Source organism: Chiroxiphia lanceolata, chromosome 1 (genome assembly GCF_009829145.1).
Source record: "Chiroxiphia lanceolata isolate bChiLan1 chromosome 1, bChiLan1.pri, whole genome shotgun sequence".
Taxonomy (NCBI): Eukaryota; Metazoa; Chordata; class Aves; order Passeriformes; family Pipridae; genus Chiroxiphia; species Chiroxiphia lanceolata.
This window is the reverse complement of record NC_045637.1, coordinates 124521681-124593769: the sequence shown is the minus strand read 5'-3', so window position 1 is coordinate 124593769 and position 72089 is coordinate 124521681. Positions and strand designations below refer to the sequence as shown.

Sequence of the window (72089 nt, the reverse complement as noted above, 5' to 3'; positions counted from 1 at the left end):
ACATTAATATAGCACAAAGTGAGCCCTAAAACAAGCAGTCACACTTGAAATTCAGATCATGTTTGATATGGACATGTTATTAGAAGCTGTATATACATCTATTAAAGTGAACTAATAGCATCAGTATTAATTACTACAGGAGAATGTTTTGTCACTTAGAAACAGACAGATGAACTTGCTGCTCCCACGCTCATGTTGTTTATTTACTGTTTACAAGGCTTCCAAAGACCCAGTAATGTTCTTCTTGTAATAGGTAAATCAATACCAATGTAACCATTGCCTTCTACCTCAGTTAAAGACTTAGTCTAGACCATGTCACACTATAATTCTCCCCAGACTCCTCACAATAGAAAAGAGCTGCAACCAAAAGTACTGATACTCAAAAAAATATAATACATCTCCACCAGGAAAATCAGCTCTTCATAAAGGCACATTTATTAACGTTTGACTGTCATTTTCTCATTGTCAGAACTTGCCACTAACATTAATTCCAACAGTATGGAAAAATCTGACAGTAGGTGCCTCTTACTCTAGAGAGCAGTATTTGAAAGTTAAAACTAGAACAAGCTGGGAGTTGCGTTGCAGTTTAGCTTTTCTTTTTTTTTAAAGGAACTGTAAAGTCAGCAAGTGTGATGCTCAAAATGAGCTTTATCAAAACCTGTCCTATTCCCATCTGCTTTATCAACCTGTACCTCAGCAGTATTCTGACTTGCAAGTGGTACTTTATCACACTGGATCACATTAATCTCCAGTCTTCCCTGTTCGCTATGAATCAACCAATCATACTGTTTTTCCTAGAGTACCACGAAAGGTGTTCTGAAAGATCCAAGACACTAAAATTTGTGTAACTTTTAAGTCAAACTACAGTTCCATTCACAGGCATTCATGGTTCCTTACTACATTTAAAAAAAAAAAATCTCAACCCCCCGGGAATTCTCACATATTTCCCAGAATCCCAAAGGTTATCCTAATCTACTCTCATAAAATCAAGACACCAAGTGGCACAGATGGAATCAGAGTAGCAAACATCACAACTACCTATTGACTAATGTGTGGAACTGGAAAGCAGATGCAGAGGTGATGCATGTGTTCCTGTAATTACATTCCATGTTTCTTTTGTGCCTTGTTTTTCATTAAATAAAAAAGGCAGATATTGCTTCTATTCCATTTCTTCTATCAATTCTTTAAAAGCTCCTGCCTTTCAAGCTGTTGTTGGACATACGCACACAAACATCATCCAACCTTGCAGAGCAGACTGTTTAGTAAAGAAATACACATATGCATTTTGAAAACAGGGTTTTATTGGAACTTAAAAAACATGTCTGAAATCTAATTCAGGAAAGGCACTTCAGGCTTTAGTCCCTTTTCTTTTTAGCTTTGGGTTTTTCTGACAGCTGAGATAATTCACTTTCTTCAATTTCACAATGCTTTCTTTTCTTTTTCTTTGACTTTTTATGGTCACTTTGGTAACCACTGGAGTCACTGGTAGGCAATACATGTTCCTGTTCTTCTTGTTTGTCCTTTTTCTTCTTCTTTTTCTTCTTGCCTGTTTCATCACATAACCCATTCACAGCATCAACACTTTGCCCTTCTTCATTCTCCCTCCCAAGGTTATTTGTCTCATTTAAAGGCTCTTCTGTTACATTATCTTCCCCAGAGTCATTCAAGCCATTATCCTGGTGGTCAAGCTTTTGAATTTCATTCTCATTTGTACTGTCAGTGATGGTCTCAGATCGTTTGGGCCGCATGCTGTAAAAGAAATACACAAAATAAACTAATTTAGAGACACGTTAGTGCACCCCACACAGTAGAATCTCCAAATTCGCTAAAACGCAGTATTTACACCAAGTAGATAAAAGATAAAAATTTGCTAAAAATAACAACAAATGGAGAGCATGATACTCTAATGACAGAAAACTATAAAGCCAGTTTAATACTTTCAGGATAATTTTTATTACCTCACTAGCCTCCTTCTTACCTCACGATGAATATTCTTTCAAATCTTAGCCTAAATTTCTTCTCTAAAACACTGTACAGACCATTTAATACTTCCTTTTTCATCCCCTAATTCATAATTACACATCATGTAGTAAAGCTTTTTTGGTTTTTTAAGTCTTTCACAAATACACACAGCAAATGGTCTGTTCAATCATACATGAGACACACTTCTGATTTTACCAAGCAACTGATAACTGCTCTAAACAGTTAAAACAAAGGTGATGCCAGAAAACTAAAAAAACAAACTAAACAAGAAAAAACCAAACAAAATCAAAAAACCCAGCAGGTATCGTGCAACTCAAGAGCACTGGAGAAAATGTCTAGGAAGATAAATATGGAAAGAATGCAGTTTAAAAGCATGGAAGAGGCACTAAGGACAAAATAATAAAATTTCGTTGTAAATTCACTGAAACAATCCAGAGCATCTTTTTAGATTAAAAAAAGAAAAAACATACAAAAAATATTATGGATTTCTGAGTAGCAGTCATATTGTACATTTAATTATAAAAATAACCATGTTGGCAGAAAAACACTGCTTAGTAACTGACTGCTCTAAAAAAAAATCTGAATGAACTCTTTTAAAGACAAGATTTTTTGCAAGCTGCCCTAAAAATTTAAAGAGGCCTAAGGAGGAAGGTGACGCATTTTCCTACATCGTCTTTGAAATTCTTATGTTTCAGCAAATCATCCACATCTAACTATTTGTGATTAAGCAATACACACACACCTTTGTGTGTAAATGTCAATGTAAACAATGTGTTCAGGAACTCAGCTGTTTTCACTGGAAAAGCCTATGCACATTCATTAACACAGCTACTCTAGATATCTCAGGGTGTTATTTTGAGCATTTAATATCTACGCAATCTAAAGTTTCACAGGTCAACACACTCGGATTTTTAAAGCTCCAAAAAAATCTAGTTTTAATTTTTCCAGAGCAAAATTCCATGCAAGTCCTTAACAGTGGAAAGTTTAATTTAAAATACCTAACACAGATTACATACAGACATGGGTTTGTGCAAAAATAAGAAAGCTTAAAGATTAAGATGTAATTAAAATAATTTAGTTTATAACAGACCTATTAAAACAGTTAAAAATATTCTCTATCAGGGCACAATACCTTTTTTTAGTGAGTCCTCCTCGAATGAAGAACACCCCAGCTGTATCGGAATCCAAGTGCAACACTTGAAATTTCAGTTCATCTCCTATTTTTAACCCCAGCTCTTGCCACTGTACAACTGACATTTGTTCAGGCTTAGGGATAGATGCATTGAAGCATCCATGTATCAGGCAGCCAATATGACTAGGGGCCACTTTATTAATTATACCCTAAAAAAGAAAAAGAATGTCATGTGAAGATATAGCAAAGATCAGCCCTTTAAATGCACAAAATATATATTTAGGTTCCTATACGGAAATTTTTCAACAAGAGTTTATGCACAAGTTATGGAGTCAGTTTATCGAGCAAATAAGGTAACTCTTTTTCACTAAAATCAAAGCTATTCCTCTATACTCTTCGTACAATTCCTCTGAAAATAGAACTCAACTGCAAGAGAAAGAAAGTCAAAACATGGGATTTAGCCACAGTGAGTACCTGAATAGAGCAGGTAACTCTTTCCTCACACTACAGGGATCAACTTTGATTTGAAGACATTTTAAGTCTGATTTAGTTTCCTGGAAAGGTCTTCAGGCTGGCACAGCACTACTTAGCAGCTGAAGATACAGAAGATGCACAGGAAGTTTTTAAGTACTCCATTTAGTGGGCTTCTGACACATCTGCATGTGCAACGATATTCACCCTTGTTTTGCCTAAGAATGAATGACATACACCGAAAATGTTTTCATTCTCTTAATTTTTAAACACATTTAGAAAGACACAAGCTATGCTGCAAAATGTATGGCATAAATACGAACGTAAGCCAACTCTCAACTCACTTTTCCCAAAAGTACTGTTGCAAGGGTATTAACAAGGTAAAAGCTGTTCTGAAGCCATGCATCTCCTTTTATTGAAGGCAAGCTTCAACTTAATGTATTGCTCTTGTAAATGAAGGAACTAAACTCATGAGAATATTCTAAACGTTCTTGTCAATATAACAGATACACCTGTTTTGAGAATTACAGGCTCTTCCAAGAAGCATGGATACGATATACACGATTATGACACAGTATTTAATATGTAATCCTTATGCAACGTTTTAGGTAATATATAATTATACATATATTTAACAAATTTAGGGACAGACAGTACAGATAGATGAAATAAAAACTACCGCTACCAACGGGCAATAAATCGCTATTAACTAGTCATACACGAATAAAACCTATCTCCACCTAAGCTCCTGACCACTTGACGCTGGAGACAAATCAAGCTTTGACTACTTAACTAAAAAAAAAAAAAATAAAACCGCTCCGTGAGAAGCCAAGGCATTTACATACCACCAGCTTTTTCCCTTTCTTGGGGCTGAAGATGACAAAGTCCGCCTCGATGTTGAGGTGGATGAATCCCTGGTCGTCGTAAATGTCGCCGAGCTCACCCACCACTTTGATGTTGTCGTAAGCCACGGGCACACCCTGAAGGCTGGAAGGGGAAGGAGGGGCAGGCCCCGTTAGCTGTTAGTGCGGACACGGCCCCCCCCGCGCCGAGCCCGCCACCCCGCCCGCACCTCTCCGAGTATCGCAGCAGCTCCGCGTCCAGCTGGGCGCGGATGCCGGAGCGCTTGCGGCCCAGGAAGCGCGGCGGCAGCGCCACGTGCCTGCGGTGCGGCGCCACCACCAGGCACGAGTAGCGGCGCCCCACGAGCCCGCGGGCCGCGGCGAAGGTGGGGGCGGCGGCGGCGGCGGGCGGCAGCGCCGGGGCGGGCGGCGGCGGCGGCTCCCGCGGCACGGCCATGCTGAGGGCGGCTCGGCCGGCGCCCCGCGATGCCGTCAGGCGCCATCCATCCGGCGGGGCCCGGCCGCGGGCAGTGACGAACTTCCGAGGGCCGCCCCGCCTTATCCCGCAGTCCCCGTGTGCCTGCTCGGATGTCCCGTTTCGTGCCTCAGCGGGATGTGCCTCCGTGCCGGCGTCATCTGTTTTCTCTTTTCAACGGGTTTTTGCATCCGTTTGCCCCGTGAACCGAAATCAAACATTTGGTAGTTTGGACAGGAGGTGTGTTACGATGTCATCGCATATTTAAATTGAACATCTGGTGGTTTAGACAAATGACGCACTGCTAAATTACATTAAGTGGCGTTCTTCTTACATGGCAATTTTAAGAATACAGAATTTGTTTCCTGTTGCTAGAGCCCGGGTCTAATTTCGCATATAACGAGAAGTTTACTTGTAAAAATTTAGAAATCTTATCACTTCCAGTGATACAAAAGCCTTTGAAACTAAATACTACATCACCAGAAGGTTTCTTTGATTGAGCATACTGTGAAGACAGGACATGGATAGTTTTCACAAGTAAAATAAATAATGATCTTTGATTAACCACAGACTAGAAGACAGAAGGAGAAAAAAAGATAAAACTTACAAAAATCAGAAAAAGGGTTGCCAGTGCACTGATCACTGCAATGACCTACAAAGTAAGCTGCAGCACTACAAATAAAAACCTTGTCCTGTTGTAGCAGATGGAATTTGTTGTTGGTTAGTGAAGACTTTGTCCAGAAAAGTCAAACTTTACATGCACTCAAAGGTGCACAGTACCAGCTTAAGATTTTACTTTAAACTGATTTAACTGAGCTGGTGCAAAAAACTTGAAAAGGTTTTAAGTCTCACTGATTTAAATCTTAATTTATATCAACCTAATTTGTTTCAGGAATGCACACTTTCACACCGATTGAATCCACATGAGGATTGATATATCAGTTTCATTAAAGGTGGTTTTTTTATGCTGTGTAAGCCTCAGAAACACTGTTCTGTGAAAATAAGCTTTAGTCAGATACCAGAAATCCTTGAACTCCCTATAAAACATTAAGTGATGCAAAAACTTTTGAAACTACTGAAATACTACGTCACCAGAAGGTTTTCTTTTACTGAATGTACTGTGAAGACAGGACATGGTTAGTTTTCACAAGTAAAGTAAATGGTATAATTTGCAGTACTTTACTGCAAGTAAAGTTGGATTAGTGAAAGAACTGACATAAAAATGGCTTTCAGATGTCATATCAAACTTGCAAAATTGAAAGAGAAAATCTCGTGAACTACTGTAATCTGTATTCCTTTGTGGCTTTAGTCCTCCAAGGTATTTAATGTCTGTTGAAATTAATTGTATGTTATACACTTAGCTTTCTGGAAGAAATATCTGTATTTTTTATTTCATCTATTCAAATCATATTCAAACCTTGCAATGTGCTTTCAATAACTGCCTGCATTTCTATTCCTAAAAGAAATATATGTTTCATAACTCTTATTTATGAGTGGATTTAGTTTGCAGTGAGAACATATAATACACAAAGGGCTCTACTCAACGTTATCCAGGATAATAAAACCTTACATCTGCTCTTAAAATAAAAACTGATAATAAGATGGAAAGGCAACATGAACAAAAATGTGGACTTTTGTCTTTCGTCCTGTAGTCAGGTTGGACAAGATGATGTTGGAAAGGCTCTCTCTCTCTGAGCCTGCAGCAATCCAGGGTGATCTCCTTGGACTGTACTTTCTAATTAAATCTCCATTTATCCCTGCTACTGTGCTTGGTCTTCATTGCAAAGTGCTCTTGGGACCTCCACATTTGCTGTCAGGCTAAAGTAATCTGGAGAAGGAACTTTAAATCCTAATGATCCTTAAGTCTATGTGGTAGGCTAGAGCTAATTCAGAATAGCTTTCTTGAAATTCTTTTACTGTAGATAGCTGATCACAGCACAGGCTGTTTTTGTCTATGAGTCCATACCTGTCAGGTCACTCTGCTTGCTGATGCAAGATAGCCTAACTGTACCAAAAGCGGTGTTGTCTTGCAGTCTTCTGGAGACTTCAGACCCATAGTATGACTTGAGCTTTCTTTACCTGATTGTAAAAGATGTTCTGATGAAAGAGAGACATCTCAATCCAGCTGCCACCTGCCCCAGCCACAGATCAGTTCTTGAAACCCTCTGGACCATAACACTTAAATCCTGTTCATTCCCTCTGTTCATTTCTTGTCTTCTTTTTCTTACCTAGTTGTATATCTTTTCACTTCTTGATGTTGGCTTTCAGCTTAGAAAGTCTGTCTTGGATGACCTTTCAGCAGCACTGCCATGAGCCTGTGTCTAAAAAGGCAGCTAAAATCAATGTCTAAACCAGCACAGCCATTGGTATGTTTGCCAAGTCTCCCGATGGCTGATAAGACTGTGCTGAACCTGTTTGTCTCTAGTAGTCAGGTTGCCAGTAACAATAGGGACCAAACCCAAAAGCTGCATTTGTAATCACTGCTGTTCTTTTCCTTTCTGTTTTATCTGTGTTTGTCTTGTTTTCTTTGCGAAAGGAAGGCCAGACTCCAATAAGGAGACTCATTAGCAACCGCAAATTCAGCACCTCTCAGCTTGTCTTTTCTTTCCATACAGTGATTGCTGTCTTCCATCCACGTTTCTGGATTGACACTGTATGTTCAGTAGAAAGCTCACCCAATTGCCCATTGATGATCTGTTGTAGCAGCTGCAACTCATTCATTCAAAGGGCTGCCTGCATCCAGTATTAAAATCCTGGAAGTCTTAGCTGCGGTGCAATATACTGCATCTCATGCAGAGTGGAGGAGTGCCTGTGACGGTGTGTGTTGCAGTGGGAGACACACTTCCCCATAGGACTGTGTGCTCAAAGGACTCAGTGCATTTTGAAATTGAATCCATCCCAGGTTCCTTATTGCATGACTTGTGCGCTATAAAAAAGAGAAATGAAGAAATGCCTCAGTTGCATAGAAAGGTTGGATACAGTACAGAACTTGTGCTCTGAATTTTTTTTCAAATATTTTAGCTGGCTTCTCATTTTTCTTTTTTTAGCCCTACAGTATTTTTAATGACAGTTGTTGCTGTCATACTCAGAATGAGGAATCAGTAATCGAACTCAGTTTTGTTTGAAGTTGTATGGTGACAGATTTGCTTCAGTATATTTGACCCTCATCTCAAATAAAGACTAATCCTAGCATGTTTGGTCATAGAGAATTAAGCATCTAAATGTCATTGAGGGTCTCAGCTTGTGGTCCTAAATATGGAATTCTTTTGGGCTAGTTTTGTGTAAGTTATTTTTGAGAGAGTCAGCATTCAGTTATGTATAAAATCGATCAGTGTAAAGGGTTAGCTAAAGTTAACAATAGTTACAGTAGTAAAAGCTCATTTGACTGGAAATGGGAGAGGAATTAAGTTATTACTGTCAGGCAGACATCTAATTTGAGCAAATACAGGTTGTTAGAATGAATACTGTCATTGGCCAAAGAAGGTAGATACCAAAGAAGATGTCAGTATATCAGGAATCTCTCTGTCTCAGGGTTTGTACTTCAGCTAAGTGTACCAAATGCTGAAAATCCACCAGATGGCAGACTAAAGCCTTGATATGAAAAGTGCCGTCATCCAAAAAAAAGATGGTAACTGCATGACTGGCTGAAAATTTAATCTGTTACACCTTGCAGACTCTGCTTTGTTTTGTCAGCAATTAGTAGGTCAGTCTTTAATAGCTAGGAAATTACTTAGAAAAACATTAAGGGGAAAGAAGTGGGATAAGACATCAATTATGTTAATTTGTTTCAGCTGATAATTTGTCTTGATTTGTAGTGACATTCATGATTCAAAGACAGAGACCTGTTAGAAGGAGTCTGGAGGAGGGCCGCAAAGATGATCAGAGGGCTGGAGCTCTTCTCCTGTGAAGGCAGACTGAGAGAGTTGGGGTTGCTCAGGCTGGAGAAGAGAAAGCTCCTGGAAGACATTATAGCAACTTCCAGTATGTAAAGGGGACCTACAAGAGAGTTGGAGAGGGACTTTTTGCAAAGACATGGAGTGATAGGTCAAGGGGGAATGGCTTCACACTGAAAGGGGGTAGGTTTAGATTAGATATGAGGAAGAAATTCTTCCGAGTTAGGGTGGTGAGGCAGTGGAACAGGTTGCCCAGGGAAGTTGTGAACGTCCCTTTCCTGGAAGTGTTCAAGGCTAGGCTGGATGGGACTTTGAGCCATTGGAAGGTGTCCCTGCCCAAGGCAGGAGGGTTGGAACTAGATGATTTTTAAGGTCCCTTCTACCCAAACCATTCTGTGATTCTGTGTCTGGGATAGACATCTCCTAACTGTTGGGGACTGCCTAGATTTGCCTTTGGCCCTTGATTCTCTAAGTAGGTTATTGCCTGCTGGGAAATGGCTGGCGATCACTCTTGTGGAGATAAAATATCTTGTCTGTAAATATATTACTGAAAGAACTGTATTCAAGTAGCTCCCTGGCCTTACATCTGTAAAAAAGAAGGAACCTGGTGTAGGATGGCTGGTGCTGGCTGTGGTGCCCCTCTCCAGTTTTGCTGGTGCTTTAAGGTGTAGTTTCAATAACAGAGACATCGTGTAGAGATCTGGCTGCTGGGCTAATGCTGAGTCTCTCCTCTGTGTTTCCAGCCAGTGAGTGAAGTGTGTTCAGATACTGGCTTAAAGTACAGCAAACAATGTGAGACCATGACTTTTCCCATGTATACAAGAGGTGATGTTTCCATCCGGGAGGAAAGCAGCCTGTGCCAAAATAAAGAACAGTAAGGCTTCTCCACAGCACTGTGAATGCTTCTAATGAATGGTGCTAACAAATGACATGGATGCATAGGTTGTAAGTGCAGTAAGTGAGGTGTTTCGTGACAATCTGGCTGTGCTATTTTGTAGTTCATACTCTGAGAAACTTCTAGACTTGTTTTTTTACTCCAGTGTTTTTAAAATTGTCAGGAAAGATAAGAATTAAGGATCCACAGGAAATTACCTCCAGAAAAGTCAGCTATTACTAATTTTAAGAGTAGAAAAAATGTCTTTTTGTCATCCTGCTTTATGACTCCTCTACTTCTTCCAGATACTACAAAAGACAATCTTCTGGTTCTACTAGTAGTAGATTTCTCTGTCTTTTCAGTGCTCATGTTCTGTTAGAAAAGAATTGTGAAGACATTTATAATGAAAAGAAGAACATTGAGACATTTAGACCTAAATCCTTGCTCAGACAAAACTCTAGAAATTTTGTAGTTTTTTTAACTAACAGTACAGTGCTGTTCCTAATTTTCCATCTCTTTTTTTTTAATGGAAAACTGTTAATTCTTCTGACCAGGAGACCGGGTCCCAAATCTGAGGAGTTTGCCATTTAAGAGAGATCCAAAGTAACCATGCATTTGAAAGAAGGATACTTGATTATATCTCCTAGGCTACTTTCGAACTAAAGCCCCTGTCCTGCAATCTGATTTTTACAAGTGAGTTTCAGGAGGGTTGATACTTGAGAAATATTAAAAACAAAGATGAGGAATTCAGTTACGTGGATTTTTTTTCATTTTATCTGCAGACTTTAACAGGTAGATTATTGTCAACTGTCTTTATAGTAACAAATTAGTCTGTTTTCTTTTTTTCTGTATTTTCTTCTGCAGTTAAAGGTACATGCTTTTCTCTTGATAGACTGGAAAAGTTGATGCTTTTGCTCCAAATGTAATGGAAATGAGAGATGATATTTTTTGAGGTTCAAAAATGTGATTAGTTTTAGTATTGTGACAGTATAGTTTTGTTTTGGGTCAAATATGGACTTGCTTGGATATTATCAAAATATTTCCTGTATTTCCATCCTACAAGAATGAAAAGAATACCTCAAATCTGATGGGAATTCTGTTCTCATATTGTAAGCCAAAGAGGCTGAGTAAGCATCATAGCATTTGCCTGTTTATGCTGTTTATTTTCCAGAACCACTGGGATTCCTTTTCCAGAAATATCCTTTGATAACTGAAATATAAGCTTTTAGTCATTTTTAATCAGTATTTTGTGTATAAAAATCTGCCTAAATTGTGAAGTAATTCTTCCTAGATCTGTGTTTGAAGACGAGCATAAAAATAATGACACCAGTGTAAAACAATTTTAGATTTATTATTTTTCTGCTGTTCTTCTCAGGTAATGTATACTACTTCAGAAAATCTATAATGTAATTGATTTTCTTAGAAGAGCTGAGCTTCTGACTATCAATAACAGCATTATCTGCCTTCAGGAAAATAAAAGGTTGTAGTCAGTATTTCCAGCGGATACTGAAGAGCTTGAAGTCACCATTTGCATTTGAGTACAGCAGCTCTAGGTGCTGAAGCAAAGGCACCTGCAGTAGTTTAGGTAATCTCCAATGCACAGTGCCTGTAGTAGCTCTTATATTGAAAACTGTTTGAGTGTCACTCACCTCTGAATGCTTCAGTGCTAGGTATCACTTGATGCCTAGATGGTAACTCTGAATGACAAGGTTAAAGATCAGGTAGCATATTTTTTAGGCAATTGCCAGGTTGTCCTAGTTCAAAGATATTTGGTTTTCCCTTAACTTCCTGCTGAGTTCATGGTTTAATTTGGCATGTCACAATGTTCTTGTTGACCTGGTTCTCACTGACCTGCTTACCATTACTCCATCCACCCACATGTAAAAATCCCAAGATATCAAAAGTTATGGCTATAGTAAAAAAAACCCTCGAATGAAACAAAAGAAAACCACAAAAAACCAAAACCAAAACAAACCAATAACAAAATAAAAAGGGCAAAAAACCCTCAAACTGAAACAAACAAACAAACAAAAACCCCAAACAACCAATCACACAAAATCACACAACTACCAAAGTGAAACAAATTATGAGTATCAGGGACTCTTCTGTGAGAGTCATGACAAAAGCACAATTTTATTGTTCCCTAGACAGGTGGAAGTATGAAAAAAAAAAATGCAATGTGAACAAAATCCTGCCCTCATATCAGATTCTGTTTTCACTTAGCCAAGTCGCTTAAGAGCATGAGAAATTTTCCTACTTTGGCAGTGATGGAGGAAAGAAGCCCCAACACCCAAACTTGAAAGAAACAGTGCAACAAGCCGACAGCAAAATTCAAGGCTTCTAGCTGACTGTCCTAGTCAGTAGTTCCCAGAGTAGTGCTGCTTTGTGTGCTCCTCTGTGCGGTAAATCTTTCATGCTTCATTCCGACAGAAGAGGGCCTCCCAGAGTAACCTTTAGTGAGACGGTTGATGCTCCTGAGAAATGGGAATGGGAGCTTGGATGCTTTCAGACTGAGCAAAACGGACTCTTGTGTCCAGGTGTGGTTCAAGAGGTAGAACCTTGAAGTCCTCTCGAGGCAACCTGAGTTTTTAAATGCTCAGTTCCTTCATAGGTTCCTGATTTAAGGTAAAGATTGAGAGCTCTGGATTAGGAGAAATATTTCCTCTGGAGGGGCAAAGCTCACCCCTTTCTCTCCAGCTAGCCAAATACCTAAATAAACTTTGGACATTCCATAATATGTCAGGCTTGCAAGGCCTTGTTTGCAGCTTCCAAAAGTGTTTGTCTGAATCTAGTGCCTTTTAACACTGTATTGGACTCATCAGTGGGATTTAACTTTTCATGGTCTTAAATTGTGCTTAGCCTCAGTTATACTATCTCCATTGGAGGATTTCTAAAAAAATCCAGACCAGTTGTCAAACTGGGGTTCACTAGCATAGCCAGCCTCAAGCTGAACTCCAGAGAAATGGTGTGAGGACATTGTGTGCTTTAGTGTGCTCACAGCTTCTTCATGGCCAGATGAGCCATGTGTGGTGCAGCCTGGCTCACTCACAGGCAGCCAAGGGTCAGCTCCTCCACAGCAGCCAGGCTGACCAGCTGCTGGAAGCTACGAGCAGTGAAGGTCACAGGGTTCAGCACACTTAAACCCACACTTAGGCCTGTTCCTAATCTCTTGCTGATGAGCTATCCAAAAGGTTGAGTAATCTGGGCTAAACCAGCACCAAGTTCTTTCATGGTGAGTAGTGTCTGCTTCTGCAGTCACCCTCCGTGCAATCAGTGGGGCAGTTCATGTGGCACACGAGGGTGTCATTTGGAAAAATACACTTTTTTTTTTCATTCTGTTTTCATTTCCTTTGTTGTTTTCATTCTGTGTCTCAGAGCAGAAGGCAGGATGCCCACATTAGTGTTGTACATCTTTGGACCATCTCCACAGATGCTTGCTGACAGGAGGAACTGAATAGCTCTCCCTGGCAGCCTCCTCCCTGCCAGGCTGTGTGCATCCCATGGAAGAGGACAACTTGGGGTGTCTTTGTCTTCCTGACTTTTTGCTAATTTTCAGCTCGGCAGAAAACTACAGACACTATTAGGAGGAAAAGGTCTCATGTAATTTTTCACCACAACTGCATTCCAGTGAACCTATGGGGTATCCTAACGTACATTATAATATTCCTGCCAAGTCACTGCTATTTCATACTTTGAGGGTATTTATTTATCTACCTTTACTGGACATTGTGCCTGGGTGGATGCATTATTTTGGATAGGCCGTCTTGTGCAAGCTTATAGATTGAGAATAATTAAACTTCATGGCTGTCACACAGTTTTGGTAGGAAATATTACATATGTTTATATGGAAAAAGATTGAAAATTCTTAGATTTATAGAGAGAACATGAGTATGCCAAGTTATGAAACTTTATTTGGAAGTAAGGTTCTACTTAAGTGTTCTTAAGACAGTACTATAAACATTGGAAATGTAAATACCAAAGATATCAGTGTCATCAAAGACAGAGATTTAAAATTAAATTCTTAGTTCCAAATAAATGTGCTGTTTTGACAGAACCTCTTCTCTTTGCCAGTAAGCTGGTGGGCATCTGTTATGTTTCCATTCTTTGATAGAACCAGTAAATATCCTGGAAGTCCCCAGAATGTACATTTATTTGAAGCCAAAAGTAAATAATTCCAAACAAACGTTCAGTGTTTAAGCATGAACCATTTCTTTGGGTTAAGAACAGTGTATTTGAGGGAACCATTGAAAAGAGTCATCTTAAAGACTTGCAAGTATTGCAGACTATAAATGTAGGTGTCATGAGGAGTGAAGGACGGTGCAATCTCCATTGGAGGACTGTGCAGACAATGCAGCTCTGATTGCATTGACTGATAGAAATGGGCATTTTTCACTGTTGGGTGCTGATGGAAAGGTGGGAAGAAAGCAGTAGAAATCTCTTTGTTTGTCTCTTCTTTTCTTTTTTTTCCTTCAGTAAATCTGTACTTACAAAATTTTTCTTTATTCTGATTGATCACTTCTATGCCTGCACATCCAGTTGCTACTTTTGCAGTGTTCAGGGCAATGCAGATTAAGGGTCTGATTCTCACACTGACACCACTGCAAACTAAGAATAGTTACTAGTCATTGGACTTGTCTGAGTGTTAGTCTGCTATTCATAAAAGAATCCTTGTTTGAGACAGTTGTCCAGGTTTAATTTTAAACATGAGCCTTAGTTCCATTACTCTCAGTGGAAGCAATTTGTTAGCACATCTTTATATATAGTCCTCAAAAGAGACATTAATTTAGTACTTGAGAAGCTGGGCCCCAAGGTACATGCACATACTACCTTTTTTTCATAAAGCATGAACAATTAATTTTATATATTTTTCGTTGTTTTTCGTGTGTGTGGGTTTTTCAAACCAAATATTGAATATAATAGTATGCAGCATAGGGGAATCACAGGCATATGACGTAAAAGAGTAAATTGAACACAAAAAAAAGTTGTTACAATGAAAGTGAAGAATTTAAAGATATGTTGAGCAAGCCTACCTTTTTGGATTTGGTTGTTTGTTGGTTGGTTTTTTTTTTTTTTTATTATTTTTGGTTTTGGATTTTTGGTGGTTTCTTTGATTGGTTGGTTTTGTTTTTTTGTGATTTGGGTGTTTGTTTGTTTGTTTTTGTTTGTTTGTTTTGTTGTTCTTTTGGGTGTTTGGGGGTTTTTTTTGCTGCTATTACAGTTATGATGTGCCAGTACATCAATTAACCTCTAAACTTTTTTCTCAGATTTTTTTTTCCAAGTTTTCCAGTCTTGCAACAGGCCTATACAAGCTCATCACTGCAGCCATAGAATTACCACAGAGTGAAGACTGTTGCAACACTGTCTTGAATGGCAAATTGCGATAAATTAGTATTTATATATCCTTGAAACTGTTTTGTTGGATGCTCATCCTGGCTCCATTACTTGCCAAGAGGCTGTTATGACTCAAGTCCACAGCACAGACTCTTAAAAAGCTGACATATACCCTAAGAGGGGGAAAGAAAGGTCTTGAGCAAGCCATTTAAAATAAGACAAGCATCTTTCTTTTGACAAATAGGAGTGTAATCTCTGCGTAGTCTTTCAGCTTTGTTTGACAGCTGGCTTTGAAAGTTAGAGAGAGCAGAGCTCCATCTGTGCCAAGCTAGGCATGGGTTTGAAGCAGTGTAGGTGTGCCTGTGCCAAACAGTGTGTTACTGTACATGCTCTGCAATGTGCAGAAGCATTGTATTTGTGTGTGTGTGGTTTTGTTCAGGTTTGCCGGCCCTACCTCCTACCATGGCCAAGTAGCTCAGGTCAGGAGTGCCTCAATAATACAACTTCACTGTAACTGGTTCTGCATCTGAGGGTTATAGGGGTTCTGTAGCATTCCTTTATGGCTTAGTGTAAACCTTTTAAGGTCTTAGGTGTGTAGGCATCAGTGTTAAACTTCCCACCCTGCAACAAATTCACACAAAAGATCTGTCTATCCATTGATGGAAATCAGGGAAGGAGACAGATTCTAAAATATATATATAAAAAAAATCCTTATTTTCCTCATTACTCCTATGGTGAAATAGGCTGTTTGTCTGAGAAGAAACTAGGGAGAGAAAGCTGAGAGAGTATGAAATTTTATTCAATTTTAAAATCCTTATAGGATAAAGATTAGTTCGAAGTAATCAAAGAGAGATGAGATGAGAACTCAGCCTGCTGGCTGTCAGTCCAATGTAACTTTGGTAAGGCAGGGATGAACGGGATAAAGCATTCAAGATACTGACATAATTCCTGTGCACAGGAGAGAAAGGGTAAGTTTACATGGGAAAATTGTAAAGGGTTTAGGAAAGAAGTAAAATATAGATATTGTTTGGAAATTTTTCCCAGAGCGAGGGAACCTAAGAAGCTTACCTAGAAGAAGGATAAGACATGACTTGATCCCAGTTTCTCCCAGGCTCCTTAATTTAGCAGACAATGCCTGGAAAATCTGCATAGAAAAAAGTCACTTTAAAGTGGGAAAGTTTGTACTCATTGGAGTAAGGGAGGTGACAGATTACATCTTTTGATGTAAAAACATATGTTGCTTTAGCAGATGTTATGCGATTGATAAAAGAATTGTCAGATGAAGTGTAAAGTATCGTGTCTTGTGCTATACAGAAGGAAAAGATAATCATAAGTTTCTTTCTAGTTTTAAAATCCGTTCAGGGATTTCTTCTTGTGTGAGTGTCTTAATTTACAAACTCAACAGTTTTATTCATGGTTTTGTACATTATTTTTAGCAAGCAGAAAATAGAAGCAAAACAGTCATTGTATAAATATGACCATACAGAATCCCATGCCTTTGGTAGCATTTAAATCCAGAACTCTTGGACCATTTCAAGATCTCTTCTGCTGCCACCATAGTGTGGGTATAAGTATTACCCTACTGTCTTTTATGTGTAATAGTTACCAAAGGAGCTCTGATACACATACTTTTCCAGGACGCTACACAATTAATAGATAGTTCTCAGAAAAGTAGTATCTGTCAGCATTCCTGGAGTTTATTCCTGGATTTAGGGGGTAAGACAGCAATGATATCAGTAAATGTCGTAAACCACAGGAATTTAATACTGTCAGTCTGCATGTTTGGACTTCATGGTTTAGATTTAGAGTTGGCTTGTTTGCAATCTCACTATAAAATGAAGGCAATGATGAGTGTTTGCTTTCTCTGGGCAAGGAAAGTAAGAATTGACTCAATACTAAGCACTTTGAAGGATACACTACATTTTAAGAGAAGATGAGAAATAAGGGTGGATATAAGACATGACCTCCTAGCTTGAACAAGCATTAAATTGGAGGAGGAGAAAAAAGGGTTCACTGATGTTGTGGGAGAGGAGCTGGACAAGTTTGTGATCCTGGTAACATAATTTGATTTGTCTCACGCTAGCTACTAGTAATGGGATGCAAAAGAGGGCAGGAAATCCTAATGGTTCTTAGCTCCTTTAAATCTACGTATGCTTTCTTAAGAGTACAGAGAGGATTCGTGTTGACTCATATACCTGTCAGTGGTATATATACATATCAGTGGAATGATATGCAGCATTATAGTGACACTTTGCAGTTCAAAGCTCTTTCAGTTGTCCTTATGGTCCCTCTTCCTCCCTGCCTTCCTAACATGTTCCCATTGCACTTTATACCGGCTCATCAAGACAGCTATTTTCCTGGATGTAGAGTTATTTTTAACTAATTAACCTGGTCAATCTGTTCAAAATGCCATAACTGCATATATTTTTAGAAAGACACATTTTGCAGTTTATGGCAGGATTATACATTTCAGAGTGATCTCTGGGAAAAAAAACCCCACAAACATTCTACTGGTCACAAAGCAAAATTACACTGATGTGTAAAGCAGTCTGCTGTGACTCCGTGCTTAAAGGACATAAAAGACACCTTACAGTAAATCAAATATAATGTGATGTAAGCGGAAACACCCCCAAAAAACTACCACTGTCGTATATGCTCAGAGCTCATTTGCGGGAACTGCAGAGCAATTGTGAGGGTGCTCTGCACAGTTTATTGTTAGTTGTCTGGCAGAAGTAGGTGTGCCTATGCTGTGTCTTCGATGTTTCTTTGACTTCTTTGAAGAGAGGTGTCAAGAGAGACCTTGGTGCAGCCCTCTAGACTTTTTGCTCCAAGCCAAACCTGCTTCTTCCTGTAGCAGAAAAACAATTTCATGGCCAAACAAGTCTCTACAGGCACACACCTTCTGCTAAAATTCCAGCTACTGGTTTATCTCATCCAGTTCCTTCTTTTTCTTCAGAACACCAAATTGTATTTTCATAATTTTATAATTAGGAGGAAAAAAAGGTCTTTTTGAGTAAGTTTCGCAAGGTCATTTAGAGTTTCTCAGGCTGATAATATTAAACTAGGATGGATTTAGCATCAAATTATGTTCTACAAAATATATTCTGGTTTAGTGGCTTTTTTTCTGCCCCTCCCCCCCCCCCCCGGGAGACTGAGTCTGTCTGGTTACTCATTGTACAAGTTCTAAAAGTATTCTTTGAAATCTGTCCAACAGATTGTACATGTACAACAGCTTTGGTTGTACACATCGACTGGTTTGTGTTGGAGGTTTATGGTGGAGCTAAGGATGTCACTTTAATACAGAAAAGGAAAGCCAGCTAGAAACATTTTAGGCAGAAAGATTATGCAGTAATATCTACAATGATATGGTAGCCTTAATACCAGTCTTCTTTTAGATTTTTCTAAGCTTTTAATTATAAAAGCTTCCTTCTAACTCCTTAACCTGCCTGGGACTGGAGTCTGAAAGGATTAAAAATGGCTTAAACCATTATACTCGTCTTTTCACTCTATCTTCAAAATCACACTCTCAGGGAAAATTCTGGTACAAGCATGACTATTTGTGATTATGGCTTATGCATATCGATTTCCTGTTGAATGTGGTCTGCTCTACTGTTCTTCATACCTCTCCAGACCATCTGAAGGGTAATTCATATGTCCTAATGCAACAAATATATATTGAAGATTGAGCAAGACAGAGATTTAAAACATAGTATACATACTTTTCTGCACAGTTTGCAATAAGAACTGTTGATTGTTGTAAATTCAAAACATGTGTGTGTTTCTCATCAGCTGAGGTTCAATGAAATGCAAAGTATAACATAAAATATAGCCTAAAATATAAAACATACATCAAGGACTTATCAGGTAAGTCCTACACACAAAGTTCAATAAGTAAGTCCCTTCAGGAAGAGTGTTGCTTGACCTAGTAAATAACAGTTGACTATCTCTGAGAGAATCTGAGCCAGCATCTGCTTTTACAGCAGCATGAATCAAACATAACTGCGTCAACAGCAATACATGTTTCATCCTACTTAAATTAAAATGAATATTGGTGCCCAGCCTTCAAGCTGTTGGTATAGATACATTGGCTGATCTCATTCTGAAAACTGGAAGTTTTGTTTTTCATGCAGTTGGATAAGTGGAATGAATGTCCTTTCAACTGTTTCAGTTGTAAGTAAACATACGGTTTGTATAAAAACATACAAAAAATGTTTCCATTGAAGTTGAACTCTGTATGCAGTTGTGGAGCAAAACTTCATTAAACAAAATGAGACTTTTCCTAAAATTCCCCTACCTCATCCATATATTATGGTCATTTAGTTTGAACTTAAGAATCCTGATCCTCTTTCTATGTCTCAGGTGAAAACAGTCTTTGTCACATTTGTTCCCAAGTCTTTTGAATTTCAGATTTGCTTTTCAAGGCTTTTATTAATGCAGGGACCAGCCAGTTTTTCTGAATTCTACAGGCTTGGCACCAAAAGAAGGAAAAAACCCCCAACAATTGAGTCTGGGGCCCAGATCTCTTCTCTCTCCTTCCAGCACCTCCTGAAACACAGTAGAAGTGGTGTAGTTGTATTTCATAAGTTACAGTAGGGCTTCTAACATTGTGAGCTTAGAGAACATATCCTCCTTTCCCTTCCAAAGCATAAGAAAGTGGTTATTGTACTGCACTACTGTGTTGGTTATATAAGAATCACCCATTTCCCTGCACTATCCCATAGTCTTGCTAACATGCCAGGAAATAAAGTGTTTGTAATTAATAACTGGGTGGAGCTACCACTCTAAGTCCTGAGGTGCCACAAAAGACCCCAGTGAGAACTGCAATTTTGCAGGTGTCCTACAGAGCTAGTGTGAACCTCAGCCAGGTAGTTCTGAGGTGGATTTTTGAGTAATTTTTTAACTTACTCTTATTTTTCTTTTACTGATGCAATGGGGAAAGGAATCTTACAGAACCACCTCCTCTGGTTGTATGTTCGGTGTAGATTTTTCAACATATATGAATCCCTGCAACCCATTTAGGCAGTGGTCCTGCCTTGGCAGATTGTGTCTGGAGCTGCAGAAAAAATGCTCCTGTAAGGGGCACGTACTTGGCACAGATATATCCCATGTTTCCTGCTGCAGAGGAAGAGGAATGTCAAACTGAAATGGCAATGGCCTCTTATAAAGAGCCCAAAAAACCTGGAATGTAGTAGAGGAGACAGTCTAAAGAATGGTAGTATCTGGAAGGGGGAGCATCTCCTTGAGCAGAATGCCCTAATATCTAGTTATTTTGCTATGACAGTATCTGTATTCTTATGAACTTGAACAATCTCATTTGCCATTTCTAATGTATGTAATAAATATTAGTATATCAGGGCCTTTGAGAAGATTCAAAATACCTTCAGAACAGTAAGTAAGTGAAGAAAAGCCTTATAATGTGGACCCTTTCTTGACTCACAGGCTTAGCCATCCAACTAATTTGCATGAAGTTTAAGTGAGAGACTTAAATAGCAGAGAAGGTGTTTCCCATGTTGTAGATAGGAAACTCCCTTAGAGACTTGAAAAATTCTAAGATAGTTGAATTAAACATGATTTTATACCATATAGATTCGCAAAACAAGTTAATGTAATTTATAGACATTTTTATGGCATGGCTTAAAAAGTGAGAAGACTCTATTCATACCTCTCTGGGAATATGGGTATAAATTGCCAAATGTTGGCAGTCATCAGTAATGCTCACATCTCAAACTCATGTTGAAGTGCTGGGCTTTACAATATGGTCATATACTCACTATGTAATATATGAGTAATTTTATGTGAATATTTTCTAAGAATATTATGCTGTATATATTCTGTTGCAGATTGAATCTTCCATTTTTCGTGGCTATATGAGCCAGTAGGTCCTACAATAAAGTTTGGGATCAGTTAAAGCTGCTCTCTTAACATACATACTGTGTTAATATACTCCAAAATTTGTTGTGGGTGTGAAGAATTGCCACTATATTCTGACCTTGACCATGCCTCTGTTCAGCCTTCATTTTTTTCCTTTCTGAGCTTGCTTTATCCTTTTAGGAACTTTTCAGCATGTTGTACAAAACTGCAGGCATGATAGTTCAGCTTTACAAGATCTTTCTAAAAAGAAAAAAAACCTCAAAACATCTCTCTATAGCCTCTGGTTTAGTTTTCATTTTATTTGTCATCTTTTATGAACAAATTACGAAATATACTTCATTCACAAATTGGAAATATTTACAATTTCTTTACAACAAGGCATTATTGAGGTTTTGAGTTATGGCATTCTTAGAGCATTCTGTCTTTCAAAACAAAGACATTGGTGTCGTTTTCAGCACACTGTTCATTTACTCTCTGTATATGAAATGGGAGCCTTTTGGAAGAAGAATTTGCACTCTCTTTTGATATGATCTACTGAGGATAGGAAAACTGAGGCAGGATGCACCCAAATGTGTGGAGGGAGGCTGTGCAGATGTGTTGCTGTACCATGCCGTGATCTGAAGCCATCATATCACACCAGATGCTGCTAAGTGGAGAGGAGAATAAGATTCCCCTGAGCCATTCTTCTTCTGCCTTCTATGAGCTGGCTAAATGTGGTCCAGTTTAGGTTTTTTTTTTCTGTTTTTTGAGTCTTCATGAGAATAAGAATCTTGAGAAGTCTATTTCAAATACTATCACGATTCTGAAAAGTTATTCAGACAAAAAACTGAGAGACAGTAGCCAGGAAGTGAATAAATACTGTATATCCGCAAAATGTTTAGGAGACAAATTTTGAACATGGTTCTAAAAGGGAATTGCAAATGTGCTGGTCTGCAGTTGTGACATTTGAGCCATAAAAGCTAAGATAGTTCCATTTTCTCAATTTCTTGGAGTCTTTTTTTTTTTTCCTGAAGAAAATTCTAAAACCACTTCTTTCCATGGAACTTTTAAAAATCTCTTTAATATACACTTCCATTATAAATCAGATGTGGGCCACCGTTGCTTAGATTGTCTGTCATTTCCTGGAACAAGAATAGAAAACACTAATTAAAATTAGAATTATTTTATGGTTGTCAAAATTCAGTTAGCTAAGGTTGTAATAAAATTTGAACAAATTCTGAATTTCAAACATTCAGAAAAACTTCACATTTTTTATTTGGCTTGATAAATCTCACTATAAAAAAAAAAGAAATCAGATTTCTTCCTACATAAATTAAGTACATTTGAAAGCTGATAGACTCATTGATAGTGATTGAGTTGGACGTTACACTCAGACCACATATACAGCATTGATGGCATCTGTGCAAGTTTTTTGATGTTGTCCTTTGAAATTGCATCAATTGTGTGCTAATCTACAAAAGAACAAGATGGTAGTTAAGTCTCTGTTTCCATTCAAACCCTTTTCTGTGCTGACATGTCATAAACAGATGCCATTCAATGCTTGCTGAGACAGACATTTGGGAAGTAGGTTCTGGATCCAAACAGGATCTAAGGGTCTTAACTCCTTGCTTTCCCTTGGGATGGGCCTGATTTTGGTTTTCCCTTAATATGCCGGTCTACAATTTTTAGCAGTTCAGCAATTGCTACTCCAGTGGCAGGTGAGTCATCCCGGAGTAAGCTGACCTGTTCATGAGTCAGAATCCTAAAGCAAGATTTCTTTGGAGTTTGATTTTCTAACTCTGAAATCCAAACAATACCCACTTAGCAGCTGCCTAAGCATGGGGATGGCTACAGTAATTAAGCAGTTCCCTGACCTTCAAGGCTGCAAAGCCACACAGAGTTTATGGTCAGAACAGCCCTATTATGAGCAGTCCTAGGCCTATTTCATACCAAATTGAATCTGGATGCAAAAATAAGTGATCTGCTGCTTATGTCCAATGACAGAGAACATCTAACTATGCCAAGAGGAATGGGCATACATAAAAGTGCTGCTTGGGGTATTTTTAAAATTCTGGTAGATGAGGTGGAGGTGCCACTATGGAACTAGTTCTAAAATAGTTGCATGAGGACCAGAAGCTCTTCTCTGTGTGGAAAGGTTAAATCCCTCTGTTCTTCCTAGGTACACTTGGAGAAAAAGTGGAATAATAGGGATTTGTTTGTCCCCCTTCACATGGAAGCTTCTATGAAAAAAGTGAAGAAAGATTAATTGGCCTAGACAGAGGGAAGAAAAAAAAGAAGGAAGGAAGGCAAGAAGGCAGGCAGGCAGAAAGGCAGAAAGAGAGAAAGAAAGAAAGAAAAAAGAAGGAAAGAAGAAAGAAAAAAAGAAAGAAAGAAAGAAAGAAAGAAAGAAAGAAAGAAAGAAAGAAAGAAAGAAAGAAAGAAAGAAAAGGAAAGAAAAAGAAAGAAAAGGAAGGAAGAAAACCTGACTTTATAGCTTAGTAGTTGAGATTCTTGGCAAAGAGAAGAAAATTATGCAACCTTGTCTTTATCACTAGCCTTGCTCTTTCTCTCTCTTCTTTTAATACACAATATTTGGGAAGCAGAGAGTGGAACTTAAGAGTTTAACATAAAGTGGAAGCACTGATGCCTCCTGTCTCAGGTATTACCAGCTACATTTTAAAGTAGATCACAAGACCTAATTGTTCCCTGCACAGTTTTTGAAAGAAAGGATGTCTTATTCCTCTCAACAAAGTAAGCTTAGGGCCATCAAACCACGTAGCCTTGCCCATTAATACTCCTGAATCAAGTATAAGCCTCACAGAAAATAAAGAGTGCAAACTTAGTGAATTTTGAGTATTTTCCACCACCCAGGTCTCCATTTGCAGATGATGGTGTTGGATGTTTTTGTATGGTGCCTTACTCTCCTCATAATACTGAACAGGAACAGGGATGCCTAACACTGGACTCTGGATCCAAGTTTGGGGGTTGTCTGCTCTGAAACAAGGCATTAGGTTTTGCTTATCTGTAGGTACCTAATGCCTTTGTTGGATCTACCCTGAAGAAATCTGTCAGCTGGGAAAGGGACCAAGAATACCAAATCCCTTTAATCGTAATTAACAGTCAGCCATATTTTGATAGCAATGATCTGTCAGAAAGCTATTCATGAGTTAGTTTCCTTTTGTCAGCTTTATCACTTGAATCTTCTGCAGATATCAGCTATTAGAATATCATCATAATTCCAGAAACTATTGAAAATAATTTCTTTTCCCCAATAGTCCTATTAAAAAAAAAAAGTATTAATACATTTTTTTAAAAAAGTTGCTAAATTCAAGGAATTAAGAGCACACAGATTAGAAGCAGAGTGAATCAATGTGGTTACATCCAAATAAGAGTATTTGGATGCCTATAACTAGGGTGAATATTTTAAATACTCGACTTACTTCCAGATTGCAGCGTTCACCACGTAGAGTTATGTCACTACCTGGAAGCACCATTCCTGACTCAGAGTGACATCACAGCATCAGCCAGTTTTGATTAGCTGAAACTATGACTTCCTCTTGGAGGTGGCCCTTCCTGAAGTGACATAACAACATGGTAGCTCCCTAGTGTTCAGCGTACCTTGGAGGTAACTCTGGTGTCGGGGGAATCACCGGGCAGCTGGGCAGGTCGGTTATTTCAATACCCCTCAATCTCTAATATAAATATAACAATTATACAATAAATATAGCACAAACAAATGCACATGCAGTACATGTCTATATTACTGTATATCAGTATAAATATACAAAATAGTCTTATATATAAAACACTTGAAAGCTGTTTTCTAGATCCAGGCCTAATTTGAGGTAAGGTTTTAAGCAGCCTTCATTATTTTTAGGGGCATGCTGTGAGCTAATGTACTCAACCCTGCCAGTAGCAGGCAGTCCACAGGTCTAGGAAGTCCCAGATCAAGCCATCTGCACATGCATACTTGATCCTACAGAAGACATGCAGGAAGTCCACCATCAGTGGGGCACATCCCACATCTGCTGAGCGTGTGAAATAGAGTTGCTCTGCACATGTGCCATGGCCGTTCACCCAAGATATGTGGACAGCTGGCAGTCCTTGCTGCTAAGCATCAGAAAGCTCAATAGATCAACAGGCCGGGAAAGTAGACAGTGAACTATTGCTATACATTGTCATCATCAGCCCAAATTGGTAGGGTTGGCAGGTTTCTTCATCTTGAAAGTTTTTTCTTCCCAGGCCATTTCTTTTTCCTTTCCTTCTCTTCTCTCATCTTTGTCCTTGTTGAGAGAAGAGCCTCTTTGAAAGTCAAGAGCTAGCCTACCATCTGCAAGACCATAACCACACTTGCCTACATAGCTCATCAGAATTCTACTTAATTTTAAAATGAGATGGAGAAATGTATCTTTTCTCTTGATTTTATTACCCTGCTTTATGTTACTGTTGTAACCTTAACTATTTAACTTTTTAAAACATTTAAAACATCATCTTTCTAAAACATGTTTCAAACATCATCTAAGGTGAATTCAGTCTTTATTTCTACTTGGAGTCTCATCTCAGTTAAGAAACCAAAGAATAGTGACAAGTCATTTTTACTAAATGGAAAATTAACTGCTATATCGTGTTTTGTCAGGGAATCTGAAAACATTCTATAGTTTGAGTGAATTAATCCTTGCTCTGCTATTCAGAGGTCTTAGTAGATATGATACAGACTGTTGAACTTAACTGTAATGCAGACTTGCCTGTGGAGGTTTAGGTGGGCAGTCCACTTGACTTTTGTTCTCTTTTCTACTCGTTTCACAAATGAAAGGCATTGGATAATAAGTCCAAATGTAAAACACAGGGTAGCAGTGAACATTTAAGGAGTTAAATATTAATCATATCTGGAAAGTCAAGGAGCTGATTTCAAGAATTCCATTCAATTAATTGTTTTTACCCCGTGTGTTCAGCTTTTAGAGCTTCAGTTTCATCACCTAAACATGTTCCTTCCTATACACCTTAGTGAGCTTCCTTTTAATAGAGAAAGGAAGCAAATGCTCAGGTGCTGCTGCAAATGAGTCCAGTTTCATTTATGTGTCTAAATATGCCCTTGGATGCTTAGGTTTGGTTATCTAAGTTTGTGAACTGTGGCTTGTGTGTTTAAACAACCTACTTTCTAAGCTGAGGACTTGGGAGAGGAAGAAATTGATTAAATCCTGGAAGCATGCAATGATGTGATTACAGAAAGCATTCTGTGCTTTTTTCACTGTACAATACATGATAATCCATATTAATAAGCCTTCAAATTATTTATGAAGTGCTATATTTAGCAGCTAAGCCCTTGAATAGCTATATAATGGAATTATGTTGAAAATGGATGTACTTCATTGAAATGGATGTACTGAAAATATGCAGTACCTAAAAATAGCTCCATATAATGCAACATAATAAAGCTTACACAGAATGGTAGCATTTCATTTCCCAGAAGCTTTTTCTCATATAAAACAGAAAACTGAATACACCTCTTGCCAATTGTAAACTTTAACACATACAGTAACATTTCAGGAGAAGCAGAACAAATAAGGGAGGACACACAACTCACTTTTTCTGCCATTTCATGGGAGTGATGCAATGAATGTTCTCTTTCTGAGAACATTCGCCTTTGTTCATAGCTGGCTAGCCGACAAGTGAGCCATGAAGAAAGGGTGCAACCACCAATTCCAATGCATGCAAGAGACATGGAGGCAAGATGCAAAGAATAGAGAGCAGATGACTTCTTTGTCAGAGCACGAAGAAATTGAAAATTTAAGATTCCTCCAATTAGTCCACAGATGCAACAGGCAGAAAAAAGTATCATCTGTCAGGAGAGACAAGAGAAGTTATGTCACAGTAACATTTTTCAGAGATGGATTCATGCATATAAAAAATGAAACTAACCATAATTCAATTCTTTGATAACATCACTGGCTGCAAAACACCACACAGACACTTGTTTTTAACTCCCTCAGCTCCCACATTGCTCCAAGGGAATACATTACTTTCTGGTATAAAAAAGTTGTTGTTGCATGTAAGATAAAGCTGGGTAAAATGAGTAGGTGATATTAAAACCTAGTCAATGGAAGGACTGCTAGGACACAAATGTGATTTGCATCTCTTCATGCAGAACAGTAACATGACAGAATGTGTTGTAATTTTCTATTGTGCAGTTTCTCACTACGCCTCAGGAGTGAACGGCTCACGTGTTTGTAATCAGTCTCTTGCTTTTTGTGCCATCTGATTGTCTCCCGCTCGATTATAATTTATTCAGTCAGACAGCAGATTGGAGGCTTTCTGCAGCTTTTGTGGGGACTTTGGAAGTATTCAATGTGAATGTGCTGGTCAAAGAAGCAAGAGAAACAACAGGGAAATCTGTGATGCTGCTCTACAGAAGGTTAATTTTGTGACCGTGTTTCATTGGTTGGTTGGTTGATTTGGTTTATTTGATTTTAACTTGATTAAAATGTTTCTGGGGATTTTAGAAGGCTGTGAAACAGGCTGCAATTAGTGAGATGTTTAAAGATCTCCTACTGCTTTTAATCGCAAAGATGCTATCCTGATTCAGGATGTACTTGAGCCACAAATGGCTCAAGAGCAAAGGACCTTCTTATGGAGACAGTACTAATCAGAGTAAGTCTCATTCACTTCCCTTGATACTGCTGACCTGTCACATGTTGATCTAGAAGGGTCTTTATGTTTCTCAGTATGGCTTTGTATATGTACTTATCTACTGTGGTAGCAACAATTTATGGAGCCTTGCAGACTGTTTCTGTACACAACTGGAATGGGAATTTCATCAGGAATGTGGCATTGAGGCTGTCTGTTGCAGTCCACTGCCAAGTGACTATTCCATGAGACCACCAGAATAGACAGCTGTTAGAAACTGGATGTGGTACGCATGTTTTAAGAAATGAGGCTATCATTGTAACAGGGTTTAGGATAACTCATTGATATTAAAAAACAATCTGAGAGAACTCTTGATTCCCTTTGCACTTATGCTGGTTTTATGTGACTTCCATCTGTATGTGGCAGAATAATCAAGCTGACAGAAAACTAAGTAAGACATTGTCACTTACAATAGGATCATGTCTTTAACAAAGTTCTGCTGTGACTTGTGTAGTAATAACACCATTTTGCTGCAGTCAGAAAAATTACTGTACTTCTGATTCTTAGAAAAGACAGAAAACATCTACCATCGCTTCTACATATTTCAGATTGAAAAATGAACTTATTAAAATAGTTAACAGCTATGTTATCTAGAAGCAAACTTGGTCAGCAGCCTTATTGAGATGGCAGCCCAGTATTATTTTTTGAAGGAGAGAAGATGCAATCCAGTGACGTTATTGAGAAACATTTATTGACATGATATACATCTGTGTCAAAAGGTTTCCTATCCAAGTTTATCCAGAAAATGATAAATAGGGATGTGTGGCTTAAATAGCATGACCTACATAGGCCATTTCAGAACTGTCTTGTTTTGCTTGAGTATCCCAAAGTGCTGATTGCATTTTTGGATTGCTGACTTGAAATTTGTATAAGTTTTTGTCAAAAACACTTGGACACAGAAAGCCGCTAGTAAAGAGTTCAAGTTAGATAAGTATGCCTTTCAAATACTTATGTGCTATAGATGCAGTGGAAAAACTTACAACAAGTCCAGATTTTTTTTTGGCGCACAATATTCCACATATGCCGCAAAGCAGGAACTGCAAAAAAAAAAAAAGCAACAAACAATTATTTAATCATTTAAGGTATGAAGTTTAAATCTCACTGTGTTACTGTGGTGGTAACCACAACAGTAGTTTAGGAAATTATTAGACTTGTCAGCATTTTTATCACAAACCTTATTTTCAGGAAGTTATAGCTCAACCATAAACATACTTATCTGATAAGAAATTGGAATGAGAATGTGCATGATTACTCATAAGAAAGGAAATCCAAATTTTAAGCTTCTTGGCCAAACAACTTGAGAAAAAAACCCCAATGTTGCAAGCAAAAAAAATGCCTTTTTTTGCCTACTGTTGTTTTTTTTTCCTCAGAAAAGTTTAGCAAGGTAGTAGTCAGTGATCCAAATCATCTTCTTCCAAGTAGAGCTTAGGCACTTAATGTTGTGATCCTACCATCTGAACTGAGGGATCATACATGGATTGTTGTCTTCAAAACAGTGGAACTTTGGGCAAGAATGTAACTCAGTCAGCTCTGTGGGTGCAGCTGTAAATATGAGTACACCTTTGGGTGGTTACTCTACTCACTTTGCAAGAGATAGCATGAGGGTATCTGTACTTTGTTTTATGTAGTTCCCTCACAAAAACTGATCTGCTAATTGTGGCATCAAGCATTAGGCAAAAAACTAATTAACAAAACCAAAACCACTCCCTACCATCTGATATAAATTGATGTTAATGCTTTATAGTGACCTCTGTGAAAGACCAGTAATGTTCTCTGAAGTCTCTTTTTCCTCCAACAGAAAAGTTTAATGAAGGAAACAGTGAATAGTGCCCAAGGGAGCAGTCATGGTAGGAAATACAGAAGTTGTGTGAAAACAATAAGGCCTTCTCCAGGTGTTAGTAATACTGTCAAAAGATTTCCTTGATACCTCATAAACTCCTTTATTAAGAAATCTAGGCTACTTATTTTCAGCAAAGCTAACCCTACACCCCTATTGGGAAGTAATTTTGTAGTTTTAAAACTGGATTTTTCCACATTCTTTTAGCACTGAGACAATATTTCTAGCAAAAGGCTGTGATTGACCTTGATTTAAGATTAAATCACAGAGCAGACCTGACTGTTACATAAGAAATGAAAAAAAAACCACCAAAAACCTAGGCGGTTTCTATATGGCATTCAAGATCCATGTAATGTGTTACAGTTACATCTCATTTACACTCTAAAATTTTGCAACCTCACTATTTCAGTTGAGGAGCCCATTGACTGGAATAATAATAGAAAAAAAGCAAAACAAAACAAAAAAATCACCAATGAGTAATGCTCCCCTTACACCTTTCCCATAAGAAGAGGAGATTTCAGCTCATCATATCTGCTTTGTAAGTTTTCACTCAGGCTTTCTGTGCACTCCCAGTCCTGTCATTGCAGATTGCCTTCAACAGGTATGCTTCAGATTTTCACATATAGTGTTTTGTATTTCTCAGCATTAATGCAGAAACCTCAAAATAAATTTATTGAAGACATCTTTGTAATTAAATTCTATTCAGTCAGATTTGATAAAGTGGATTAATAATATAGTTATTCTCTGTAGTGAATGAGTAGGATTGAAAGGAACTTTTTGTATATAGAAAAATTAATGAGTTCTCGAAAATACAATCAGTAGAGTACAATACAATAACTAGTTTAAAAAACTGTGAGTTTGATAATTTGCCTTCAAAGCTGAAAGAATATGAAAGAGTAGGTCACCCATTGTTTCAAGAATGCTCTAATTCTGCTCCAATTAGAGACAATGGAGCTAATCTACGACTCCTAATGTTTGCTGGTGATACTAAACTAGGAGATGCTGTGGACTCTGTCAAGCATAGAGAGGCCGTATAGAGAGATCTGAATAGACTAGAGAGTTTGGCAGTCACCAGCCATATGAAATTTAACAGGAGCGGATTCTGCACCTAGGACAGTGTAATCCTGGTTATACATAAATACTGGGGGACAAGAAACTGGAAAGCAGCACATGAAAAGAGACCTGGGGGTCTTGCTTGATGACAAGTTGAATATGAGTCAGCAGTGCCCCAGCAGCAAAAAAGGTCAACTGTGTCCGGGGAGCCATCAGACAAAGAATCGCCAGCTGATCGAGGGAGGGGATTGTCCTGCCCTGCTCTGCACTGGTGCAACCACACCTCAAGCACTGTGTGCTGGTTTGGCTACCTCAGTATAAGAAGGACATCAGACTACTAGAGTGTGTCCAGGGGAGGGCAGCCAAGATGATGAAAGGCCTCAAAGGCAAGACTTACAATGAGCAGCTGAGGTCACTTGGTTTTTCAGCCTGGAGAAGAGAAGGTTGAGGGGTGACCTCCACACAGTCTGCACCTTCCTCAGGGGGGGTCATTGGAGGGGGAGGTTCTGATCTCTCTCTAATAATCACTGATAGGACACTAGGAAATGGAATGAAGTTTCAGGAGAGGAAGATTCTTCGCTGAGAGGGTGGTTGGTCACCGGAAGGGGCTCCCCATGATGCCAAGCCTGTCAGAGGTCAAGCATTCTGGATGCTGCTCTTAATCATGTGGTTTAGTACTAGGAGAAACAGGGAGCAGGGAGTTGGACTTGGTGATCTTTATGGGTCCCTTACAACTTGGAAAATTCTACTACTTTATGATAGTATTTTATTGTGTCATGTATACTCTGTATGTATTTTCTCTATATCTATGGTATTTATACACATACACAAGGAATAACATGTTCCTCAGTTGAAGAACTAAACAGAGAACCAACTGAAATTATTCTATTCTAACTCAGAGAAGTTGGGTGTTCCTGCTTCTTCCATATTCTTCTATGTAATTGTGAGATGACCATGCCTAAGTTTTATAATCCATATGACTATGAGACAAACAAATTGTGAAACTGAATGCACTTACATGCCTGAATATGTTAAAAACCTCAGAATAAAAACACTTGGGCAGTATCAAAGGATTAATGTTATTTAGGTTGAGGATTTTTTAGATGACAGTGTATTACATTCATAGAGAAAAGGCTTGCCCAAAACCCAGTATGGTTATTTATTTATGACAGCAGGCATTTTGCAACTAAAACCAATGGATGAATTTGAGCCACAGTGTCAGGCAATTAAACTTCATGCAAAGCTTTGAAAATGATGAGCCAAGTTTACCACTCTCTTCTAAGGCTGATTCACTGGGAGCAGTGGAAACCTGCTTTATGGAGAGAGAATTAGTAATACACAGCGCTCAGGAACACTGCTCATACAGAGTTTCTTTAGGCAGGCTTCTCAATGTGGAGATCTCTAGAAAGGTTAGGATTTCAATAGGACATTATGTGATAGACTCTGTTCTCTGGTTTTTGATAGAATAGTTAGAGATTTGGGATTTGTTTTTTTTTTTTTTTTGTGGTATAGACATTTCCTGTAAAATTTTTGATGTCCCAGTATTGTGATCAGCAGTAATGAAAATTGGATGGGAGAAACTACACTAGCTCTTTGTACCAGAAAAAGGATGTGAATATAAATCAACTGAAAAGGAATTTCCTGTGTTTGTCCCTGTTTGTCTTTCAATTACAAATCTTCTATTTTATAATACTGCCAACTGGAATAGAGTCACCAGAGGCTCTGTTTTCTTGACACTCTCTGTCTGTTCCTGGCTATCCTGAAAGGCTTCATCTTCATGGTAATATGTCATACCAATTAAACTTGGTTTCTAACTGTTGAGCTACTCTGGACTACAGTTTTCCCATGACTAACTAACACTGTCATTGTGAGGACTTGCTCCTTTCTACTTGATTATTGATTATCCTCAATCAATTTTTACCAACCAACCTCATGGACTCTTTAAATGTGGTTACATTTTCTAACCGTGTCACACCTGAGGTAGGCTAGGCAAACAAACTTATGCTGAAAATACAGTAAATGAGGAGTGGAAAAGAAATAGATAACTGAAGATAAGAATGTTCAGTTTTCGAATTGTTCACAATTCATTCAGAGAAAAAGACTAACAAAGATAAGCTAAACTAATAAGGCCTACAAAATAACCCGGGAGCCAGATAGGGACCCTCAGCTAAGACTTGTTTAAAAACAGATGTCTCGCTCTTGGACTTTCATTCTAATTATTATTCATAAGAAAAAAACCCATAAAATGCTAAAAAATATCAAAAAAGCTCACTTAAAAACCTACATAGATCACTAACTACAACCAATCCCCATTGATCCTAGGGTTACTTTTGGTTGCAGACTTATTCATATTTCCTATGTATATAAGATGTTTTGTGTCAAAACTAGCAGAGCAGGCATGTATTGAAACTGTTGGAGCAAGTCCCTCCAAGGAGGGCCAGAAAGTTGATAAGAAGACTAGAGCACCTCCTCTACAAAAATAGGCTGAGAAAGTTGGGGCTGTTCAGCCTGGAGAAGAGAAAGTTGTGTGGAGATCTCATAGCAGCCTTCCAGTATCTGAAGGGGGCCGTCAGGGAAGCCAGAGAGGGACTCTTCGTCAGAGCTGTAGTGATAGGTCAAGGAGTAATGGGTACAAATTGTAAGAGGGGAAATTTAGGCTATATATTAAGAAGAAATTCATTACTGTGAGGATGATGAGATACTGGAACAGGTTGCCCAGAGAGGTTGTAGATGACCCAACCTTGGCAATGTTCAAGGCCAGGTTGTAAAAGGCCTTGAGCAACCTGGTCTAGTAGGAGGTGTTCCTGTACATGGCAGGGACAGTTGGGACTACATGATCTTTAATGTCCCTTACAACCCTTATTCTATGATCCTATGATTCTGTGAGAGTGTATCATCCAATAATAGACAGGGGCATGACCACTACTGGGTGAATGGTAAAAAAGCCAAAGAAAGATACTAAAAAACATAAAAGCTACATAGACTCAGTGAACTGTGAGTGCCTCAGTCCCCCTTTCAGTGATGATTCACCAGGGAACTATCACAGTCAGAATCACTCTGATAGCACTGTGTGATTGCGAGGTGATGCAGTAGCATTGGTAGAGTCTTTGCCATTCCCACTGCAGCTGTGCCTGCTAATGTTCAATATGCATATTGGAAAATCTCTCTTTTTGTCTGTTGAACTTCGGAATAAAAACCTAAGGACCTCCCAGAAAAGGGGAATGTTTATTTTGAGCCTGCTTTAATTTACTTTATATTAAATACTGGCTTGAAACAAAACCTCAGATCCAAACACCCAGAAATTTTGGTAAGGAGGCTGAAATCTCAATTTAGATTCAAGTTCTGTGGTTTGGATCCATCCCTATTTCATATTTTCTGGAACAAAAGACTTGACCTCTTTCACGTTCTCCTGGAAAATGGGTACTTTTCTTCCTGGTAGTCTGAAGAAAAGATTCAGTTTTACTTATATTTGCAGGAAGCCAAAGATTTGTTGCTTTCCACCATGTAGAATAAAAGGGACTATATTTTATATATTGGGGCTAAGAAACCTTTCTGCCTTCTGTTTTGAAGAGGCAAAAGCAATGGTGAGTGTAATTCCCTTGAAAAAATGAAAACTGTACATGGAAAAATTTCCTGCAGACAGACTGAACAAAATAGTAGAGAAATCCTGTTGAATATAGGGACTGCTTGATCCCTAGTCATTGTTCATGATGCAGAAGACCACTACACTATATATACTCCATGAAAAGTCCTCAGTCATTCTGGGTCATCCACATGTATCTGATGAGATAGAAGAAGGGAAATTATTCTAAAATGGAATATAACACGGTGAAAATTAAAGTGTATCACACCTATTCAAATGATCCTCTATTTGGAAGACTAAACCATCAAGACACAGTCAACAGCTTTTTTATTTACCCTTGTCAGGTAGTAAACCAGACAATCTGTGTTATATACTAAAGCTGCATAAACATGTGACTTCCAGGAGAATAACCAGGAATTTGAAATTAATAATGTAAGGAAAGAATGACTGTATTTAATAATGATGTTTCAACTCCATCCAAATGAGAAAAAACTGAAATCTCTAACGGATGAACTAAACAGAGGAGGTATATCTAATTGTAACTCTTCTTCAAAGCAGTATTTCAGAACAAGAATTAAGTTTTCTTAGTGGAGGCATAAAGGGCACAGAATCCACTCCTGAAAACACAGGCATCAAACTAAAGAAAAATTACAACAGGCAAAAAGAGCAAGCCTAGGTAGTAGGTTGAAAGTCATCCAGGCATAGAACCAGCAGCAACAGCATTGCCACAACCCAACCCTGTGTTCCACCAAATCTGTCATGCTGTGAGTGGAGGCTCTGTTATAAGTAAGACATAGTGTTAAAACATGTCTAAACTGAGCTAATGCCTTGATCTGGCAGTGTGCTGTTGGATCTTATCAGCTCAGGTGCTGCTACAATTTCCACTGATTCGAGCCATATTCAAGCAGTTTAAATTTTATCCCAGTCCCTGTAATTAGTGTTTCCATTCATCTGATTCTAGACCTGCACAGATGGGAAATGGTTTTTGGAAACACTCAAGGAAATTTAGAAGTGTGTCTCTGAATCTGAAAGTCTACCTGCTATCAGTGATTCAAAAAACCTCTATTCATCTCCAAAAACACTTAAATTCTCAACACAAAATAATAATATTTATTTAATTTGTTTACAGCCTGTCAGAATAACAAATAGAAATAATGCTTTTTGTTGGTTTTCTATCAAATATTTCTATCAAATATTTCTATCTTTTGAGACTCCTTACATCTCAAAAAAAAAAAAATAAAAAAAAATTAAAGATTGTTCCCTGCAGGTGATTTAAAGTCTTCTCTTAGCAAAACATTTAAACATGTGTTTAAGTCAGCCTATATTCAACAGATCCTCTAAATCCAACCTAGGAACTACAAGTCCCCTTAGATAGACTATCTTCCAGATTGGTTCATGCCTCTAGAGTCTCTGAATGATAAGGAAAACCTACTGAAATACTTCAGTTGGAGTGAAATATCCTGACTCCATGTGAGGCAAGAAGCTCCCACACTTGGTACATCCTTCCTTATCTGTAGGTACAGAACTCTTCCCAGCTTCCACTGAGCTCTTTGAAAGTCCTGAGATTCATTTCATCAGGAGTGGGAGCCAGACAGAAATATGGTCAGTTTGATGAAAATGCAGTGCACATGTTAAAATAAAGTAGGATCACATCTGCATTTTGTCTTTTTAGTGTTATTTTTTGGGGAAAAAAATAGTTTGACTGTTCTTTCCAAAGGAAACTTGGCAGCAGTAAAAACTAAATGCAAAATTTAGTGTTTTAAAATTTTAGGCCACCAACATTGATTTAATAGTCTAAAATGATGTTCTTGCTCTGGGAGAGCTCCATACAGACTTACACTTTTTCTTTTCCCTCAAATCCTGGATAAAAAAAATAAAGTCATTTAAGTCAAATATTTCAAGTGCCATCTTGGAACAAATTTCTGTAGCCAAAGTATAAATGCAGATTTTTAATGGGCAGGCAGACTTCCACTATGCTAAAATCAAAAATCATGGAAACAATAACTCTGCCTCTATTTACAGACAGGCAGCCAGACCAACATATAGAAAATGCATATCTCTCAAATATATTTAGGTATTTGTCTTAATAAGGGAAGGAACAATTACTCTTGAGAGGCATAGCCATAAGTGAATCATTGGGTATCTCTCTTGCACATAAAGGTGGATTCCATATTTGCCTAAAGATGTGACCTTTGTCTCTCATTCTCTCTCTCCCTCTCTCCCTCTCTCTCTCTCTGTGAGGGAGCCTCATATATAGCAATAATTTATTCACCAATGCAGAATAAATAAGGATTAGAACCATACACGTGTGTGAATATCTAGTCGCTACTCCTAACTATAGTGATGCACCCACTATGTTCTAAATATAGATGTGAAAGTATGTGACCATTTAAAAAATATCTGGGAATACCTTTTGGATTATTTTCTTCTGATTTTTTTTTTGTTTGTGCAAAAGCCTTTGCTATGGATGCTGTCATTCTTACTGTGTTAGTGTTATTGGTTCAGCATTCTCATTGATTGGATCATTTCTATAGTACGTCATACAACTGAATTAGAATGGTGGATTTCAGAAATATACCTCAATTTCTGAGAAAGAGAGAAATCTGGGAAACACTGATTACAGCCTGTGAAATACTTGATCCCAATAAATCATAATAGAAAGAAAATTCAGAAATCAACAACATGTGCACCTTTGGGTATTTGGGACTGTTTTTTGGTGGTTTTTTTTTCAATTTAGCAGCCATGGCCTATTTAAAAAAAGACATGATGTAAAGGCTATGATGTAAATTGGATAGTTGTCTCCACATGCTCCAGATAATTTGAGAAGTCTGTCGCACCTTCAGTTGTTTTCTTTCGGCTAAATTTTAAACAACTCTTACTATCTTAATCCAGTTCAACTCCAATGAGAACAACAAATTTAGAATTTTTTTTTCCATTTCCACTCATTTTTTGATGTAGACATTGCCTAGACCTTCAATTTCTTAGTTCTAGTCTACTCTGCTTTCACTGGCTTGTTTATACATAATGCAGGGCATGCAATGATCAGATCACTTCAGCCCATGCTTAACTTCAGTTGTATCTCTAATCCTATGGGTGGGATTTACATGGTTAAGGACAGGTATGTTAGTAAATTATCTGTCTGAATGGAGACAGTGAACAATAAGAAAAACTCTTTTAACAAAAAAGCTAAAGTTCATCAAATGCAAAGCATTGCAGGGAGGCAAGTATAGAAGACAGAATGTGCATGATTTTTAAGATGCCCAAATTTTAGGAATTCAGGTTAAGGTTTCCATGGTGATGCTATCTTCATCGACTTCCTTCTGAACTTGGGTCTCTGCTGAGTTACACCCACATAAAAGGATAGAACAGGGTCAAAGGTTTTCTGCGTATTTCAAAGTAAATTACAACAGAAGGCATGACACTGTTCAACTTAACTCAAGTGTCTTGCATCCTAACATGTCAAAGAACTAGTTTTTCCTTTAATGTCCCTTTATTTTCCTTAGTGTATGTTTCTCAAAGGAAAACCTTGATTCAAGAATGTGAATTAGAAGAAAATAATATATTTTAGGGAAGATATATTCTTTAATACAGGCAACATGAACTCAGTGTAAGATCCAGTGAACAGAAAGGTGGCTCGTGCCACTTCTGCAACAGGACAATCCTGAGGATTGTCCAAACAAACCTTTCTCCAGTTGTTCTAATTTGAATCTAGTTACCCACATGTCCATAAACATCCCTGGAGAATAGTAAATCTCTGGCCCCTTTCTTTTCCTGTCTCAGCTGCTAGTGCCCTAAGGAAGAAGAATGCAACCTAACAGACAGTTTGAAGTGCTGGAGTAGTACAAAGAGAGTGCTATAATGATGACAACTTAGACCACAGATCTTTAGTTCTAGGAAAAGTAAGCAAGCCTTCATAACCATGTCACCCCACTCTACATGCTACTGTGATTTCTCATTTCCTCTGCTACATGAAGCATAAGCTGCTTGCTTCCACTTTACAGTTTCTATAAGGCCTCTCTCTGCCTACCCAACCTGTAGTTTTTGCTCAGTTCCCAGCACTTCATACCAGCCATGCCAGCCTCTGCTGGCTCTGGTTGTGGGCATCCTTTGTTACATTTGCAAACAAGTCCCTTTGGGCTCCCTTCCATGCCTCTGCACTCACACATGAGGATAATTTCCTATAAACATCTGCAAAAACACTTTATTGTCCTCTCTCTTATTCCTCTCTAAAACTCTACCTATGAACAGCTTGAAATCAGCCAGACTGCTGGTGTGTTAATGCAACCACCTGTTATACCACTCAGTTGTGCTTTGTTGTTCCTTCATACTCCCTTACACTCTTTTATCCTATATCTGTCTCGCTTAGATTATATGGTCCTTGGAGCCAACATCTAATGCAGATTTTAATCTATGGCTAGTACAAATTCTGGTAGTACAGACAGCATAAAAATGAATGAGGCAGTTGTGCAGGAAATGTGCATTGTCATGAAATGATATCAGCTATGGTAGCATTGTCACATAATACAATCACTGCATAAAATACTGATGTGACTGACTGATCAAAGCTCTTTGACTCAGTGAAACCCAGGATATTGCCCTCTGTCATTAAATCTTCAGATACACACATTTGTAAGTAATTTTTTTCGTTCATCAGCAATGATCAGAAACCTCCCTTTTTGAAGTGATTTTGACAATATCATTACCTGTTGGCCACTGTCTTATCTGATCTGATCTTCATTTTCATTTCTCGCCTACCTGTTCTGCAGTGCAGAATTATGTCTGTGTTTATATATTTATATACTGCCAAAAATATTTATGACTGTTGTCAATAATTAATAATTATTGACAGTGAAAACATTACATGAAGTACTTTGTCAGAATGAATCTATAAATTACAGGAGGTTATGCAGGTGAACAATCAAGAGTGTTTTGCATTTCTCATGTTAACTCAAAACAACCCTTTTACAAATACTGCTGTAAAATCCAAGCTGGCCAAAACCAGACTTGGACTTCAAAAATGCCCACTCATGTTTAGGTTGATTATTCAATATTTCTTCTCTTTGTTTCATAAATATAAATAACCATTTGGAGGAAAATTCTTCCTAGAAACATGCATATCTCAAACAGGAAAAATAAAGAAACATTTTGAGAAGTGAGAAATGCCCTGTGATATGAACATGCTGCTTCTATTAACCCATTATTGGTTTTTCTTTTTTTTTTTTTTTTTTTGGTTCATTTTACAAGAAGCTCGGGGTGTCCAGGTCATGAGAACATATCTTTCCTTTTCTTTCCCATTTCCTCTTTCTCTTTTTCCTCCAAAAGCCTGGGACTCGGCTGACATACCCTTGACATTAATTTAAAACACCTTCCAAGAGTCTCCTTGTCTCCTCATAAGGGATAGGGCTGTTCTTTTTAAAAAGCAAAGCTCACAGTCAATTTAAAGACTGTAAGCTATGGCCCGTGTTCCACTCGAGGCATCGGGCTTTCCCAGGTGTGAGAAGGGGTTCATGGAAAGTTCAATTGTGCACAACAAGATTGAAAAACTGAAAGGAGCGAGGAAGAAGGGGTCTCCCCCCGCCCAACACACACACACATCTCTCCCCGCCGTGCCTCCCGCCCCACGACTGTGCAGACCGTACCGCATGCACATCGGAAATGGACCCGGCGAGGCTCTCGGCGCAGCATGCACGCGGCGGGAGGAAGGGAAGGGAAGGGAAAGGAAGGGAAGGGAAGAGAAGGGAAAGGGGGATGCCTTCGCACGGTCTGACCATCACCATAAAGAGTTAAAGAGAGAGTGAAATGGCTAACGTACACACACCCCGCTCCATACCGGAGAAGAGTCTCCCAGCTGAGGTTTATGCTCTGTGAGGACCAGGCTGAAACTGACCGCCCCCACGGCCACGCTGGACACCCCTAACCCTATCTCCAGCACGGAGAGCACCAGGAGGCTCCCGATGATCTGACTGCTGGTGCACATCCTCCCTTGGTCATCCTTCCTTCCCGATCAGCCGGGGAAACCGCGCATCCTTCTTCTCCTCCGGCGCTCCCGCGGCCCTAAGTCGCCCCCAAACTTTTCTTCCTTCGGCGGCAGCCGGGGCGGAGCGGCGCATCCGCGGCCGGCGGGCGCTGCCGAGGGGCTGCGGGGCGGCCCCGGCACCGCCGGGCCCCGCGCAGGGAGCGCCGCGCCGGCCCCAAGCGCGGCCCCGAGCGCGGCCCCGAGCGCGGCCCCGGCGCGGTGGAGCTCTCCAAGGTGCCGGCACGGCGGTGGGTGCGCGGCACCGCGCTCCTTAGGGGCTGCGCCTCCACCGGGAAAGTCGACCTTGTCTGCTCGCCTCCTGCGCTCTCATTGGAATGACCTCACCGGGATTTTTTTTTCTCCCCCCCTCGTCTTGTTTCTCTCCCCCTTCTCTTCCTGGGCTGGGGGCGGGGGGTAGAGGAGTGTGGCGAGCCCACCCCGGTTATACTTATGTATGAACGCAGACCCAATGCAGGGGCGCGGCGCACGGCAGCCCCGCCCCGGGGCCACGGGCGCGGCACCTTCCCCGGTGCCCCCCGGCTCCCCGCACACCTCCGCCGTCCCGCGCCCGCCGCGCTGCCCGCAGCACCGGGAGCCGCGGCGATCCAACCGCCAGCTCCCGCCGCGCAACCAAGCGCGAAAGGTGACCCCCTCAGTGGGGTGTGCGCAGGCCTCCCTCCCCCCAGGTGCTGCTGTGAAAATTCAGGAGGAAGCCCATTTTCTTCTATTAGTAAGAGGTCTGGAGCGCGTCGTGTCTCACCACTGCAAAACTCCGATCTTCTCCAGAAACCCACTGCCAAAATACCAATTTCTGTAGCCATTCCTGTCGCTCTGACAATGGACAGAACTGTGTCAGTCCCAAAGCAAATGAGCAACAAAGCAAAACAGAACAAGAGATCCAGGGCTGCTACTTGAGCCATACTGGATTGCTTGATATCAATCTTTATTACTGTGCCTCAGATACAGAGAATACTTTGCCCCTCTGACTACAGTTTTACAGTCCAGATGTGTTGCACAACATAGTAACACATGGACACTCAGTCTAGTACGTTGGCTCTCCTAAACATAGGTAATTAACCTCTGGTCATTCACCTTAACAAGGGGGCAAAAGAGCTACCTGGAAAATTGTATCCCCCAAATCTAGATCAGGATTCAAAAACATTGGCATCCTGAATGATTTAGCTAATTTTCTCTATATACATGCTATTTTTTTTATTCTAAGTAAAATATATATGGAATTTATCCTTGTATCACAAATTACAATTCTTAACCTGTATATAAAGCCTCCATTCAAGTGTTAGAATCCAGAAGGCAGGACTTGTCCATTAATTTTACGGTGCAATTTGGAAGCAAGAGTATAAGATTAACAAGGTCCTGATTGAATTTATTTCTTTGGACTCCACAACCTGTCTTGTGTATTGAGAATAGGCATTATATATGCTTGAGGAGATTAGATCCACCATTACAGCCCAGAGTTTAGTCCTTATTTGTAGAAATCTTGAATACTTAATTGCTGTGAGTGGAGTTAGACTGTCATTGAAGTCTCTCACCTTAAGCTGTTTATGGTTTTTTTAGATATTCCAGAGTGAGAGGAAGGGGTCTTGAGGTAGGATCTTAATGCTTTCTAGTTTAAAACTTCAACTGTTTCATATTTTCTCACAATTTTACCACTTCACAGAAGTAGAACAGGTAACTAAATCTAAAGGAAAACTGCATTACAGTTAAAGCTGAATTGTCCCCTTTTCATCTCTTATGTTTTAAACGGTACCTGACATCTCTTATCATTAAAAATCAAGGCACAGCATAAAAGTTCCTAAGCTACTATATCTGTGTAGGAGGATGGAGAAAGCACAGATTTTCAAGTACCCACATGGGTGTAGGAAGGTGTTTCTGCAATGACAGTATCCTTATTATGTCAGATTGTTATAAGCGTTGAAGTGTGCTAAGGTGCAATGATTTTACTGCTCAGAGTATATTTTACCAGGTCTATAAAAACCAGTGGTGATAAGAGAGGAATTGCATAATGACAGATATAATTAATATACTTAATACTTACAGAGAGATAGAGTGCCTGTCACATCAGAATAGAGCTCATGTGACAGAAATAAGATTTCCATAAACAGCTTGTTTTATGTAACATTTCCACTTCAGTCATAATAAGCTGTCAGAAAGATGGGGGGAAAGAGACCTTGTGAAAAGTGTGCCCTAGATGGAGATCACTTCATGCAACAGTTATTAAAACAGGGATCCAATAAAACTGGAATCCAATGGCAGGAGAAGAAGTGCTCTGGGTGCCCACTTTCTAATCTCCAGACTGCTGAGAGGTGAAGAACTAAGCAAGACCTCAGCCAGACTTAATATCACTGCTCAGGAGGAGCTGCACGAGTTATCTCTGTTTCACATCTTTTCAAATAAAGACAGGAAGGAAATGTAATATCCTAATAATTATATTTTTAAAATGGAAAGATGCAGTCTTTGTAAATGTAATCACTTAAGTTTATTTGTACTATGGTGCTGCATCATGATTATGTGCTGATCTAGGCAATTAACTTTACACATGGGACTATTCATGCATACATTTCATCACATGCTTACAGCTTTGCAACTTTAAGTTATTTAACCAGTCTCAACTGGCTGGTTTTGAAATGTTTCCTGTATTTTTGATTCCTGTAACAAAAAAGATTATGATGAAATATGAAGGAAAAAAAATCATTCAATATGCAGGCAAGTTTTCATTATAACTGCAAAAAGTTAAATACTAAAATCCTATCTCCAAAGTAAAATTAATTAGAGTCATGAGGGCTTTAGATTTTTTAATTTAAACTGTTGGGTTCATGAACAAAAGTCATCAATCTTCTTGTATTCTTTAAAGGAAAGCTTTTTTTTCCTCTTTTTTGTCATTGGAGACTTTAAAAATGGTTCATGACAAAAAAAATTCCAGTCACAGAGCGGGATGAAGGGTAATTGGATGACATAGTACTGGCAATGAGGAAGTAGAAATCAGAGCACAAAGATTCATTTATATTAAGTCCCTTTTGTATGTCTCTGGTGACCAAGAGACCCAAAGAAGGTTGTAGCCCGTCCATGGGAAATTACCTGTTTTATATAACACTTTTGAGCATTTATTCATAGCTGAATACATCTTGTTAAAGTGGTTGAGTTTGTTTATTTTCTAATTCCATGTGTCTCTAAAACAATACTGTAAAGATCCTTATTATGAGTAAGAACTGGGCCTATAGCATTAAATCAGAACTCAGATCATTGAATCCAATCCAGCCAGGAAATTGTGAATAAAATTGAAACTGTACACCATCCTATGGCTGCTTAGAGGATGAGAAATAATTTGGTGCAGTTCCAAGAGGGGAGATACTCCCTAAACACTGGTGTTACTGATTTGCAGGTATAAGGTAGCAGCCTTGGACAAATAAACAGAAATATGAGTGATCTTGGAAGCTGGCTTACTCTTTTACCTTATGGATTCATTTTCTAGTCAGTACCAAGGCATGTCAATTAAGCTATCTTGGAATATATGACATAAAGACTTCTACCAGGACATTGTTTGGGAAATGGAAAAATTCAGCCTCAACAGCAGCTTGCAAATCTTTTTTTTTCACAGGTACCTTCTGCTTTCACCTTTACTTTGCAGATTCCATTTCTTTACACTGTTTTGTCACCTGTAACCCTTCAATTCGGTTTGACTGAAGCAAAACCAAGGGAGAGCAGTGCTCTAACATGCACCTTTTAAGTGTTTGGGGTGATACAGTGCCTTGGGTTCTACAGAGAGATTTCATTCTAAAACCAGGTCTATAAATTGCATCCTATCTATAGAAATGTGTGCAAAACAGCCTTTAGAACATTTCCTCTTTTTTTTCTTTCTTTTTTTTTTTTTTTTTGTAAAATCAGCTCTTAGTACCTTTTACTCCTGAGTTTGTTCATACTCTTGATTAGTATGTACTGGTGTTATAAAATGGAAAACAAACCCCATCAGAATCTCTTATGGGAGAAGATACGGGACTGTCATTGATTTTGTCTGCTAAAAGTTCAATAATCAGGCAAACTTTCTGCTAAATGAGTAGCTCAGCTCTAGCAAAGCTAGGATCTATAGCACTGAAGTGACTGGTAAGGTTGATAGGTCATAATTGTTTTTCTTCAATCCAGTCATTAAGGTATTGGCTTATAGCACACATACATAAGAATCTGATGACATAATCTAAAACTACTTGGCACATATTGTCATTCAAGAGAAGTTAGAGGATTTGTGACAGTCATTTATGTTGGATGGAAAATTTCACATATTTTCAACTTTGGTTTGAGTAGTGAAAATTGAATGAACTCTGTATAGACCAAATTAAAAGCTGCTGTATATTGCTCTTTCCTGGATTTATTCTTAAATACCACTTTTTGTCTACAACTGCAAGTAATTCTTTTGCACTCAAGGCACCTTTTACTAACTTGATTAGATGATTGAAGAATCCTTCTTCTGTAGAAGAAATCAAAAATCTGTGCAGAAATCTTGTCTCCTGCTACTCATCAAAACATTAAGAGTGTGTGCGAAATCACTCCCATGTTAAATACAAGGGGATGAAACACAGGGTCTTTAAAGTAACTTGCCTAACACTGTACATCAAGTCTGTAGCAGAACTGAGAAAACCTCTTTTATCCAACACTAATGTCCTGTTAAATAAACACTCTTTCTGCATTAATACAGTTTCTGTGGAAACTGCAAAAAAGAAGGATCATCAGAAGAGGCTACATTTTCCCAGGTACTATGATACTCTGGCTCCACAGCAGATAATTCCCTGCCAGTGAAGATCTTTAGATGCATCTGCAGACCCACGTTCGCCCAGCAGCTCTGCTCCAAATGTGTAATTAAAGCAAGTACTCCTCTGTTACTGACATGGATTTTATACTTGTAAAACAGTTCTTGACCATTTTTTGGTGCAGTAGTGCCATGCTAAATAGCTTCTCATAGAGATCTGGGGAGTATACATCATATGAGATTACATTTAGTAACTGAGAGGGATGATCTTTATAGACCCATCACCTCTGATCCACTGTAAGTTTTCACCCACTGAGGAATCTGAGGCAGAATGGAAAACTGCCTCAGGAACTGTTTTAGGAACTGTTTTGAAGTGCATGGTCAAACACAGTGTGTATGAAATATATTTAAATTTACCAAACCATCACTAAAATATTTGCATTTTTCCATAGGGTGAACAGGTCTTTTAACAGGGAGATTTCAATGGTACTTTCCGAAATGGTTTGGAATGGTGGTGGCCTTTCAGCACAGATTGCTTTCAGAAGAAACTCTCTCTGCTTCGCAGGAAGAAGTCCTTTAAGCTGTCAAGGGAAAGTTTTCTGAAGGTAGTATCTGTCTAAGATTGTACCCTGCTAAGAAAGGGTACAAGGTAGATGCAAGGGAAAATGATCTTGACATGGAATTTCCATGGGATTCAGGATTTAAGAAGAACAAAGAAAAGATTCTCCATACCATGAAGAAGAAAGACTTGGAACTATCTTCTTTTGGAGGACAGGAGTAAAGAGTGCTGGGGACTGACAACAGTTGGGATCAGCAACTTATCATTCTGAGGGTTTTTATGCTAATACCCAGGGGAGGAGAGCATTTACCAACCCTTAGGGATAGCAAATGTAGTAATGTGATGATGACAGCATAGCTTGTTGGAAAAGAGTGAGGAGATCAGAGAGGGATTTCTAGGAGCTGGTAGGGCTGAGAAGTTTCAGCGTGCTCACAGGGATAAAGGAGTTTAGGAGGAGTATGGTTATTGTGGTGGGCTGAGGCTGTGAGAGAAAAGATAGGACAGTTCAGCAAGGGCATGAAGGAAATGGGAAGTGAGAGTGTTCGGAAAATAATGAGGGGTCTTCCTATCTGTTGCTTATCCTTGCAAGTATTGACAGACTTTCTACAAATCCAAGTCCTTATACATTAATATTTTGAATACATGAGGGGATTAGAAGGGCACCATAATGCAATTCTTTCCACAAGAATAGTGGGGGATAGAAAACTCAAAAAAACTTTGCTGAGGACCTTTTGTTTTGATGCTGAGTTGTGAGATAAAAAGTATTAGGGCAAAAGCTGCCTTGCACACTAACTGTGCATCATCAGGAACATAGATCTCTGTTGATCCATTAAGTTCCTGTTCCTTCTGACATATGTCTGATCAAATAATCTGCTCCCTCCAGCAACCTGATGACTTAAGCTATTAAGTATGTTGTTTATGAGAGACTGAGGCAGGAATAGGTTCTTACACTGAAGGAGTGAGTCCTTGTTGAACTCTCCAGCCTCTTCCTGTCTGACATATATGTTACTATTTACATCTTAGCATCTCTTCTGGTTTCCTAGTAAGAGAGGCTGCTATGAAAAAATTGGGTCAGGAAAGGATGATTTTTACACCACCTCTGGATTTATGTTGGAAAGAAAGCTTCTTTCTAAAATGTTTGCCTAGATGATTACCTTGAAGTTGATCTACAGTAAGACAGTAGCTAGAGGCACTTTGATTTTCCCACTCTTATTTTGAAAAGTTAAGAAGTTATTCCACAGCTCTACAGTGCAGCTCATAGTTCCACTTCTGAAGCTGTGAAGCTATGGAGAGGTGTGATAGAGGATCACTGTGATCACTTATAGAGGATCAGCCTATAGCAGCTCTGCAAAGAAAATAAACCACTGCCATTGACTGCCTTCTTGTACTTTCTCCAATTATTAAATCTATTAAGACAGTGAGCATTTTGTTCAGACCATTTCTGAAACCTGTGTACAATCATGAAGCTATTGCACTTTTCAATAATGCACTACCATAATAGGTGTGGGCATACAAAAGCTGCCAGATACTGTTGCTAGCACCAGCTATGCCAAGAGGATCTCACTGACATCTTCTGAACACCTCTCATTTTTATCTTGTCCTCTGCAATAAACTGAGTAATTTTCAAATGATGTTCATGTTGTCACTGCTTGCAAGAAGTCTCCACCAATTTACTCTGCTGTTTGGGATGAACACTAAGAATACTGATCTGAAATAGAAAAGGAACATGAATCTTTATTCCAAATAATTTATTTGATGCAATGACCAGGAAAAATCCTGACTTAGTCACCTTCTTTTTTTGTTTATTTTAACCTTGGATGTTCAAAACAAAGAAAAAGAGATAACATCATTACTGTCTTGCTATATAAACAGAATGTGAAAAACAATCTCTTCAGGATAGTAAATTAATGTGTGCTTTGAATTGCATGACTTACATAACCTGTATGACATTCTACCATCTTTCAATCTCTGGCTTTCACTTTGTGAGGTGTCTCATATTCCACAGAAGTCCTTTATATCTAGATTTAATTAAATTCTTCTGACCCGAATGCAGTAAAAATATTTTCTTGTAGTGAAGACTGTACTCAAGCATTCTCAAACCTAAAATGCTATGAAATGAGTGTCTAACTAGCACTTCAATATATTATGGATCTGCCATCGTGTTTTAGAATCCTGCAGAGCATTCACGTAGTAACAGTTCGAAAGTATCTTGGTAATTTTAGCCTTCTTACACTACAACACTCAAGTGTGTTCAGAGTTCACCTTATGAATAACGCTTTTCTGAATGAAGGTGAACCTAACACATGTGCAGCTAAATATGCATTAAAGGCTTTGCTGAATCAGAGTCACTACAGCCTCCATCATGTAGATTCCCAAAGCTCACATTTGCCTATCTGGGAGCTCAGCCTGAATGAGGGCTAGCACAAACCTGTACGTGTAAAGCAGCCTGAAAGATCACATAACTCATCGTGATAGGAATATGTGCTGCTACAGTAACCAGAAATAGTGCCAACCCAGAAAATAGCACTTGAGAACCTCATCACCAGTATCTGCTCCCATTTTTGGCATCCAATACACTGTAGAAAAAGGCAGAGTCCAGGCTCCAGCTGTTGCCTGCTCATATTCTTTGGATGAGTCATTAAAGAGATAACAGCTGGGATGAACACTTTTAAGAGCTCTAATCTGAAGCCTGTTAGGATAGTTTTGCAGTTGAACAAATAGCGTGGTTTTTTCCCTTTGCCAGCTCTTTTAATTAGATCAGAATTTGTCTCCCACTGAGTAATTTTTTTCCAGTGATGATATACATTGTGATGAACAAAGTCCTTGAGCATGGAGCATCTGAGCTGTTACTTGAGAAGGTTTGGAATGAGGTTTTCTTTTGTTGCACTGTTCTTTGCCAAACAGTTGTTAAATTTTTGTGTTCAAGGTAGAGGAGAGAAAAAAATCATTGAAAGTCTAAAATAAAAATGAAAGTATTTGGGGACTAAAGCTTAATTATTCACATTCTTTCAATGTTAGGCAAAAATAGGAATTAATGGTTGGCAAAAATAGGAATTAATGGTTAACAAAAAGATATTCCTTGAAATGTACATGCCTCCATCAACCCCTTTTCTCTGCCAAATTGTAATAATATTTTTCATTAGAAACACACTTTATAAAGAAAGCGAAGAAGGAGTCCAAATTGGTAAGCTCAGAGGGCACAGAGTTGAAAGAGTGATTTGTCAACATGCCTGGAAATCATAGTTTTTGTTGGATTATACCCAGCAAATTGTTAGTTTCTGTAACACATGATTTTATGGAAGATCTGTAGTCTGACCCAATTCCCTGTCTAGTTAGTAGAAATCTTACAACTGAACGAAATGTAATTGAATTGGATATTGCTGTATAATGGCTATTCGTTGCTCAACATTTACAAGTTGCTTTTACAGCTGAAAAAGCACTGGGTATATTGCTAAAGTCCTGTTACAGCCATCTACAAGTCTCAGACCCTTTTTGGTCGATAACGTCTGTATATTGCTGATGGTTTAGCAGCAGCAGCTAGACCTGCTGTCTGGCTGGGAAGGTTGTCCAGTCACACCACTATCAGGGGATTAGAGGTTTATGCAGAAATGGCCAGTGTTAACAGCATCAGGAAGCCAAAGGTACTCTGGCTCTTTCTTTCATTTTATAAAATCACATCTGGGCTTTCTAAGAATATATGCTACAGATGTAATATTATAAATTAGAATTCTGGCCTTACAGCTCTGAAAAGTGAGGATATCTTAACTATCCCTAGAGACATATCTCTGAGCTCCTGGTTGCCCTTGGTGCATTTGGTTCCCATATGCTTAGGTCAGATAGTTCACATATATCTGATACAAAAACCAGGCCCCATAGTCAAAATCTCCCCTCACTTAGGTACTGATGTGCTTTGTGCCAGGAGAGCTCTGCTTACTCAGGTAGTTGGCACCTGCACATGAGACAAGAAAGTGTGCTTTCTTTGCATCTGAGTCTTAACGATCTGTGCTATCATTCTGTGCTGCTAATCAGCTCTCTGACTCTTTCTAATTAAATGTTAAAAATAACAGCACATCAACAAAGCTATATTCCTTAGCTAAATTTTACGTGAGCAAGAAAATAATGTAGCTCAGCAAAAAACTGCTGAGGAACATCTTAACTGCAGTTGTTTTGAGATAAAGTATGGTGGGCAGAGGAAGGAGTACAAATAATGATCTTAAAATTGCATCCGTCTGCAACCAATTACTGTAGTTGAGCAATCAAAATAATCTCATACCTTCCCAACTAGCTGAACAGTGGTCCTAGCTAATACTAAAGACTGATGTTGTAATAATTTCTAACGGTCATATTGCAATAGTATTTTCACTTCTGCTTAGTACTTTCCATCTTGAAAAGATGATCACACAACTGTGTGTTTTCATTTCTCATTTAAAGCTCATTCCCCAATATGTGTTCCTGATACATTTTTTGACTTTATGTTTTATATCTCCACATGATAATTACTTTAAAAATGCTTATTACTGCATAATTTTTGAGTCTTAGTTTGTGTGTGTGTAGAGAAATTCAAAACATCTTGAAATAAGATGATGGCAGCCTTAGAAATTTGTATTTAAAAGACCTTCACAGATTCCCTTACATTCTCCTTAAAATGTATCTGCGAGCACCACAGTCTCTGACGGAAGGGAGCAGGTTGTCTTTGTGGGACTGACATTTCCTTTCAGAGCTGGGACTGGGATACTCTGAGAGAGAGCCTCCACCAGACTTTTGGGAGGGGAGGACGAGCACTGCCTTAGGTATCTCAGCCGTCTCTAGGAGACTTCATTCCCATTTGCTTTTTGCATTTCTTGTTCATTGGGACAGAAGAGACTCTCTCTTGCAAAAACATGATTTCCCTCACTGTTGTTCCAAACTTTCTCAGTCTAAACCATAATCATAGAAGTCACTGATCATGCTTTGTGTATTTTGACTGCTTCAACTACCATAAAAAAATAAGTGGAAACTATTTTTATGACCTGCCAATCATTTGAGGATGTTTCCCTTTTAGTATATTCAATATAAGCCTTTTCTCCCAAGTATATCTGGAGTAACTTTCAATGTGCTTGAGCTGAAATACTTCCAAAACAATATTTTCCTTCTGAAAATTAAAAGCTAAATGTACACATAATTAATAAAAATATCTTAAAGTTATTTCTAAGATGAAATTTAGAAAAAAAAGTTTTATTGTATCACACCTGCAGGATGCCTACATCAAAAATAGTGATAGTTCAGAAATAAATGCTTCTATGAAAAAATATTTTGGAAAAAAAAAAAAGAGAGGCCACTTCACTATAATAAACAGAATTCCCTCTCACTCTGGTACCTCGTCTCCCTTCAACACCACTCTAGAAACAATGGCATAAATTTCTGCTTACTCTTCCATGGTATTTGGGAATTGAAAGGAAAACATAAAATATCATTGAAATAAGCATATTTTAATCAGTTCCTAGCTATTGTGGTCAAATGCAACTCAACATAGATCAAACAAATAAATTTCTGTAATTTACATGCTTAAATAGACTGAAAATTAAGCATTGAGTGCATTAATCTTTTTTATATCTGGTGGAGCTGAACCAATGAATTATCACCCAAAAATCTACCCTGAAGGAATGGATATGAATAAAAGTTTCCTCATTCGTATTTAATATTAAGGTTTTTAGATTTGCCTACTTCTGCCACATCACATACAACTTTTTATTTATTAGCTATTTCTCTGAGATGTAGTACCTCATCATCCCTAGAAGATTGTCCTGTCATTCATAATACATTTATGGTTTCCCTTGCTATAGGTATAGATTACAAACAAAGATATGGAATTTGAAAAGTACAGGAAAAAAAATCATGTTATTTACAGGAGACTGTCTTTTTATATTATATCTGTTGTATCATTGCTTCAAATTATTTAATGTTTCTCCTTCTGGTTACTGATGCAAAAGGAAAATTTCCACTTTTAGAGAAGAATGTTATTGCCCTGGTTAAGCGTTCAAATGATTTAAATGTGTTAATCAAAACATGGTACTTGTATAGGATCTAAATAAACCTTTTGCTGAAAACTTCCTAGCATGAAAAGACAGGTCGATTATTTCTATGTGGCCCTATCTATATAATATTCATAAAGAAAAAACCATCAGAACTTGAAAAAAACCCAAACAGAAAACAGTCTTTAGAGTAAAATCTGCAAGGCCAATGAAATACCAAGACAAATTCATAAATTCATAGTCACCTTTGAAGTTGAATAAGAAAAAAGCCTCATGCAGATATACTTTGTATTCTCTTATATCACCATAAAGCAGGAACGTGCAACTGAAACTAGTGGGCCATCAGCAAATGTAAAAATGAAAGAAGTGGTTCTGTGACAAGATAAGTAATTTCTATGCCACATGTCTAACACCTACATTTCCAGAGCAGCATAAAGAGATTTCAGTATATAAAAGAATCAGAATATTTGCTTCCAATTAAGTTATGGAGTCTATTAAAAAAAATCTGTTGTTCCCCGAAAATATCATGAAAGTGAGTGAATAAATTATTCCACAACTAACTTAAGCTCAGAGGCACAGAGCAATCCCTGTACCAGTGGATTCAGGGTGAGCAGTGGCAGGGTCAGCTTCCAGATTTATTGATGAGACAGAAGCACAAAATGACAAGATGGTTGAGACTGGAAGACACCGCTGGAGATCACCTGATCCTTCCTCCACAAGCTGCACCTAGACTCAGTTGTCCACTACCATGTCCAAACAGCTTTTGAATATCTCCAGTGATGGAGAGTCCACAACCTCTGTCAGTACTCAGTCACCTTCACCATGAAAAAGTGTTACCTGATGTTCAGAGAGACCCTGCTGTGTTTCAGTTTGTGCCCATGGCCTCTTGTCTTGCCATTGACCAGCACTGAGAAGAGCCTGATTCTGTCCTTTTTTTGCACCCTCCCCTCAGGTATTTATGCACATTGAGACCATATGAGCCCTTTCTCAGGGTTGTTATTTTCTTTCTGCATTTCTCATTTGTAAGACAGAAATAATTTTTGTTCTTTCTTTTTTGTCTGATTTGATTTAGAGCATGCCCTTCTCAGAGGCCTGTTTCTTGTTACATGTCAGCACTGTGCCTGCTCCAGTACCATTTGCTCTCATACAAGAAAGCAGTAAGTGTTGTCACTCCAGGTCTGAATCAGTAGGAATTTGCTGTGATGCCAGCTCAAGGCACGATATTCTGTGGGTTTGGACAGACATGGTGATGCTTCACCTCAGAGCCTGTCAGCAAGAGTATCCTCATTAAAAAGAAGGTCCCCAGCTGTTTAAGGTTTAAGGTTTCCTTGTGAGATGCTTCACGATAACCACCCAAGCTCTTGAGGACAGGCCATGTCACTGACTTCCACTCTTGTTTCAAGAGGATAAAGGTCTTCAATTAACTGAAGAACCACTAAATGAGGTTTTCCTTATTTGGAAATAAATTAATGCCTTTTGGTTTAGATTTCTTTGCTCTCCATTTACAAAAGTGCGTGAAAAGAAACATTAATTACAGATCTTTTTTTTTATTTTTGCTGCTGGGCAGAGAAAATGCTGCATAGTCCTGAGAATTTATAACATGTCCTTCGGCATACAGTTTTCTTAATTTAAATAAACAAAACAATTAGTATCTTAACAAAAAAGGACTGAAGTTATTTCTTGTTATTCAGTTTCCAAAACAACTGACTATTGTTCATTGTACTTTAACTTCAGGACAACATTTTTCAAATTAAATTAATTCAAAGAGATCATAGGAAAATGCCTCAGGATGAGGTAAATACAGCATAATCTCTGACACAGGCTATTTTAATAGATGTTGTTGGCTTCAATCCTTTGTGTTGCCAAATAAACATAAATCACAATTTGAAATTATTTGAGCAGCAATGCTCAAGAAACAAAGAAAAAGAAGAAGAGAACAAATAATATCTATAAGTAGACAAGGTTAAATAATTTTAAGAGAATTGATCATTTGAGAAAATATTAACTTGATTTTAATAATATTTTTAAATAAAAATATTAAATATTAGTTTCATTTCCTGTTAGTCATTTTGTTTTCCATTTTTTTGTGAATCAGTGTGAAGAAATGTCAGGTCACACCCTCTATAAGTTATCATACTGGTTCTGTTCCAGAGTTATAGAGATTAATGTGTAAGCCAACTAGTTTGTCTGCCCTGCACACATCTTGAAAAGTAATGCTTTCCACAGTTAAAGAAATTGCCTTAAACTCCTAAGTCAGGTACAAGACATTTCTTGCTCCACTGGTAAATCTGCAAAAGAAAAAATAGTTCCTCTTCATACTCTGAACACTGTATTTGTTCCCTCCTCATTCTTACTCATCCTCCCTGATCTTCCTTTTCTCACTCCTCAGTAGGTAAAAGTATCTCAACAGATTACTGTGATATTGTAGAAATCCTTGTATTTATGGCTATTGCTCTTTTATTTGGTTTTTTTAAAGACACGTTAAATATTTTACACTATGTAAAAATATTTTACACTACCAGCTTCTTCTTGTGTTTGTCTGCAGGATCTGGTGATGACTGTTGAAGACTTGGTCCTGCTGTCACTGAAGTAATTAAAAAACTTCTGCCGAGATCTGGTACCCTGGAATAGCTGCTGTGGTAAACCCAACTGGAGAATTGAAGAAATTCAATAGCAACAGTATTGTAGAGTATATTAATTTTCTACTGGGTGGGCTTCAGATCAGGTAATATAGATGGAGGTAAATATCAGCTTACTATTCCATCACCACCACCACCAGCTATTACATCGGTAGCATACAGCTAAAACAGATTTGGAAGAACAATCTGGATTTTTATCTGCCTTGTGTATGAGCGGCGAAATTGCCAGCTAAACCCTAATTGTGGATTCTTTATGACAGGTAATAATAGGAGATGCAGAGAAGAGCACAGCTTGTGTTTCAGCTACCATGCTGAGCTAACAGCTCAAAAAAAATGTTTTGATTTGTAAGCAAAGCGCATTTTATTTGGGTGTCACCAAGCAAGAATACACAAGGGACCACGCTGTAGACTGAAGCTGACCCTGGGGAAATCAATAGAAATTTTCGCAATGACTTTAATAGAACCAGGATTTCATCTATTTTCTCAATATCCCATAGCTTTGCAGACTTATAAAAACCCAAAATCAACCAACCAACCAAACAAATCCAAGCCCGACCCACACCACCAAACAATACTCATAAAGAGCACAAGAAAGACTTCTTTGCAGAAACATATTTTTCTTTCTTTGTCAAACACTCTGCCTCGCAGTGTAGGCATGCTGCTCTCGCCAGCTTTGGCAGGAGCAGAGCATACTCACACTGGGAAGAATTTGGCCCTGAGCTTGGTGTCCATTTAGTGGTTTGGCAAACAACCACCAAACCCTCTGGATAGTGGTCTTTTTCCTTCTACCTGTGCATTGACTGGACTTTAGCATTACATCCACAGCTAATCTAGCTTTTGACTGGTTTCTGAGATCATAAGTGACACTAATTCTTTTCAGTGTTTAAGTCCAGCTTGAAGTTTTATATGACTGCAGATGGTTTCTAGATTAGTCTTCCTATAATGTGACAAAGGATAATGTGTTTTCATCAGTACAATGTAAGTTTCCATATAGCTAGTTTTTGCAGTAGCTGGCTCAGTAAATCTCATTTAAAATTGTTCCACAGCCGATGACTGAACTTGGAAGCACACAGCAGGGTTTATAAGATGAATCTGAGACACGTTCCCTAGACTATGAATCCCTCTCAGGTTAGCAGTTTTAAATATAGTCTGCTTGGGAATGACTTTTACCCTCACTTCATTGTAGTTGTCAATTATTTAGACAGGCATCTGACGTTCCTAAGTTTGGTGTCTCTTGTAAAGTCTCATGCCTGGCAGCAGAGAATAGGTCTTTGAGCTCATTCTTTTCTGCTTTGCACCTGCCAAGCTCATGTTCATAGAAAGTAAGAAGTGGTTCTAAAATGCCACAAAATTGGAATAAAGTCATCTCACCTCAAGAATATGTGTCATGGACAAAAAAAGCTAACAGACAAGGGAGCTGTGGACCAAATTCTGCTTTCTGAGGCATAGTATTGCTATTCATATTTTGTACTTATTCTTTTCAATGTCCAGTAAAGGTGCCTTTGGCCCTCTAAATCTTAAGCTGGGTTTTCCCTCACTGTAATATATAATTTAGACCAATGTTAATTTTTATTCCATGGTCTTCCTGGTTGATCTTTGTCTAAGTGTTTCTATTCTATGGAAAAGTGCTTATTAAGAAAAACTTCAGTTAAGTATGTGAAGAATTTGAGTCATATGCATTTATCAACATGACATCTCCTTTCAAAAAATATTTTATGTTTATTCTGCAAAGCCCAGGACACTTTTTATTTACTTCAAGATCTCTTGCTGGCTGCAGTTTCCTTTTTATCTCTTGGAACAGAAAGCATCTTTTGGAGAAGGAAAGGAAGCACAGAGGCCAATTCTACCCTCCATCACAGTGATGCAGAGAGGTTATTCCAGTATCCCTCATCTCATGGAAGCCTCTGAGTTCAATGGCGCTTTGCTGATCCATACTCTGGCTGTTAGGGTGAGATGTCATATCCTCCACCAAATTGAGTGTCTGGGACTCAAGAAAGAAATCTGAGTCATAACAACAGAAAAAAAGAAAAGGAAAAAAAAAGTTGTTTCCTTTTCATGACCTTTAATCACTCTAAAAATAGCTATGCTGAAGCTGATTTTCCAAGGAGTTTCTTTTTAGACTTTTCTACACTAACCTGGGGGGTCAAAGCAAAAAAGATGTCTGTCAATGGCACACTCTGATCTGAACTCATACCAAAAGACTACACACCTGATCTTTTTCGGCCCAGGAATAAGAGATGGCTGATCCAACTCCCCATGCACAACTCATTGCACAGTCTGTTCTTCCTTAGCTGCGCTGACTCAGTGGATCCTCAAGGCTTGGGTGAATATTTGATTGTGATCTTAAAGAGCTAACACTGCTAATTATTGCAGCTGCTAATTAGTTTTGGTCTCTCACATGCTTTGTATCTCCAGAGCATTAATGAGTACCTGCACATGAGTTGACACAGAGCAATTTTGATGGCATAACTTAAAAAAATGCAGTTCACTTGTATAAATATGCACATACTCACTCTGATGAGACTAGCTGCACCAGTAACAGTCAGTAACACGCTTCAAGCTCCACCAACAGCTTTGCATTGAACTCCACAATCTTCAGATTGATGGCAGATTGAATGTTGCTGCAGGTTGTCTTAATACTAGAGGAGAATAAAAGCCATCTTACTGCTGGTGCCAGCCAGGCTAACTACGGCTGTCTGGCAGCCAAACCAGCTCTTGAGCTCTGCAGAGAACACCATGTCTCCAGCTTCATTAACACTCAACTCCTCTGCCTGTGTTCAGGTCCTCGTCAACTACAGGACCACTGCTGAAGAGTAGTAGCCTGCATGAGGCTTCGTTCAGTACCAACTCTGTTCACTACCAAATCGGCTGAGACTCATGTTCTGGCGAGTTGTACCCAGTGGTTCAACTTTATTCATGAGGAGAACATCCACCTGGCAACTGCTGCCTTGCATTTTTCACAAGCAGGTAAATTGGTTTCCAAAAGCAAGACTGTGTAGCACCTAATGCTCTGCAACCATGTTGCTAATGTGTGGGTATAAATGACAAGGCTGGGGGGATCCTAATGACCAGCCTCTGATGGAGGAGTTCAGGGACTGCCCTGGTCCAGACACAGCCTGTTCCAATCACCTTGATGGACCCACCACAGCACACAGCTCAGTCCAACAGTGGAGTTGGTGTTGCCTCTGAATCAATCAGAGGAGTTTGCAGGGACTCAGTGAAATCATATTTCATAAATTACAGAAAGGTAATAAGGCCGGAGGAGCAAGAGGTGCTTTGTCCTTTTGGGACAGCCCAAAAGGAATCGCAGCCCATGGATGAACCTGCACCAGATTAGATGTGCCCATTGCAGCCCTTGGTATTTAAACATTTGTTTCCCAATACCTGAAACAGTAACTAAGTATTGTAGAAGTAGTTAAATTCCCCAAGCCAAGTCTGTTTTGCCCATGTTAGTAACTGCTGAGTGATTTCCCTGTCTTTATTTTAACCCGTGAGCTTTCTTGTGTTCTTTATATTTTCTCTCTTGTTCTGCTGGAAGGTGGGGAGTGAGTGAGTGAGTGAGTGAGTGAGTGAGCAACTGTGTGTGCTTTGCTGCTAGTCACATCCAACCCAAACATGCAGAAGGACTACTATCAACATCAGGGGCAAATATTCATGTTTCTATCCATGTAAAAATTTCTCCAGCCCTTTCTCTTCTCTATACAAGAATAGTAGTTGACTTCCTCTAACCACAAGTCTTGCAATCTTGCTCATTTTTTATTTGAACACTGCACATGCCCAGGTATATGCAGTATAGTTGCCTCTTTCTATTTGAGCTCAGAAAAAATTCAGTATAGAAAAAAATGCTGCAGTTCATCTGTTCAATGCTCCAGAGTAACTTTTTATATTCCTCTACTTCTTTGTCCCATTTCATATGATTATGAAAGCTTTTGCTTTCTCTCTGAAGTGGTTTCTGCTTCTGTTTATTCTCGCCTTTTAGTTATTTCACTCTGTAATTTCACCTTGCTTATTCTGAGGATTCCGTTCTCATGACATCTTTATTATTTAGGAAGAGGTGCTCTGAAAGTAATAATGGTAACATTTTTTATTAAATAAAACATTTTCCTAAATGGAAACATAATAGTTACTGATCTCACTAAAAATAAAGGCTGACTAGAGGACTGTTGAGCAGAAATAAGGGAACATACTATTAGCCTTGTGAAAGTCATGTACTACACAATTTGTTTGAGAAGACTTACTTCTTTTTATTTTTTTTTTAAGACTGAGCTCTAGAATAGGAGTCTTCCATCAGTGATTGTCCAACTAGAGACATTACTGTGCAAATACTTTGAAGTACAAAGAATACCTTTTTTAAAAAAAGCCCTTCATTTCAGAGAACATTCCACATGAGCAAGATCCCATACAGATGAACTGGGGTGTGACAAATCTAAAGAAAGAGAGAAGAGGCATCCTACTATAAAAATCTCTCCTGAAAAGAGTGGTAAAGTTACAAATTACATGACAAAAAGAAGAGTTTGGAGACAAAAAGGAATTTGCCTTACCTTTGTTAAAAAAGGAAAAGTATAAAAAGTGTTTAATTTTTTTTTGTTTATGTAAATAAGTAGCTCTTACTTTCCATAATTAGGTGCTATGTGTGTAATGAAACATCCTGCACTGGTATTTCACAATATTATTTTTTGAAAGCCTTAAATAAACTTCAAACAAATTAGAAACTACATACACTTCATAAGGTTAAAAAAAGTTTTAAGCACACCAAGCTGAGTACTCTAATAGTATTTTTCAGTGTCTTCAGGCAAGGTAGTTCACTTCAAAGCATCCAAAGTGTGCACAGGAAGAGAAGGTGGGATATTTGTAGCTGATTCAGATAGGATGCAGGATTCTCAGTCTTGATCTTGCCAAGTAACAGAGGGGTTGCTTGGTGCTGTGCTGAGATACAAGAACTTTCATAGTCTCCTTTTCAATAAAGGTCATCCTTTGTTATTTTCTGGATATTTGCTTGACCTTGCAAATTACCTTGACTATCTTATCACTGTTTATGTTGGTGAAATTTCTAAACATCAAGCTCCCACTGCCTGCTTACTTTTTCTAGGTTAGTGAACCATATCAATGGTGCATTTCATTTTTTTCTACTAGGTGACAGAACAAGAAACAAACTGTATTTTCTCATGGTCAATTTTTAATTTAAATACAAGCCCACTTAATTAATCACATTTGTTTGTATCCTTCTTGAACAGTTTTCTAGTTTGGAATAGTTAATGGAGTATTTTCTACAAGATGCATATAGAAAACTAATGAAATCAGCATGAACAAACACAATAAATAATTTATTTGTTTGTCTGTCCACATAATTTTTGTAGAACTTTCTTCTGTTTACTTTAATGCAAGAAGTAAAACATTCACAGTATTAGTCCTATGTAGTTGTGGGCGTAGATGGTTTCTCTGCATTACAGTGATGATGGAGGCTTATTGGCAGACTTCCACTTCTTCATGCATTATAATCCAAAAAGAATAGAGCTTTGACAGTGTTGTCAGACTATAAACTAATTATAAAAAAACCCGAAAAGCTTTGAGTCAAGGACTCAGTGGGAAATTCTGATAGTACTAAGGCAATGCCAAAATGGGAAAGAAGTCATTCAGACCTGGCTTTATGGGGGTGTAGACACAGTAGGACATGTTTTGCATGCTATCATAATGCAAATCATAAACACTGATAGCTGTCTACAGTACCTGCTGTTACAGCCCAGAGCACTCAGGTGGCTAACAAGATATGGCATTTTCAGGAGCTCTTCTTTTAGAGACTCACTGTGATCCTGTTGGCCTTGGTGGGAGGACTGTTAGATCAATGCTGAGTGTTTTGGTATCCCAGCTGAGGAAGCCATAAAAATTTTTAGACAGAGTCTAATAGTACTCCTAAAAAAAGTTCCCTCTGCAAAAAAGAAGTTAGGTTGAATAAAGGAGATAGGGTTTTTTATGTATTACTCAGGAGACCAAAGATCTCTCTGGGTGGCCAGATTGGGCTCTAAATCACATTGGGAAGCCTTCTTGCCTGAAAAAGAAATCTTTTAGAAAGTACTGGAGACAAGCCAGAGGGATCAGTCTTTGTAGACTAGCCTAAGAAACAATCAGTTCTCTCTGACGGCTCACAGTAAGCTAACAAAATGTATTTTGTAAGCCTTTGCTTATTCTGAAGCAGGTAGCTCTCTCAAATGCTGGAGAAGTAGAACTACTTTGTTAAAACTTTCCTACTAGCTTCTTCCTTTGTGGATCACCAACATATTTATAATTATCCCGAAAGTGACCATATAAAGCAGAGGTGCAGCTTAAGCAAAACACAAAGAGGTCTGCCACAAATCTCAGTGAGGTCATAATAAATAATGGTCAAACTAGTGGTCATCCATTATAAGCCCAAGTAACATTCCAAATTAATCACTGTTTGTACAGAAGAAATAGGACTAGTAGTCACACCAACTTCTAAAAATTAATATTAGGTTTCTGCTAAAATCCAATCCTTAAGAAAATATTTGAACTTGCTTTCTGAATATCCTGTGATACCAATTCAGCTGGACAATTTCGACCACCACAACAGACTTGCAAAAGGATGGATTTTGAATGATAAAGCCAACACATTTTGTTGCTGATGAGGAGAGAATAAAATGTTGTCTGGTGGCACTTTCCTCAATTCCCCTCTCTCAAACATTTCCCGGTCAGAAAGATTTTGCACATGGTGTGTACAAGGCAATATTGAGCATGTTATGCAACATACCAGTCTCAATTTTTGAAATTCTTATCTTGAGAAGTCCTAATCAAGTTCAAAAAGTGGGGAGAAAATATTTGTTAGTAACATAATCTCCCAAAGTTAAGGAGGAATATATGTAAGAAGAAAAAACTCAAGAATTTTTTCCATTTCAAGATGAATTAAAAAAAAAAAAATGTTCAGCCTAGAGCAGTCAGCATCACCTTCATTTTTACTTTGTTTGGTACCACAAAAGAATCAATAGAAAACCTGGGTGAAGGATACTGAGTGTACTGTGCGAGCTGTGCTATGATTTCCAAAACTACAAAATAATTCTTAAAGTGAAAAACTTTAACAAAGCATTACTTTGATCACCAAGGATGTCCTCCAGCTCAGTAAATCTGTCAATGAAGCTACAAATCACAAGACCTTATATTTTGGGGAAGAAAAATTAAACAATAGAAGGCTTTTAATTCTAAGAGGGTTGAAGAAAGGAAGGAGATTGTAGTCTCTAGCAGGAGAATTCCAGGTAGCATAATTTACTGAGGAATGCAAAAGTTGGAACAGGAGAGTAAGTATCTGAATAAAATCTGACTTAATGAAATATCTAAATTCTTCAATCCTGAATTATAGCAGAGCACATTTCTGAAAGAATTTCTGATATCATCTCTCTAAAGGTCGCAATGCAAAACCATGGCATATATTTTTATACATTCTTGTGTATGTAATAGCTTCATCTGAGACAACGCAGAACTCCAGATGGACTTGTATAATACAGCTTGACTTTTGACAGGTGTTCCTCCTATAAATGTGCACATACGTTGATTTATGCATAGTAAGTCTTTTAAATGTATCACACATAAAAATACCAACAAGTAGCAGTAAAATGAAGTGAGGGAAAAACATGCGTCAAATTCACAGTTAACATAACTGCATTATTGTCTATGAAAATATACAACTTTGTGATATTTATCTCAATTCAATTACAGCATAGATTGATATAATACAAGGTCTAATTCACCGAGGCTGTAAGAACTAAATGCGCAGATATGTTAAACCTCTTTGTGTTTAATTAAAACAGACTAATAGAGAAATAGAGGAAAGTGTAACTAGCATCCTAATAATGTCTATAGTTAACAATGGATTGCTAAATATTTTGAACTCATGCTTTAACTGCTATAAGCATCAATTTACATCTCATAGGAACCTGTATGTTTATTTATCACAATGCTCAACAACACTTCAACAGATTTATTTCTATTTTAAGTGTATAAGGTTGTTTCTGCTCTGGTCTTTATTAAGGCATGTGTAAGATGATGGATAGAGTTAAACCTAGAGGGGATCAGAATTTTAAGGTAAAAGGCAGCTGCAATTCCCTGAATGGAACGGAGTGTAGGATGAAGTGGAGACTACATGGCCCCCCTCCATTCTAATCCCAGCAGAATGGGAGAACATTGTGGTACTGTGACCATACAGTACCTGTCAGACAAGAGATAATCAAGATGTTCTGCTGCTGAAGCCAACAACCATGTGGAATCCCCTCCTCAGGTGTCAAACCACAACCACCACCCCCCTCCCATTAGGTAGACCAATCAGAAATAAAAAGTGTTTATGACTAGGGCCACTCAAACTCCACCCAAACATAAAAAAAAATATAAAAATAAGTTGAGAATAGGGGGAAATGGGGAGAACTCCACCAAAACTGCTGGGATCAGTTGATGGGCTGAGTCCATCTTCTCCCCCTCCAGAGGGACGCCTTGGGTGAGAAATATACTCTACACGTGTTAAATGCTGCTTTTAGGACTAGAGCTTTTGCTCGTGCTTACCCCGTATCATATTAGTAGATTGCTTCGCATTAGAGTTCATGCTTGCTTGATATATGTATCAGTAGATTGCTTTAAAACATATTTTTGCAGTAGACATTATCACAAACAACCTTCAAACCTCATTACTCTGTCACAATTTGTATTAATAAAAAGTGTTATTCCATAAACTGTTCCTTGCAGTAACTGGCAGTGGATAACACCAGTCGCAGGACCTGCCGAGGGGTCTTGGCTCTGTTGAGTTCCCCCTAACAAGGAAGGTCAAGGTACCCTTTGGTCTTGTGAATCGGTTGGCGAAGGGTCTCATTACGAGACGCTGACAGACTGTTGGGCACCAGGGTCTCGACTCTCCCAGGGATACCAACAGGCAAAAATCTAAACTCCCACCTTTCACGTGACAGCATGTCATAAAACTGAAGTAAAATGTACATCTTTGACTGTATTTGTAGATGAAGGAAGAGCATTGGCTGGGGACTTTCCGGCTGCAGAGTAATTCTGAGGATACTGGTAGTCAGTGAAAATGAGACAAGAGTGCTCCCTTGTCAGACGAGAAGGTCAACAGTGTCTGGGACTGTATAAACACAAGTAGAGTCGGTGGATGGAGGGAAGTGATTATTCTCCTTTACTTACCGTTCCTTAGACCAAAAAGCATTAGATCTAGATATTGCATCCAATGTTGGGATCCTCACTATGAGAAAGATGTTGATAAATTGGAATGAGCTCAGTGAGGGCCACCAAGGTGTTTTCAGGCTGCAGCATTTTGCTTTTTGATGAGAGGCTGGTAGAACTGGCCTCGTACAACTTGGAGAAGAAATGGTTCCAGGGGACCTGGAAGCAGCTGATGGGGTCTGTGGGGAAGTTATTGAGAAGATAAATCAGGTTCTTCACAGCTCTATGTACAGTTGTGCATGGTGGGAGACTGAGAGGCAATGGCTGTAAGATGAGAGTCTTCAGAGAGCTATTCAGACTGGATATAACACAGACAAAAAAAGATTGACCATGAGAACAGTTTAGCAGTGGAACCGAGTGTCTAGAAAGTACTGTCTGTAATCCTGGAAGTTCTCAATATCAGGCTGGATGGAGTCCTGGAACAACATGATCTGAACTCTCAGCTGGTCCAGCTCTGAGAAGGAGTTTGGACAAGAAGAAGCCTCTTCGTCACTTGTATTGCACTATGATTCTGGAGGGCTTTCAATATGGATTAATGAGAATATGAGTAAAGAAATACTTCCTATTCCATACTCTTGCTTTTCAACTCAAAGGTCTCTGGTCTGCTTTGCCGTGGTGTTTTCTTTTTTTCCCCAAGGAAAGCAAACGTTAGTAATAAAACTGACAAACTCAAGCATACTGTACAGTTCCTCAAACTGCATTAGAAATGATTCACTCAGTATTTTAAACGGATCCAGATCAGTATTTTATATAATTATACAAATATTCACCATGGAATAGTCAAAGCTGAGATGATTCAGCACATAGATTACATGATATAATTCTGCTCCATTCCTGGGTGAGTATATTAATCTTAGTCAGGCATGAATATTTACAGTCACAAATGATAAACATCCCTTTTAAAAATATTTTGTAATTCACTCTTAGAAGTCACTGTTCTGGTAAATTTTCCTGAAATTGGATTCATTTATCATTACATTTGCAAAGAAGTGCAACAATTGTAAACACTGTAGTTGGAAAGTTTCTTAAAGTCTCACAGAGTATTCACATTTAAGAGGCCATTTTTTTCTGATTTCAGAAGTTTTAGCTGGTGTTCAATGCCTGCTAACTTGTGCACATGGCAGGAGGGTCAAAGCTCATTGCTTTGTCATGAGAAGGGCAAGGAGGTAACTATAAAGTCAAATACTACAGCAGGCTGCTTTTATTGGCCTTATTACCAGTTTATAAATATATATATATATATATATCTCACTGGAATCAAAATAAACAAAAAACTCATGATGAATGGCTTAGTCTTTTAAACATACCAACTGTTAAAGAAATCTCTGGGGAGGATTAAATTATAATTTATATAAAAAACTCTTATTGGTATGGGCTATTCTTTTCAATTTTCTTATATAACCTTCCTTTTCATTCTAATAATCCCAATGATTTTAAGTCATCAAGCATATCAGCTTATGTAATTTTCCTATAATAATTTCATCTTAAGGTTATCGAATATCTAGACACTGTTACCATGGGGAAATAAAAGTATTACTAATTTCAAAGTAGAATAATTCAACTTGAAAACCTGAAGGGTTTCTTCAGAGAATTTCATATGGAGGAGAGTAATCCATTGCAATGAATATTTCAAAGTGGAAATTTAAGGCTACAGTTGTAAAAGATTCACGTAATATTTGCAAAACTTCAGTTAGTCTAAACTGCCACTGTCACTCTTTTCTAAATATAGTGCACAGCTATCTAAGTTTTAGGGTTTCAGGATGTTCCTCTTGTTTGCCATTACACTCAAGCCACAGAAGACAATCTAAAAATACAGGAAACATGAAAACAGATGTTCTAACTATAAAATATAAAAGGAGATGTGGAGAGGAGACAAAGACTGAGTTAAAATACAACAAAAATGGCATAATGGGTTTACTAAGTGTTTTAAATGATTGGGAAGGATCAGAGGAACAAACTGGTCAGGGATATGGCAGCATGGTTGCTACTAGAGTTTTCATCTGTTAATTCTACATCTTAATAACACTTGAGCCAGATGGCAATTCCTCTGCAGACTATTATAGTGTGGTAGGCTATTTAGAAGCTGATTACTGACCACAAATGAAAAGCAATAGAGTTTCTCATTTTTAAAAGTAACAAAATGAAGGCAAAACATTTGACTGCAAAGTCAGACCTATCAGAGTGAGGAAATCCAACCCATTTGGTTATTGCAGTAATTCAATATGAAAGTTAGACATTAAAGACACAAAAGGTAAAAGGCTTGAAGTGCTGTGGTTACCCAGCAAAATTCATTCCATGGTTGACTCCTATAATTTGCAGTACACTGAGCCAAATTCTCTCCTCGTCCTACATCCACTTGGTGCAGAAGACATTAATTATCACTGAAAAGAAACTTATATACTGCAGGTATTTTAGTTTCTGCTTAAAGCTGACCTAAACATAACCTAGGGCAGCCTCAGGGCTGCTCTAGTTTAAATCAATTTCTTAAGACCTTAACATAGTGCATTAGAGCTCCCTTCTGCTTCCCATCTTTATCAGCTTTAATTATAGATTAGAAAGTTATGCCCAGCCAAAGGAAAGAAGAAAAGCAACTTCTCTGGGCTAATCTTCATACTGACAGGGCAAACCCAAATTGGCTGTTTTGTCTGAAAGTGGTCAGATAATCTGACCCAAGGGACAGAAAAACACCAATTCAAAATATCTGAAGTACAAATGTGGCCTGAATACAACCTAGGAAGTTTGGTTTGTTTTCCGAAACCATGACCTAAGCTGAACTATCCAGTCAATATTTGTTAGAACAAACATATAAAAGCCATAAAATTCTAGGTTACAGTTAAATTCCGTTTTCCTCTTGGACTGGTATTGAAAGATTTTATATCTGCTGTACATAGGCAGCTGCCAGTTTAGTTAGCATTTGGGAATCCCCACATGGCATAAGAAAGGACAAAGCTTTTGCACAACACACTGCAATAGTTCTGTGCAGAAGAACATTCCTAGGAGAGCTAGAACAACACTTCAATTTACCTGGGGACTTGTTTATCACAGTACTAAAATCATTGAGAACATTCAACCAGCTGAGCTGGTGAAAATCAAAGCTGTATAGCTTCATTGTTCAGCCACAACATGGTGCAGGAAGTGATAATTGAATCAATATGATGAGCAGTTCAAAAGAGCCTGATTGTTTTGGCTTCTCAGAAAGCAGGGAATCATTTAAAGACAACAGTTGAGTCCTAATTTCTTGTTCACTCCTAAAACAGAATAGAAACCCAGTCCCCAGCCTTTATGAGGGAAAACCAGAAACAAACCAGAAACAAACAAGAACCGTTGTCATCACGATCTCTTGAGATTTGGACAGAAATCTTAAGAACAACTTCAATGAATTTCCAGTAAATGTGTGTTTCCTATGTGCAGTAAATATAAAATATTATTCAATTAACATCTGCTGTCCTCTATCATCACAAATTCCATTTGACAATCCCTCTTCATCAGGACAAATAGCTAGAGAGAGAAGCATTTAGGGAAAAGCAGATCTTTAGGTAGAATAACTAATTATATTTCTTGTTAAATATATGTCACTACATCTTTCAGATGTGCAATACAATCAGACATGTAAACATGAAGACTTGTTCCTTACTCCAGATTCCTCATTGTCTAACTACAGTTTCCTCTCATGAGTTATATTTGACTTATGGGAAACATTCTTTTTCAGACTACCATTGAAAATATTTGATTTCTCAGTGCTTTGAGCCATTAAAGGAAAGTAGCTTTCAGCTTTACTCAGTTTTCACTTTTTTTTAAAGCAAAAATATATCTTTAAAATAAATATATTTCTCCTATAATAATGAAAACAATTATCCAATCTAGCTCTTGATTTGTGGAAGGTTTCTGGAAAACTACTGAACTCTGCATTAAATCATACTCCAGAACTAATATCCTCTCTCTATTGTACTTTTCAGTCTGGCTAGCTTTGTCATTAGACAATTGCCAACCACTTCTGTTGTTCAGTATACAGTGCCATGTACATGTGCCTCTTTTTCTTCTTCATCTAATACCTTCATCCTGAGATATCAGTCTCATTCTACTAATTCAACACTAAAGTGCACAGTTTCTTTAAATGCTTTCATTTGAGACTAGCAGAATGCTGGAGGCAGCTGGCTTGCTGTCTGCAGCCAACAGATGTGAGCCTCTAGAGGAGGACCTTCTGCTAAGCAAGGGTTTGTGAATAACCCATTCCTCCAGCATAGCACATAAAGAGCAATTTTATATTGTTATTTTCTTCACAAATGTGCATATTGGGTTGGTAAATAATTGCACACTTGGCTCTCTCCTGTCTAGGATGTTGTTTGTCTTTCTGTTCAACGAGGAGCAGATTTTTCTCTGTTACACTGCATAAGCATTTACATTAATGGTGCACTAATGAACTCCGGTGAAATTTGGTTCTCTGTATACGTAAAAGGGTGGAATACAAAAAATTTCTGCCAACACTTCTATTATTGCTCCCAAACCCTTTTGCTTTATGTGCCTAGAACAATACAAAATATGCAGGATGGGTATTAATATTAGTCAGATGTTGTGATTGTAATACTACTAGTTACTGAGACATATGGCTAGGATTTCAGAGAAGTGGCAAAAGAACTATAGGAGAGCAGATTGAAGAAGAAAAGAATAGAAATTATAAAACTGATGTCACACATCAAGAGTTAATCTGCAGTTCCACCAGAATCCCTGTTAGCCATTCAGAAGAAATATTTCTGAAGAAACACAAGGGGGGATCTCTGACTTTGAAAATTTTGAAAGTACTTTTCTTTTTTGTATTTAATTTTTCTCATAAATACTTTATTCAATCATACTGAGGGGACTTTGCAAATTCCAAACCGAAGTCTGGAAAAGAGTCAAGTGAGAAATATCTGATAAAAAAGTTCTTTCAAGAGAGGCACAGAACAGGTAAACATGTGTCACTGTGCTGAGTGATGGAGAGGATATGAAAGGCAAAGAGGAGAAAAGACAAAGGAAGATATTCTAAATTTTAAACAATTTGTTTGTGGCATGATGATATTTAGGGACCAACACAGAGATAAATGTGTGCCATGCAATTCAAATTTTCATTCTATTTTAATTTAAAATGGTTTTTTCAATAATTGATCTTGGCCAACAGAATCTATTTAAATATTAAACTATATAAGATATAAAGCTAGCCATCTTTTATTTAAGATTTCTACATTAACTTCCATGATAGTAGGCAGCTAACAATACACCTCAAACTAGCATTTTAATATAGTAATTTTGTGTTTCATTCCTTTAGATTGTCTTCATAAATTTTACATTACCATTTCTAATTAAGAAAATGACAGCATTTTCCAATTAAGTTCAGTGAATACTGTGAAAAAAGGTTAGTTACTCTGGTTTTACACTTCCCCAGATCCAAGCAAATTTTCACCCAATGCAGAACTCAAATAAGAAACTCTTTAAAACAAGCTGACATGTTGCAGAGCAGGCTTTGAAATGACACAGGCTCTTAAGCAATGAAGATTCAGGAAAAACTGAAAGAATATTGGCCTAAAGGCTTGGGTGAGAGACATTTCCCCATTGTGAGAAGTATCACCGAGATTTGTTTGACATTTCATCACAATGAGCTAAGCATTAACTATAGGGATTTGCAAACTGGTTACAAGTGCTCTGACAAGAGTACTATCACTGTGAATTATTTCATCTATGATCCAGAAAAATAGAAAAAAAAAAAAAAGGAAGATGTGCATGAGACATGCAATTCCAATGGAGTATTTGGATATTTGTGGGTTTGGCTTTTTTAGCAGTTTCACTAGTTGCACTTGTGAAGCCAGGATTGAAATTTAAGTGTATTTTTGCCTCACAGCTTTCTTTCCTGAGTGGTTTGACTCAATTTTTTAAAAATTAGGAACACCTGACTTCAATTTGCTATTTGTATCAGAAAAGTGACAATAATCTTTAAAGCTAAGGGAAAAAAGAAGAAATTGTAAGGTTGTTTACAAGCAAGCTACTTATCTGGGGCACTTAGATTTTGCTACAGAAGACAGAAAAATTAAGTCAGTGCAACAAATATATTTTGATTGTATACCTGCTTTGAACTTAGCAAGAAATTTTACACGAAGAGAAAAGATGATTAATGATGAATACATAACAAATAGCTCTATCCATATGTCAAAACAAATCTTTTCTTGAATTTTTTCCTAGCATTCTTTACAGGCAGTAACAGAGGTTAATTCTTCACGTAATTCATGAAGAATATGGACCTGCCTCAGAAAAAGAGGGAAATATAAATAAATTTTCTAAAAGTAGGTTATAGACATTTCTGAGAGCAACTGGAACTGGGCTCTGCTCCAAGAAATGTGTACACTTGCAGCAAAATGATCCATAAAAATTCACTTATTTATGCCAGAATATCAGAAAAATTCAAGGCCAATCGCTTTGAACTTGCATCATGATCTGCACGTCGCAAGTTTGGGTACAATTTTTCACTCTCTTCTGTAAAGTGTATTTCAAATTTTAAACTTGCAAGATGCTGGTAGTGATCTGGTTCCTGTACATGCAGCTTCTAAAATAAGACAGTATGGCATGAATCATGATTTCTACACAGGATAAGTTCAGATATAGAAGATTAGAGAGCAGGTCTCCTAGGACCAATAGGCCTACTGAAGGTCAGAGGTTACTTTCTCTGAATCTGAGTTCAGAGGCAGTGTTACAAGTGTTTCAAAGGATATCTTTCACTTCTATAAGCATAGAATTCACTTGCTTTTTAGGAAAATCATCAAATTGCCATGCATATAAATGCTCTTTACAAACATTTGAAGAGATACAAGTTGAGTACATTTTTTGATCTTGTTAATACCTACTTGTCTGTTGTTTTACTCTCCTTTATATGCAGGCATGAACAGATGAACTGGAGAAGATCACACAATCAGTAGTGCTATGAAACACAGTTTTCTTCCTAATCCTCATTTAATATTTGAGCTAACAATAGAAGAAAAACTGACTTTAAGGGATATACTTATTAAGAGAAATAGGGCAAGCAAGCAGTTTTGCTGTTTACTGTTTGATAGAATTAAACACGAGTGGTTTTCAAAGCTTTGATTTACTTCTACAGTCTTTTGTATCAGTATTGTCTTGAATTTGTCTTGCATTTTGATTTGTATAGTAGGTGATTGCATGCCTATGTCATGGTTTGATGCAATTAAGGGCAATTCATCTTTCAAGGTTTATTTTGTTGGGTCTTAATGATGATTTCTCTTCAGGCTAGCATGCTCTCCATTAATAGTTCCAAGTACTGCGTCTATGGATTTTGGAAGTCTCGGTGCATGCAAAAATTTACCACATGCATGTATTTTCACAACATTGCAGCTTTTCTAAGAAGAGATGATGGTGTGATGTATGAAGACTGGAAGCCAGACCTTTGGTGCTAGCTTCAGTGTTCCTGAAACTATTTTTGTACTCCTGACCAAATGAGTGTTGATACATTTTGTATACGTTACCCACCTATGCTCATGTGCTGTATGGAGCTGTTGAAAAGTAGAGGGTCACAGGAGATACTACCCACAAAGAGAGAGCACCTGCTTCAGCTTCGCTTTGAACTGTGCTGTTCCTACCTTTCATCTTACTGACATCAAGTGCAGCAGGTATCTGGGACAGTGACCCAGGACCAAACCATGATTTCGTACATGATTGTCACATTTTATTTCACTTAATCTGCAAAACAATCTGTGTTTTGATCAGAATTCCATAACCAGTATTTCAAACTGAAACATGTTGATGCTTTGTTATGAGGGCATGAATTTCTAGTTTTTACAAAAGCTCATCTAAGCATCCTAACTAGGCAGGTGAAAAGACCAAGCTATGAAAAGGTGTCTCAATGTTGAGTGCATGTTCAAATGTAGAGCTGCATGATTAAAAGTGCAGCTGGGGCTTAGTTGTGACATCGATAGCAGCTATAGCACACAAATATCTTTCACCCAAACAAAGCTCAGGGAAGGGTACGTTGCTTTATACTGACAAATGATGAATCAAAGATACACCTATAACGCTTTCACAATTGCAGTCAAGAACTTTCAGTATGAGAGCAAGTTAATTTTATGCTACTTCTACCAAGCTCAAAATCATGCAACAGTCTCTTCATTAACGGGTATTAATGTTTTCAGAAACAGCACTGTCCTCTTACTACCTGATTATGTATTATTGTATCTGTGATGATGTTATTCTGTCCTGGACAGTTTGCAAACATCCTTTCCTGAAGGCATAATTTAGAGGATTAGTTGAATTTAAAGAGAAAATAAAAGCTTTTAGAACTGGAACTCCTCCTGCACTTTTCAGTGATACAGTGAAGTTATCTGTAAATGCTACCTTTTGTTTTGTTTCTGTGCTGAAAGGTTCATAATTACAAGGTTGGCAATTTTGCAAATTTTATGGAGCATTCACTACTATTTAAAAAGTGAGTTCAGAGCTGCAATCTTATGAACACCATTACAATTTCTCAAGATCCAATGCGAGACTGTAATGTAGCCCAGCCATCGATTCCTGAGATATTAAAAACCTGTCCAGAGGCATTCATTCTTTAACAAGTAACGATGTTAAATGTCAAGATTGAGTCATTTAATGTACTAATAGCTCATTCAGTAAAGTTTGTTATAAAACCATTCTCGGGTTATTATGATTTCCCCTTATGCAGAGGTATGAAACCATCATATATCTATTTATGACTGACTCAGTAGAAAGCATGGTTTGACTGAAATAAAAAGACAAGGTAGATGCCGTTAAAATTCCTCGGTTTTGTTTATCCAGTGGCCTAGTGGGGTGAGGAAGGAAGAAAAGAGGGAGGCTCAGTGATAAAACTCTGAATCCTAAA

The 72089-nt window shown here is 38.2% G+C and overlaps 2 protein-coding genes across 6 annotated transcripts; both read right to left on the bottom strand.

Moving 5' to 3' along the window:
- Nucleotides 1-1283: 1283 nt before the first annotated feature.
- TWISTNB (TWIST neighbor) lies at nt 1284-4840 on the bottom strand (the record flags this gene model as incomplete). Its single annotated transcript, XM_032689033.1, has 4 exons — nt 1284-1749; nt 3116-3324; nt 4432-4573; nt 4659-4840. Coding segments are annotated over 4 exons (927 nt in total), but the record flags the coding sequence as incomplete, so codon positions are not given.
- A 16306-nt stretch (nt 4841-21146) lies between these two features.
- Nucleotides 21147-40463, bottom strand: TMEM196 (transmembrane protein 196). 5 transcript variants are annotated; one of them, XM_032709607.1, is made up of 5 exons: nt 39821-40463; nt 28516-28572; nt 26436-26690; nt 24470-24543; nt 21147-21993 (listed from the first exon to the last, which is right to left on the bottom strand). In XM_032709607.1, exons 1-5 carry the CDS (start codon nt 39983-39985, stop codon nt 21987-21989), a joined length of 558 nt encoding a protein of 185 aa, XP_032565498.1. In that variant the 5' UTR covers nt 39986-40463; the 3' UTR covers nt 21147-21986. The 5 variants fall into 5 exon arrangements, with proteins under 5 accessions (XP_032565498.1, XP_032565505.1, XP_032565512.1 ...); XM_032709614.1 differs by having other exon boundaries at nt 39827-40463; XM_032709621.1 differs by having other exon boundaries at nt 39839-40463.
- Nucleotides 40464-72089: the final 31626 nt, after the last annotated feature.

Bases quoted from the DNA above. Each gene is read 5' to 3' on its own strand.
- TMEM196 (XM_032709607.1), bottom strand. From the start codon at position 39,985: ATGTGCACCAGCAGTCAGATCATCGGGAGCCTCCTGGTGCTCTCCGTG. The intron at 26,691-28,515 runs GTAAGTTTTTCC...CTCTCCTGACAG, and splicing joins AAAAAAAATCTGGACTTGTT to ATGATACTTTTTTCTGCCTG. The intron at 24,544-26,435 runs GTGAGTTGTGTG...TATTTATATTAG, and splicing joins CCCATGAAATGGCAGAAAAA to AGATTGAGGGGTATTGAAAT.